Consider the following 72089-nt stretch of genomic DNA (forward strand, 5'->3'; position numbering starts at 1 on the left):
CACATCTCACTGTTTTGGTCTTTCAAAACAATTTAAAACTCCTGGCTAATTAAGGCAGTAAACTCCTGGGTTGCACTTTGTCTCCCTGAATTTTTATTTTGATTTATTTGTACCTTACGCAATTTCACCTAACAATAAAAAGAAGTTTAAAAAAAACCCCAAGCATGTATACTCTGTTTTCAAATGTTTTCATTTTTCTTCTGGCGTTTAACTGGGGGATTAAATAACTCCTGCATGCATGATAGACAGTCAGACAAATATCTTTCCGAATAGATTTACAGGTACCTAAAGAGCCTGTGTGCATTTACTAATGTAAGAACAAACCCTCTTCCTGGCTTGCTTTCAGTTCCCATGCATGTTCTGGCACTTCATAGTACATACTGCTGCCTCCTCAGAATCACAGTGTGCTTGCAATATGGCTTAACATAAAGGAGGTCTCCACAGTGATTCCTCTGGTATGGCCTGGGATGCTTTCCCAAAGGGAAAAGCTTTTCAGCTTCATGTCCTCCCTGGCTTGCCAGAGGAGCAGGTTTGAGAAGTAGTGTACTGGGAATCCCATTGTCCTCTGTGATATTCCAACATCTCTTAGGTATTTTGAAATTAAAAGGGAGAAAAAAACCCAAAAACCAAAACAACAAACAGGAATTCTCCTTCTCTCCTGTGAAAGATTAACACCACATTTCCAGAAAACAAAAATGAGTACAGACAGGTATAAACCTGTGTTCACAGAATATCACAGAATATGGTAAGTTGGAAGGGACCCATAAGGATCATAGAGTTCAACTCCTATCCCTGCACAGGACCATCCTCCAGTGTCACACCAAGTGCCCAAGAGTAAACACACACAGCTTCTCGCTTACTCCCCCAATCTCTGCCCCCCTCAGTAGGATGCAGGAGAGAAATCAGAAAAAAAACAAATTCTGCAGCTTGAGATAAAGACACTTCAATAGCAGAGAAAAAGAAGGGAAAATAATAATAATTACAATATACAAAACAAGGGAGGCACAATGCAATTGCTCATCACCCACAGAGTGATGTCAATGCAGTCCCCAAGCAGAAGCCCATGGCCAGCTTTCCTCCCAGTTTATATGATGAACATGATGACATGATATAGAATATCCCTTTGATCAGCTCTCAGGGATCGGCTGTTCCAGCTGTGCATCCTCAGAGATTCTTGTCCACCCCTATCCTACTGACCAGTGGGGTGGAGCGAGAAGCTGTAAAGTCCTTGACTTAGTTTAAATGTTCCTCAGCAATAAATAAAACATTAGTGTGTTATCAACATTATTCTCATGCTAAAGCCAAAACACAGCATATGTATCAGCTACTAGAAAGAAAAAATCTATCACAGCTAAAATCAGGACAATAACCCTAAACAGGACCCGAAACACATTCAGGAGACATAGCAATAGGATCATGCTGGTTTGAACATCCTGAGGATATTAAAACTCATCAAAATTATCGAGGTAAAATGTGTAATTATTAATAGTTTCCGACAGATGGCTCCCAATGCACAGAGATGATGAGCACAAACAGCTGCTCAGTCTTACAACCAGAAACTTTACCGTCTCATACGCCAGTGTTACACAGTATAGCAAAACAATAATGTTAACCTGTTCCTCAGAGGTGATAAACGGCACAGCAGGGAACATGTACGGCTTACACAATGCGGCTTGGAGAACACGCACAGCAACTCTGAGAGCAAATAAATCAACATTGTGATCACTGACTATTAAACTAATACAATGAATACTTAAAACAAATTTGTTTCAACATGCTCTGATCAGATCTGTTCTTATCTCAAACCTTCATGCCTCATGTTTAGTGCCAAAAAGGAACGACACTGTTTAACCCAGCAGGTAATTAAACATCACACAGCTGCTCACTCACTCCAACCTCTTCAGTGGGATGGGGGAGAGAAATGGGAAAAAAGGTAAACTTTGTGGGTGCAGATAAAGACAGTTTACTAGGACAGAAAAGGAAGGGAAAATAGCAACAAACAACAACAACAATAATAATATAATAATAACTGGCCAGCACAGGCGGCAGTGAGGCTTGTGTCTTGAAGGATGTACGTCAGACAGGCAGCAGTGCCAAGCTAGCATATCCACGGCATGTGAACTAAAGTAAGAGCCAAGATTATTGTCTTCAGAGAGGGCAAAGGTACACTGATGAGCTGTCAGCAGCATCTTATTTCTTGTCGAGCTCCTGTCGCTCTTCCATTCCCATACAGGACCTCTCCTTTGGAGAAAACGGCTGCCAATGGCACACTTAACCCCGCTCACTAGGTGTGAATTATGCAGTATCTGCCTCCACCTAGTGGTACAGCTCGGCAAACTGCACTGATGTTACACCCTGTTGTAAAGTGCATTTTACTCGTCTACAAGCATACAGCCAGTACTACTATAGATACCATGCACATGTAAAGGATAAGCTTTATTTCTGTTTTAAAAACGTCACAGTTACTACCCTATAGAAGCTATTATGGGGACTTACCCCATCATTTAGATATCCTGAGCCTAATTCACCAACACGAAGTGATATTCTGATAGGCCAATGTCAATATCTGCGACACCTGGTATTAACAAGGGAATAAGACCTCAGGAGAATAAAATTAATTATATCAGCTACAATTCAAGCCTTAACAATGTATATGAAAGCTGACACACATAAAAAGCTTACAGATATGCCATGGGAAAGACTTGATGAGCTGCAAAATTACAATTATGGCCTGACAGAGTAATGTTCTCTTGACTTTTCCTTCATAGCGTTAATAGCAAATTTAATCCAATTTGAAGATGCATTTTCTCTTATCTTCTTTATATATTCATAAAATATAATTTTATGAAATTATATCTTCAACAAAACCTTCCTCAAACAGGATGTTCTTAGTGGTATCATTTTGATATTTTCAGTTTCAGCAATGCCAATCTGAAGTAACTCCATTGATATCAATGGAATTAGTTTGGATTTATCTATAAGAGTAAAAATGTTAGCAAAGGAGAAAGTATTATCTGTTTTGATTATTGCTACAGCAGGAACCACCACAAGCCAGAGAACTATAGATAATTACTGTTTATTGGAAAAGGCTGCAGAAAATTATTTGGGGTGAAAATTGTTAGTGTTTTTTGTCAGCCCTAAAAAAAAGGTTCACAGACAATGAAACAAGAATCATAAGAGAAAAGCAGCATGCTGCCCTGGTATATAGGAAAATATGGAAGTCCACCCACATCAGGAAAACAGAAGACACTAGAGGAGTTCAATTTGGCCACATGAAGTCATCTGACAGAGCTGCTATACTGAGTGTCGTGAGATATTCATTATTTCTTGTATCTCAAAAAGCAACATACTCCCAGTTAAATGTTGTGGGAGATTTTAAATGAAGAAGGATATAGGTTTTTACCTAGCAAACAATTCAGTTGTCAAATTCACTAACAGGATATTCACTAGTGCTGGAGACTTTCAAGTTCACAAATGGAGTCTAGAAAGTTTAGATATATTTATGTAGCCTAACAGCTACTAAACATGGTGGCAAATGGTGTCTCACTGTCTTGCTGAATAACAAAGGAAGAATCAACATAAATTTACCCAATTTTGCTAACATTGCAAATCTTGCTACAGGGAAGCCAGAATAAGGGTTGCATCAAACATTTTACTTATTGCTTCACACTAGGGATCATGTGGAACTAGTTATCTACCAAGAGTTTTAAGTTCTTTTCAGAATCACTGTCCCACCATTAAGGGACACGACCCTGCCCTAAAGGCCATGTGAGGCTGAAAGGGATCTGTGGTTCTACTGTGGGCTTTCTCTAGATGAAGTATTGCACTCAAAGCAGAGGTATCTAGGAGTAAAGTAAGGTTGTGCCAAAAAAACAGTCTGCATTAAACACCAACCTACACAGTTCAGGCATGAATTACAGAATACAGTACATTGGCAAAAGCGTTTGTCCATTCCATTAACTGCCGTTTGTGCAAAAAATCTGAAGATAAAATGTAGTCTCTGATGTTAAATATCTTTTATTTCCAACTACAGGATAGTGTCACAGTAGTGTTCCTGATTACATACTACTTCTGACAAATAATTCACTCAGAGTTCAACCATTACTCTGAAATCAATAGTTCCCCAATAAATAATCAAGTTATTCTTTACAAAATGAGATTTGCAGAAGATCAAACACAATGTTCTTGTCATTTGTGATTGGACATCAGGATCAGGAACAGCCTGAATCAGTACAGTCTCATCTTCCCTTGAGGGGAATCGTTCTCATTATAATCATAGTATTTATGACTAGCAGAGCCTTTCTTTCTCCTGATGGTTACACCAACAACTGGTAGCAGTTAAGGATGAAAGGAAAAAATATTGCAAAATATATTACAAGACTGCCTAGTGTTACTTTAATGTTCCCAATGTTGCTGTATTTTTTAATGTTTGGGGGGAAATGCAATATGAACTGACATTGCTTTAAAATAGAAAAGTATATAATAATGATGCTTTTGTTGGTAATTGGGCTTATCACAAACATTTTTGCCTCAAGCTTCTTTTAATATTTTCTACCAGTTCTAATACGAATGGAAAGAGGAGTAGAGAAGGTGAGAAAGAATCATAAGGTGAAGAATGCGTTTAACTTTTTTTCTCTGATTATATGTTTTCTTCATTCTTACCTTCAGTGCCAGAAATAGGAATGAGGATTGATTCTTTGCATAAAAAGATTTAAGTTTTTATGTCCTGGGAATGAGAACTCAGGTAATAATTTCAGTAGAAGTCAAAATGCTGGCGCAGCTCTAATAATGGCACAATACTCTTTTAAGCGTGCCTTAGCTTTGCAAACAAAGTTCATTCACTTAGAGTTCTCCCTGAGATAATTTTTCAAACTATTAGATGATTATCCAGTCCTGATGTAAAAAGATCCAATTTTTATTTAGCAGTGAGTAGAATTCTTTATGGGAATAAGGAATATATCAGGTTTTATAAGAAGGCAGAATGATTAAGGAAGAAATCTCTTCTTTTACTCGTGTTTGCTATGGTTACAAAGCAGAATGTTCATATCATATCACTATCAGGTTAAATTCCATAGTTCCAACAGCTCTGAGTTCATACACATTACAAATCATGATCAAGATGATGGATAAATATTGGTCAGTATTTTCCACTGAGCTATTTGCTCCCACAGTATGATGTCTACAGCTCAGAAATACTTTGAATGTGAGATGCTTTGTACATATTCCAGGTATGTAAAGTGAGGAATGGGACCACCTGTTTTGGAGTCTCTGCTGCTTGCTAGATCAGTTTAATCATTTTTCCATGTTCTCTCACACAGCCTTTAAGCATTAGAAAGCCCACACAAATTCCACCCCCCATTACATTGCACATTTTCATATTTTGGTTGAATGTTGTGTTTCAACAAAAAAGTGCTTAGGAATCCAGTATAATTATCTGGATAAGCATAACTTAAAGCACTAATCTTAACCTTTGCATGCTGTCTTCCTGAACTATTTATTGCCTTGTTATCTCTTAGCTTTAATTTGTGTTGTAAATCTTTCAGTTGTTAGCTGTGTTTTCATCATGTTTATACAATATATTAAAATGATTGGCCCTCAGTTCTGTTTAATTGGCCTCCTTGTTATTATAGAAGAGGTAGCAGTATAAAATAATATTCTCCCCTCTCCTAAAAATTAACTACATGCTAGACTTTGGAAACACTTACATAAGTGGTAATCAGATTTTTGCTTATATCTCAGTTACAAATGCTACAGATCTTAGATGTCTTAATTAAAGTTCTCATGGGTAACAATCATTAGGAATCAAGATGACAGTCAAGCAGCTGCCCTAGTTAATACACTAGTTTATTTAACAACCTAAAAAATCACCTAGCAAGAATTTCATGAATACCCTGGAAGTGTCAGATCGGACCAAGCACATTGTTTTAAAAAGGACCCTGTGTCTAGAGTATTTTCATCAACCTGACTGACATTCCTTCAGGTAGCCCTAGCTTTTGCACTTCACTTGAAAAATGTTGACTCTATTTTTCTTTGAATAAAATACATTCCAGTGCAATCTACTTATTGATTTTGAAAATATCACAGTTCTTTCACACCTTCAATCCCATTTGTCACTCTTGAGATCAAAGTGGGGTTTTTTTCAAGTAAAGTATGCAAAGAATCTGCATAAAAGTAAATAGAAGTTTTATAAATCAAACCTTAAGTGCTTAAATGCACTTCTTATTTCAAGCAGTAATTTAAAAAAGTTGAAGCAGAAACATCATCTGGTAATTTGTACTACCAGAGAGGTACAAACAGTGAAAGTTACATTATTCCCTGTTGCTACTTTATGTCTAGGCTATGTCTATAAAACACAGAAAAAATACCATAATTACTTCAAATTTCATTTCATGTATCACATGATATAAATTGTGCATTCACAAGCTGATGTGTATCATGCACAGCCAGAGATGCTTCAAGGTATACCTTCTTCAGCATGGACTTATCCTTGGGCCACAATCCCTTCCATACCCATGGCCATAGACACTTTGAGTGTCCTGTTCTGATGAGGACTTAGCCAGGGCTACAAGTATTTTGGGATGTCCTGCTTTTGAGTGGATTCATCCACAGGTCACAGTCCCTTTGACTCAAGATCCCACTGGAGTTCCAGCCTGTCCAGTACAACAGCAGTGATTCTCTGGACATCTGCCAGCCCAGACACATTTCCTTGCTGCTATCAAAGTGTTCCCAGGCACAGCAGAGTCAGATGACAAGCATCACAGCACTACAGCGAGCAGAGAAAGCAAAAAGTGGCCAGTAATAAGCACTGGGCTCTAATGTACAGTCAGGCAAGCAAGTCCCATGGCAAGTGCAGGAGCCTGTCAATTAACAGCTAAATAGCAAGAACAGCTATAAATTCAATCTCGCACATTCCAATGAAATAAGCCATTATCTCAAATCCTTCGAGCCCCACATTGGGTGACAAAAAGGATTGTTGTCGTTTAACCTCAGAGGATTCCCAGGAATTTTTGTCAGCAAATGACTCAAACAAAAAAAATCAGATTAAGAGAAGATGGACGTACAGGCAAACACAGTGAGAAGCTCAGATATCTGAAAAAGCTTTCTCAAAGTATGAAGAGTTATTGACGCAAAACAATTTCTTGTGATATTGTTTTTTTGCCTTTTTGAGTCCTGCAGAACATTTTTTCCATTCAAATGAAAGTCTCATATTTCACCCTCACTGGTTTATGAGAATGTGCTTTCCAGCTACTTTGTGTCATTGTTACAGTATTGGCCCCTATGTGCCAATATTGTGGTGCTCACAATGAGCAATGTATCAAAACTCCAAATGACTTTGCAGCTCACAAACCGTTATTTCCCAAAAAGGTGACCCAATCTTCCAAACAAATTGATGGCCTGACTGAACTAATTCCAGTATAAATATTTCATCTTACTGTTAAGGTAGATTTAAGCAGAAACCGAAGCAGAATCCTCTGGAATCTAAAACATTTACAAATGAAGACTTACATTCCAGCATATTGCAGCAGTGACCTAGTTTACATGCATTTTCATAGCAGCATCAAACATATCATTAGTCTTTGTTTAAAAGACATCAATCATAATTACTATCTGGAAACAGTATCAGTTAAAGTGGATGAAAACATATTAAGACTATCAATAATAAAAGAATGGAACTACATGACAGACATAATTTACAGATTTTTCAGCTGCTAAATCACTAACAGAATTTCTTGCTTCCAGAAAGAATTTGGTTTGTGTTTTATACATCAGGACTAATTCACTTGCCTCCACTTCTGTTTTTCATAAAGAGAAATAAGAATAAACAAGAACACATATGCAACATACTAGAAAACCCATCTTATTTCAGGATATTCAATAACATTAAAAGGAATAAAACTTGGGCAGCCCTGTAGCTGAAGTTGCCTGCTGAACACTGCATTCATTGCAATATACCATCACAGAGTGAGAGGCTCTAAATTAATTAAGTCTAGGGTTAAGAGTTCTTTGAAGCTGATCTAGAAAGCTTGGATATTTAACAATAGAAACAATTACATCTTTTACCAATCTGCAAACATTTTTAAAGGAAGCAAAAGGACTGCAAAGCAAGCGTATCAGATAGGACTGTGAAGAATTTACTGGACATACAAACAATACTATATAAGGATTTATTATTCTTTTCAAATAGAATGAATCATAAAAAGATGAAATTAGAAATTTTAGGCACTTGTGTGTTTCCAAAAGTATTGCATAGAAAACCACACGTACTCTCCAGCTAATTGTCTGTTAGTGGTCTCTCCATCTTTGTCTATATACCATGAAATTTCTATAAACAAACTCTAAATGTTACATCAGAAGATTATGTACAACTGTTTTGAAAATGAACAGGATACTATGTCCAAAATAAGCAATTTTCATTATTCTTGTTACCTCAATTGATGAACTTTTTATTTAAAAATATTTTAGCAAATATTTGTAAGATTTACTTTCTAGCAATGGTCATTAATGGAAAATTTGAACAACAGTAAATATTCATTTATTTTGGCATTCTTGTCAGAAAAAATAGACGCTACCTTCAGAGTTCTAGGTGACCTGCTGATTTTATTTATTTCTCCAGACTTGCTTTCAGACTTGGCTGAAAGAATCACCTACATAAAGCAAAACCGAAGGCAGATTTTCATCAAAGATTTGCCATAGCCACAATTGTGAACCCAATCCTATCTTTTCTAACAGAAAAACTTCTTTGAAACCTGATGGATTAAAATAAAACCAAAAAATCAAAACAAACAAACAAACAATAACAAACTCGAAAAAGTTGCAACAACTTCTGCAAATTTTAAAACATAAAGTTTATTATTCTGTGCTAGTTATTCAATTTAAGACAGAAAGGATCAAGAAGTGAATGAAAGAAGGCTTGATCAAACACGTGTCTGTCATGACAACACTATGGTAAACAATCCACTCTTGCTTTAGAAATCCTCATGTTTAATAACAAATTGTCTAAGCATGTGCATCATCCCTACAAAACTTTAAAAACATGATACAAATATTTTAAGATGAAAAATTTTGTTACACTAGGGTCAAGTTCTTATCATGTTGCATCATTGAGCTCAGTTGTACATGGCCAGCATTTCTATAAACAACAAAAAAATCCCACTATGGCAAAATTTCTAATAACTTGGGTTTTTTTCCAAAGCTGAAATGAAATAAAAATATTACAATTTGACTCAAAACTTTTTTTTTTCCACCATTTTCATGTTAAAAAAATACACAGAGTTCAGTTTAATAATCCTGATTGTTTTAACATTAGGAGGGGGTAGGTTTGCAGAACTGCAAAGTAGATAATGTGCAAGTGATTCGAAATTTTAAGTGGGAAATTGTGGCCTGGGGGTTGAATTCAAGTTCTGTGTTCTGTTCTCTGTCCCTGTGAATTTTCATCTGATGCTGTTAAAGAAAAACATTTAATTGTCTCACCTATCGTCTCCTAGAAAACATCCATTAGCAATGGAATTCCCTACAGATTCATCTAAAGATGCATGTGGTTGTTATTCTGGATTTATTAATTTCAGTATTACCATATCGTGCATCAAATCAAAGCCAGACTCGATTATTAAAGAGTTTTTCCCCAATATTTGATTATATAGATTTTAAACCCCCTCCAATTCTCAGAAACTCATAAATCTAAGTCAATGATGATAACACAGTACTGGTATCTTATAAATATCTTGGTAACTTCCCAAAGTCATGGTACAACCTAAATTTTGTCAAAGCATGTAAGACAATTTTTTATGATTCAGATGTCTGTGCAGTGGACTATGTCATGAGAGCTGGCAAGCACTTTTTTAATTCCTGCTTAGTTGAATCTCATTCACCATCTTTCTATGATTATTTTTATTATTATTTGAATAAAAATAATAATAAAAATATTTGAAAAAAATAAAAGAGACTGCTAATCAGATAATACAATGCAACTACTGTGTGGGAAGAGAATACTATCTAGAGAATTTAACATCTGTGGTGCTCTCCTTGCCCTCTGCTCTGATTTTACAAGCCACCTCTCACAGAAATGTCAATGCATGGAAAGGAAGTATATAAAAGTCATGTTTTGCAAAGCAAAGTGTGACATCCTCGTGATAGTCAAAGTGTTGAAAAAAGAGGTTGGTTTAACATAGGAGGACTGTTATAAAAAAATCTGTCAGATAAATATTAGCCATGTTTCCAAATCATACTCTGAAACAGTTTTTTACTTTTTTACTTGGAAGGACATGCCAACTTGTGAGATGACACAGAGACACAGTTCTTAGTAAGTTTGAGCTAACAAGTGCTGGGTTCAGGATTTTTGTCATTAGGATCAGTGAAAATAGAGGTCAGAAGCAGTAGCAGGGAGACTTCATCATATTCAACTAAGAGTATCCATCCCAAAGCAGAGTTTTCCTAGTGTCCTAGTTAGGACAGCTGAGATCAGTTCATCATGGTGGGTGTAACCCAAAACTGTATTCTATAGCCTTCCATGTCATTTCCCAGAAACTAGACTATTGTTGTCAATAGACTATTCGCACCTTCTGCCCATAGAGCCTGACTCCTCAGGCTATAAACTAGGTGTTAAGAGGCCTGTGAGATAGGAGGATGTTTCTGTCCTCACACCCTTTGTGAACTCCCCGCCCTGAGGAGAGTACCAAGCATTCCTGCCTGAACTGGAGGATATATAATCTTGGAGTTTTGGAACATTTTTCAACCCACTCGTGGGATCCAGAGGACGGCTGCATCTCATCGCTCTCAACCAGACTTAGACCACCACTGGACTGCGATCACCACTTTGGCCAGACTGCAGCAGCTCTCCCACCAGCAGGTTCTTCCCCTCTCCCTTTACTTTGGACTCAAACAGGGCCCAAGGAACACCACTTTGTTCAGGCCCCAGGGTACTGGGTTACACATTTGGGTTTTTGTGGGTTGAGACCAATTGTTTGTTTGTATTATTGTACTTACTGTATTATTTTAATAAATTGTTATTCTGACTTATAATCTCTCCTTTGAGTTGGGTTCATTCCCCCTGCTGGTTAACTTTTAAACCAGCACATTTTGGCGCCCAACGTGGGGCAGAGAGAGAGAAGTCAGAATCACAATTTCATTTGAAGCATTTGTCTATTTGAATATAGAAACTCCCTGATCACCATGTTGTTTGATGCACTAACATGGATGTTGTATTTGAGCCTGTTCATATTTCCACAGATGGCGTATTATTTGCCTGTTTTGATGCTCTCTTTAAGACCAGGGAGAGGGATCCAAATTGCTTTATTAGTATATTATGTTTATGTCATTCTAACATCAGAAGCAATGAGTTTCATTGTAAATGTGTATTCAGTCCTGTTTGCCTGTCCTGGTTTGGGTTGCTACCTCTGGGGCCTCATTAAAAATCGTACCCAGCTTTTTGGGGGAACAGGGGTGGATGGTTTCCAGCCTCCCACCTCCTTCTTCCCCTTCAGACCTGCTAAAACAGTTTTTGAAAATATTGAGTTCCCTTTTGATGTTAAGGACAGCATAATGTTATTGTTAGTGTTGCTCTGTCTGCTCTGTACTGTGTACACCATGTTTAGGGTCAGAAAAGTGCCTTTTAGGGAGGTTGGTTGGACACCTGCCCTGGGAGCAGATAATGCTGAGTGGCACGGGAAGTGGGAGGACATCAGCCAGTATTTGGAAAAGTTTTCTCCTCCAATGATCTGGAAATTCACCCCTGAACAACTGCAGGATCCTGTTAGCATGATAAGACTGGTGAAGGAAAAATGCTCTGGCAGCTCCAGAGATGGCCAGCTCACAGCAACCTGCTGGGCCCTGGCCACTGCCTACCGGGCACTGCTTGACATGATACAGCACTGTCAGGGCGAGGAGAGAAGGACCAAATCCGCAGACACCACGTCCACCCAAACCACAGCTGAGTCAGAGGGAGAAAGAAATGAACCAACCAGCACCGTGTCCACACAAACCATCGAGGAGCCAGAAGAACAAGCAAAACCAATAGCAGTCGCCCCTGTCCAGAAAAGGAAATCAAAGACTAAATCAGTTCGCATAGCAAATGATGACGAAGAGGCGGGACCTTCACATCCACCGGAGGAGACAGAGCCAGAAATAATCACTCGGTCCCTATCCCTGGGTGAGCTACGTGAGCTCCGGAGAGAGTTCACACGACAGGCGAACGAGTCCATTCTGACCTGGCTGCTCCGAATCTGGGATGCCGCAGCTAACGATACGATCCTAGATGGGAGTGAAGCCAGACAGCTGGGATCCCTGTCTCGAGATGTGGTCATTGATCAGGGGATTGGAAGGAGGCAGGAAACTCTCAGCCTCTGGCGGCGACTGTTGTCCAGTGTGAGGGAGAGATACCTTTGCAAGGAGGACCTCCACGTACAGCAAGGACAGTGGAACACGATGGAACAAGGTATCCGGTGCTTAAGGGAGTTAGCTGTACTGGAGATAATCTTTTCAGAGGATGAAAGATTCCCTAAGAGTCCAGATGCCGTACAGTGCACCTCCCAAATGTGGTTAAAGTTTGCACGACTCGGGCCAGAAATGTATTCCCGCTACTTAGCAACGCTGCAATGGAGGGAGGGAGAGGACAAGGTGGGAGCATTGGTTAGCAAACTCAGGATTTATGAAGACACTGTCACCGCCCCATTACGAGCCCACGTCTCATCTGTGGAAACCAAACTGGCTGAACACGTCCGAAGCCTAGAAGAGAAAATTGAAGAGGGACACCAGAAGCTAAGAGAAGAAATTAAGGAAGGGATTTTCCATATCTCGCCAGGACGAACAAGAGTCTCTGCTATCAGGAGCCAGCGTCCCCCAGCTAAGGAGAGAAGGTACACTCCACGTAGCGATCTATGGTTTTACCTCCGTGAGCATGGAGAAGATATGAGGAAGTGGGATGGGAAACCCACCTCTTCCTTAGCAGCCCGGGTACATGAACTGAAAAGAGGAACAAATACCATAAAGAACTCTTCAAGGGTAAACGTTGCTCCAGTCTCTCGTGGGCAAGACTCCAGACGGTACAGGAATGATGATACGTCTGATCCTCTCGAAGGGACCTCCAGGTTATACCCACAAGAAGAGCACAATGAGTACCATGACCAGGACTAGGGGTGCCCTGCCTCTAGCCAGGTAGAGGAGAGGGACAATCGAGTCTATTGGACTGTGTGGATTCGGTGGCCTGGCACATCAGAGCCACAAAGATATAAGGCTTTAGTGGACACTGGCGCACAATGTACATTAATGCCATCAAGATACGTAGGGGCAGAATCCATCTCTATTTCTGGGGTGACAGGGGGATCCCAACAGCTGACTGTACTGGAAGCTGAAGTGAGCCTGACTGGGAAGGAATGGCACAGACATCCCATCGTGACTGGTCCGGAGGCCCCGTGTATCCTTGGCATAGATTACCTGAGGAGTGGGTATTTCAAAGACCCAAAAGGACTTCGTTGGGCTTTTGGCATAGCTGCTGTGGAGACAGAGGAAATCAGACAGTTGAACACCTTGCCTGGTCTCTCAGAGGACCCCTCTGCTGTGGGACTGCTGAAGGTTGAAGAACAATTGGTACCGATAGCCACAGCAACAGTGCACCATCGGCAATACCGCACCGACCGAGACTCTGTGACCCCTATACAAAAGATGATCCGCGAACTGGAGACCCAGGGGGTGGTCAGCAAGACTCGCTCACCCTTTAATAGCCCTATATGGTCAGTGCGTAAGTCCAGCGGAGAGTGGAGGCTGACGGTGGATTACCGTGGACTCAATGAAGTCACACCACCCCTGAGTGCTGCTGTGCCGGACATGTTGGAGCTCCAGTACGAGCTGGAGTCCAAGGAAGCCAAGTGGTATGCCACCATTGACATAGCCAATGCCTTTTTCTCCATTCCTTTGGCAGCGGAGTGCAGGCCACAATTTGCTTTCACTTGGAGAGGTGTGCAGTACACCTGGAATCGACTGCCTCAGGGGTGGAAACACAGTCCCAGCATTTGCCACGGACTGATCCAGACTGCACTGGAAAAGGGTGAGGCTCCAGAGCACCTACAGTACATTGATGACATCATTGTATGGGGGAACACAGCGGGCGAAGTCTTCGAGAAAGGAGAGAAGATAATCCAGATTCTCCTAAGAGCCGGTTTTGCCATTAAACGGAGTAAGGTCAAGGGACCTGCTCAGGAAATTCAGTTCCTAGGAGTGAAGTGGCAAGATGGACGCCGTCTAATTCCAATGGAGGTGATTAACAAAATAGCAGCCATGTCCCCACCAACCAGCAAGAAGGAAACACAGGCTTTTCTAGGCGCTGTGGGCTTTTGGAGGATGCATATCCCCGAGTATAGTCAGATTGTAAGCCCTCTCTACCTTGTGACACGGAAGAAAAATGATTTCCAGTGGGGCCCCGAACAACAACAAGCCTTTGAACAAATTAAACAGGAGATTGCCCATGCAGTAGCCCTTGGGCCAGTAAGGACAGGACAGGACGTGAAGAACGTGCTCTACACCGCAGCCGGGGAGAATGGCCCTTCTTGGAGCCTCTGGCAGAAAGTGCCTGGGGAGACCCGAGGACGACCGCTGGGATTCTGGAGTCGGGGATACAAAGGATCTGAAGCCAGCTATACACCAACTGAGAAAGAGATCCTGGCTGCCTACGAAGGAGTTCGAGCTGCCTCAGAAGTAATCGGCACCGAAGCGCAGCTCCTCCTGGCACCCCGACTACCAGTGCTGGGCTGGATGTTCAAGGGAAGAGTTCCTTCCACACATCATGCCACCGATGCCACATGGAGTAAGTGGATGGCTCTGATCACGCAGCGAACCCGGATAGGGAATCCTAATCGCCCTGGGATTCTGGAAATTATCACCAATTGGCCCGAAGGTGAGAGTTTCGGACTATCCTCTGAAGAAGAGGAGGAGAAGGTGACACGTGCTGAGGAGGCCCCACCATATGACAAGCTACCAGCAGATGAAAGGCGATATGTGCTCTTCACGGATGGCTCCTGCCGCATTGTAGGGACAAACCGAAAATGGAAGGCAGCTGTATGGAGTCCCACACGGCGAGTTGCAGAAGCGACCGAAGGACAAGGTGGGTCAAGTCAGTTTGCAGAGCTTAAAGCCGTTCAGTTGGCTTTGGATATAGCTGAACGAGAGAAGTGGCCAAGACTCTATCTCTACACTGACTCATGGATGGTGGCCAATGCTCTGTGGGGATGGCTGGAGCGATGGAAAAAGGCCAACTGGCAGCGCCAAGGGAAACCCATCTGGGCGGCGGAGATGTGGCAGGACATCGCTGGCCGGGTAGAGAAGCTGAGTGTGAAGGTCCGTCACGTAGACGCTCATGTAGGCAAGAAACGGGCTAATGAGGAGCATCATAACAACGAGCAGGCGGACCGAGCTGCCAGGATTAAAGTCTCTCAGGTAGATCTGGATTGGCAGCACAAAGGAGAATTATTTCTGGCTCGATGGGCCCATGACGCCTCCGGTCACCAGGGGAGAGATGCAACATACAGATGGGCTCGTGACCGAGGGGTGGACTTAACCAAGGATATTGTCTCACAGGTCATCCATGACTGTGAGACATGTGCTGCCATCAAGCAGGCCAAGCGGGTGAAGCCTCTATGGTATGGTGGACGGTGGTCAAAGTACAGGTATGGGGAAGCCTGGCAAGTTGACTACATCACGCTCCCCAAAACCCGCCAGGGTAAGCACTACGTACTGACCATGGTAGAAGGAAGCACTGGATGGTTGGAGACATACCCCGTGCCTCATGCCACTGCCCGGAATACCATCCTGGGCCTTGAAAAACAAGTCCTGTGGCGACACGGCACCCCGGAGAGAATTGAGTCTGATAATGGGACCCATTTCAAGAATGGCCTCGTAGACACCTGGGCCAAAGAGCACGGCATTGAGTGGGTGTATCATATCCCCTACCATGCACCAGCTGCTGGAAAAGTTGAGCGGTGCAACGGACTGCTGAAAACCACTCTAAAGGCACTGTGTGGGGAGACTCTCAAACACTGGGAGCTGCATTTAGCAAAGGCCACCTGGTTGGTCAACACCAGAGGTTCCATCAATCGAGCTGGCCCTGCCCAATCAGAACTTTTGCATACTGTAGATGGAGATAAAGTCCCCGTGGTACATATGAGAGGAATGTTAGGGAAGACTGTTTGGATTAGTCCCACCTCAAGCAAAGGCAAACCCATCCGAGGGATTGTTTTTGCTCAGGGACCTGGTTCCACGTGGTGGGTAATGCAAAAAGATGGGGAGACACGTTGTGTACCACAAGGGGACCTAATTTTGAGTGAGAATGGTCTGTAATGTTTCATTGTATATATATAGATAGATAGATAGATAGATAGATGTATATAGTTTTAAAGGGATATAGTTTTTAAAGGGGGTTAATTTGGGCATGACATGGATGGCATAGAATAAGGGGTGGATAATGTCCTAGTTAGGACAGCTGAGATCAGTTCATCATGGTGGGTGTAACCCAAAACTGTATTCTATAGCCTTCCATGTCATTTCCCAGAAACTAGACTATTGTTGTCAATAGACTATTCGCACCCTCTGCCCATAGAGCATGGTGGGTGTAACCCAAAACTGTATTCTATAGCCTTCCATGTCATTTCCCAGAAACTAGACTATTGTTGTCAATAGACTATTCGCACCTTCTGCCCATAGAGCCTGACTCCTCAGGCTATAAACTAGGTGTTAAGAGGCCTGTGAGATAGGAGGATGTTTCTGTCCTCACACCCTTTGTGAACTCCCCGCCCTGAGGAGAGTACCAAGCATTCCTGCCTGAACTGGAGGATATATAATCTTGGAGTTTTGGAACATTTTTCAACCCACTCGTGGGATCCAGAGGACGGCTGCATCTCATCGCTCTCAACCAGACTTAGACCACCACTGGACTGCGATCACCACTTTGGCCAGACTGCAGCAGCTCTCCCACCAGCAGGTTCTTCCCCTCTCCCTTTACTTTGGACTCAAACAGGGCCCAAGGAACACCACTTTGTTCAGGCCCCAGGGTACTGGGTTACACATTTGGGTTTTTGTGGGTTGAGACCAATTGTTTGTTTGCATTATTGTACTTACTGTATTATTTTAATAAATTGTTATTCTGACTTATAATCTCTCCTTTGAGTTGGGTTCATTCCCCCTGCTGGTTAACTTTTAAACCAGCACACCTAGCCACCCTGTCAGTCCAGTGTACCCATTTGTGCTATCCAGCTCCCTTGGACTTTGACAAGAACAGCAAAACTGCTTGCCTCACTTCTTTCTATGAAACATCATCATCATCATCATCAACTAATATTACTTTGTTATTAGTTATTATAATGTTTTATTATTGTATTTATTATTTCCTCAACCTATCTGTCTGATTGCTCAAAAAGTGAAAAAGTAGAAATCCTCACCATGACTGATACAATATACAGATGGAAGAAAAAAGGACAAATCTTGTTTTCCAGAATATGCTATAAACAGAAATATAAAGCAAGAATAATTTTTATGTACTTTTTTCCAGTCTTTATTTTAAACTATTTTCTGTTTAATTATTAATTTTGGGGGTTTTTTCTACTCAGTAAATGTCCTTGATGGTATTTCTTTTCTACTGGATTTTCAATGACGTCAGATTAGTGCCTCTGGAACCACCATCTCTTCAAATGTTAGTTTTATATGAGATCGTACTTAACTCTGGAATCTTTGTTCATAAAATTTACCACATCAATGTTTTCATAACAGGCCTGGATGAATGTGTAATGGAAACAAGGAGAGCACTAGGATCCTCCTCCTTCCAGAACACAATAGAAGAAGCCAAAAATGAGAAAGAGTCAGCGAGCACAAGCCAGCGCCCATACAAAAACAAGACAGCAAAATACTACTTGCAACAGCAGCAGTCATGCATGACCTACAAAAGCCAGAATTAGGGCTCGGGCTCTTTTGATCTGATGATACTGTAATAATGCAAAGCAAATCAATAGATTCGTAAGAAAATCAGGACACTTCTAGCAATGAACACAACAATGTACTGATGCTTCATGTGGGCACTGGTGCTTAACAAAATATGGCTAATCCTGGTTGTGTCAATGTAATTTAGAACTTAATTCCTTATTCTTAAAAATAGGCATGAAGAAACCCAGTGCAGACTTGCTAATGCCCTGGATAAAGAAGATTGCCAGTTTGGTCAACCTGTGTTCTTATCTCTCCTTCTACAGAGCTCAAGTGTTAACGTTGCACTGCCAAGAAGCATGAATAAAAGCTTGCCAGTATTTCAGCAAAACATGTTGCATGTTCCTGTCTTTTCCTGATTAGAAATACTTTGCTGTCAGCTAGCAGTGTTGCTCTAACTCTGATGTCTAAGAATATAAAAATTACATAATTTGTAAAGCAATGTGTCATCTGTTATGTTTGGAATAAGACATTGTGGGGTGGATTTACAAGTTGGATCTGTACAGAGCAGGCATCAAACTAAGTACAGGTTGGGAATGACTGTTCAGGTTATTACATAAATTAATATTCCTTAAACACCTTAAGAGAGGAAGACAGCTAATCAAGTATGACTACTAGGAGAGATGACATCCTACAGAAGTGAACTTCTGTGGGAAAACTACGGGTTAATAGTTGATGAGACTACATCTAGTTAATAGTTGATGAGTATGGAAAACTACAGTGGTCATAAAATTTTTACTGAGCAAATACTGAGTCCATAGTTTTGAACACTGAGTGGGATTGGTACTTCGGGATCTCAGGTTTGCCTTTGTAGGTCTTTCCTGAGGATCAGGTTTCACATGTGAATAAAAAGAATTTTTTCTTCTTCCAGCTGGGTGTTTCCGGTATTTTACTGATAGTCTTTCTGAGTTAACCCTATTCTGGACCTGTTTGGTTTCACCTGGACCATCTCCACAAAGCCATTTTAATATCTCATGGATAAAATGGACCCAAAATGCTTATGTTTAGGATCCATGGATTTTGACAATTCTGTTGTGAAACTTCAATTTGCAACACTTGTATGAATATCCTAGCAGTTACATACTTACCTCAACAACACAAGAACAACTTTTATGGATCAAGGACATTTCTCTAAGAGGTCAGATTGTACCTTTGAAAGAACTGTCTTCAGGCAGTTCCTGTCAGGGCTCTGAGTGCTCTAGCAAGCCTTAACTGGTAATAACAAGCCCTGACCAACCTCACCTGTGACCTCCATCCACATATCTCCACTCATTCATCCAGTAGCTCTATTTAAGCTCTTGCCTGAGGCTCTAGTGCCTGTCTGAGCTGCAACATACCTGTACCTGCTCACAGCCATGTCTCCAGCTGCCCTAATTTAGAGACTGGTTTTGCTGGAGGGACTACAGACTGACAAAAATGGTAGCCTCATATCATGTACTCTGGATTGACATTAGACCTAAGACACAGGATTGCTTCTGAGCCATCTCCTGCTGCTCCCTCCCAGCTGGACTCCCTGGATCAGGCTCATCACCTTGACTTCTGCAAAGCTGCTGGTGGACCCTGTCACTATCACTACCTCGTCCTGCTGCGGTCCTGTGGGACTGCACCCTGGTTGGTGAGCTCCTGTGGTTAACCTCAGCATCCAATCTTGCTGCTCTCTGACACTGGATATCACACAAAATTAGGGGGAAAAAAATGCCACAAAACTCTCACCAATCATATTTTTATGTGGGAATCTGTATAGGAAATCATTCATTACACCATGTACCAAAAGTGGATGATAACTTCCACTAAATTTTCCCAGAATGTTTCCTTAGCGTAGGAACAACTTCCAGCCACCTCGATACATTGCCAGAAATTCAGCTCTCACAGCACAACACCAGATGAAACAAGACCACAACAAAGCAATCAACACAAGAACTTCCAACGCCTCTGTCTTTACACAGTAATGAGCCTGTCAATTGTTGCAAAATGCCTCAGTGCCTGCTAACTCATCACTTCTATGGGAGTTACTTAGCTATTTCCCACAACTCGATTACTCCTCTTTGTTCCATGTAGCTTAACTACTTTTTCCCTTCAAGTTGAGCAACGTTAATTACGCTGTTCCAAAATAAATAATTTCCAGTCTGGTTTAAACCTGACGTTCACTGGAGTTGTGCAAGAGCTGAAACAGACATCTTAAAAATATAGATATATCTTATACAGACAAATATATCCTCTAAATATATGTTAGTTTAGTAAAATATGTTTTTTTTCTTACTATAAGCTTTACTTCTGTAACCAAACAGAGGCCCTTATACTTAGTAACATATGGATTACTAGTATTTCTAAGCTTTACTGGAATTAGGCCACCTGAAAATAGTATTCCTATAACAATCATTATTTCAAAAGAAAAGATTTGGAAGATCATCTCAGAAAATTCACAGTAAAAAGATGCATGTTGGTCCTCAGGTACCTTAGTCATGAGAACTGCACAGGAAGCTATGCGGAACAAAGGTATAAGAAAATGCTGGAAGTATAACACATGCACCTGTTTTCACTGAATGCAAAACTGTGGGGCCTGATTAGGCTAGAATTGAAAGAAAAATATTTATTCAGTATTTTAGTTCACCATTTGCTGAGACTTACAGAGTAAATGCATGTCTGTCAGTAGGGAAGGGAGCTAGGTCTCACACAGCTCCTCAGTATAGTTTCACCACCCGCCTGTGTGCTCTCAGGCCAGTCACTTTCCCTCTCTGGCTCAAATGCGTCACTTTGCATGGGAACATTATTGTGCTGCAGCAAACATAAATGTAGTAACACGTGTGAAATATTCCACTGCAACTTTCCTGCTGATTCTTAATTACCCACATTAAAAATAGTTTTCTCTAACTTACTAGAAACCAATTCATATCAGCACGTAGTTTTCTTTCCTTTGACAAATATTTTTCAAGTTGTTTTCACTCTTAAGGATATATTAACAAATTCCCAACATCAACTCTATGTTAGAAGTAATAATGGAAGTTTTGAAAGAACTGAGCATGGCTATTCCCTTTCACTTTTCCCTATCACCTTTGTAGTCGGTTTCACAGTTTTCTATGTACATCGGGAAATTCCAGGATGGCTCTACGGCATTGGCTCTGGTGACTTAAGAGCCTAAAACAACCTGAGGCTGTGTGACAGGCAGCACGACGCACACGGGCTGTGAGTAGTGACACCTTGGGAAGGTGTGCGCAGTGAGCTGCGAACAGACAGTATTGACACCCTGTCGTCGGTCAGGTGGATGTTATTAAAAAGGAGGATAAATCCATGCTGTTGGGGCTCCGATGGGAGATGCTAAACGGTATTTGGAAAGCGGACCGCCTTCCATCAACAGCCGTGAGCGCTGTTCGCAGGCAGCGCTCCTGGAGCTCGACCCCGTTTCCAGGGTGCTCGCAGACCTACAGAGCGCCGCTCACCTCCCCGGGCACCCCGTGAAGTGCGGACATCTCGCCGCTTACTACGTTATTGTTACGGGTACACAACGCTTTGCCGCCCAGACTGCAGGAAAATGGGGAGAGAGGGGAAGGGAGAGAGGGATCCCGGCGTGCGGGAAGGACGCAACTCCGCCGGCCACCCCGCGGCAGCGCGGGCTGCGCCCCCCTCGCCGATCCTCTCCCCGTCCCCCTCGGGGGCGGGGGGTCGCAGCCCGGCCCCCGCCCCGTGTCAGCCCCGCCCCTGCCCGGCCCGTCGCGCCGCCTTGGGCAGACGCGAAGCTCTGGCGGCCCCTCCGCGGCCATGCGGCTCCTCGGCGGCGCGTCCTGCGCGCTGCTGCTGCTCCTGCTCGCCCCGGGCTCCCGTGAGTAGCGGCCGGGGGGGACGGGCCGGGCACGGCGGGCTCCTCTCGCAGCCGCCCTGGCCGGGGGCTGCCGCGGCACCTCGGCCGGGCCGGGCCTGGTGCCGCCGCTGGCGGCCGGGAGCGGGGCGGGGGCTGCCCGCCGAGAGCCCGCTGGCGCGGGTGCCCCGCAGCGGGGCGGGCCGGCGGTCCCTGGCGCTCCTCCCGAGCGGGAGCCGAGGTCGCACCGCGCGCACAGCCGGCTTCTCAGGAAACTGTGACAGGAACGGGGGGGAAGGGTTAATATTCGGGATGTTTGTTAAGGAGGAGCAACAATTACAAAAGAAGCTCCCGAGGAGCGGTTCGAGTCCGGGCTGCGCACTACCGGAGGGATGCGCGGGCACGCCTGGGCCAGCTCGCCCGTGGCTCCGCTCCCGGGAGCGGGAGGCGCGGCGGGAGATGCCTCCGCACCCCGCCGGTTTCCCGGGGCCTGGCAGGTGAATGGCGAGAGGGGCGCGGGGAGCCCGGGGCGCTGCGCTGCCCTAGGTCGGGCCCGGCTGGAAGGGGACGCTCCCGGCCCCTTCTGGGCGCTGTTCTCTGGGGCGGTACTTACGGCGAGGGGCTTCTAACGGGGGCTTTGGGGTCATCGTGGCTGTGCGGGTGGGACAGACGCTGTGCTTTGTCGTGTTTCTGTCAGGCGCTGGCAGCATCAGTGCCTCTTTGTGACGGCTGGTTCTAGTAAATACCCAGCCTGTGTTTGCTCGTGCTGAGCTCAGAGCACCAGAGTCGGGATAATCGTTGACATGCACTGAAATAAAGCGAGAGATATAAAGGTCTGAACTGCCACGGTTGCCTTTTCAGAAGACTGTAATGCCCCATACGGTGCCCCACAATTTTCCAAAGTAAAGAAGCCAGGAAGATATGTACCAGAATTAACCTGCCATGAATACCGTTGAAGAATCTCAGTCAGTCCAACAGTGTTACTATGCTGTTGCTTAACCTGGTGAAGTTGTAGTAAAGTTGATACCAAAAAAAAAAATTAAAATGAAAAATGTAAACACCTTTATAATTGCCCTTCCAAAAAAAGGGAAGTGTTTTTTAGAAAAAGTTTACAGGTAACCTATTTATTGCTTTGCTAAGATCTTCTGACCCCCATTTAACAATAACAGACTGTCATTTCGTTTGATAGACAATTGCATTGATCTGTTTTTTATCATGCTGCTTCCTGAGTGCATGTGCTAGTGTAACGCAGCATACAGTCAGTGCTGTCTCCTGGGGCAGCGATGATCTCATCTGACTTTTGTCAGTCTAGTGTAGTCCTTCTTCTATATGTAAATTTGTTGTCTAGAGCCCAGTTACGATATGTTGAGAGAAGTTGTGCCCTTTGAAGACTCAGTTCAATGTATGTGTTGAAATACCTTTTTTTTCTAGTTAACTTAGAAACTTCCAGAAAGTACTGCTGAGATTTGTGTTGGTTTCAGCAAAAGTTTGTGATTATCTAATCAATGCTACAGGAGAAAGTGCGAAACCCATCAAGTCCTGTGATTTGCAAAAAGTGAAAGTGGCAGTAGATTTGTCCTCTTCACTCCAATTAAGATTTTTGGGCAGACTGGTTATTTCAATATAATGCTGCTCTTTTACTCTGTTGAACGGTTTGCTTCTAGGTGTTGGTCAAGTTAGTGGAAGAAACATCACCAAAATGTTGTTATGGTTTAGGAAAAATCCTTCCCACTATTATGTAAAATCCAGCTGGCTTCCTGGTATCTGAGTAAAGAGATTCCCTGTCAGGAAGTGGCCCCCACCCCCTTCCTGCTCGGCTCAGAAAAAATAGCTAGTGACATCTTCCAAGAGCTTACCTGTATACAAAACTCATTGCAATACAAAAAATTAGCAGCAGCAGCCTCCAGACCTGAAAACAGGCACGGTATTTTGATTTCACCAAATTCTCCCACCTCTTAGATTTTGGGTGACAGCAAAAGGGAGTGTGGTTTTTCAGTCTCAAATTGACTGGGATTGAGAATTGATTCCATGGGTCTGTGTAGTTTCCATCTATGCAATGGTGTTTATGCTTTCCTTTGCAAGACTGTGAGGTAGTTTCACAATGATAAGGTATGAGGACCTGTCCAAAAAGTTGCTGCAATAATCATGCCTGCCCTCTCTCTTGGGAGAGACCTTCTTGTCAGGTCAAGTACATAATTTCGAAAATAGGTACCAAAAGACGTTGTTGAATCAAAGGGAAAATGAAGTTTCCAGAAAGTGGGGATTTGAATTTATGGTTTCTCAGAATTGCCTGGCAGCTGTTACAATGAATTTGAGGTCAGGGAGTTGCTTTTATTTCAGTCTCCAGAATTTTAATCTTAGACGTTTCGACTGAGAAGAATGAGTATGCTGATGGTGGAGACTGTCTAGGGGATGGTTATATTCATGTTGCTGCTTCAACATTTCTGCTTTAACCATTCCAGCACCTCCACTGTTACTTACCTGGATTGCTTAAAGATTATTGAGCAACTGGGAGATCTTTGTAATGGACTTCACATTGTTGGTACTTCTGTTCTTTTTGGTTTAAACCAACAAATGACTTGGGCATAAAACTCTCCTACATGTCTGCTAGGCATCAAACTTGAAAAGGGAAAATGCCCAGAGAGAAATTTATATATGACTTTTGAAACGTCCCCAGAATGAATGTGTAAAATTGTGCTTAGTAAAAATGAGAGTTTATATACCAGCATCTTCCTGCACCGTGAGGTTTAGCTACGCTAGACATAAAGCATGTGAGTTCTTAGAAATGTGTCTATTTTATATGTAAAGATGGGAGTGGGCAAATTGATTTTTGTCACATGGAGGGAGTTGAATGAGTATTGCCACTCATTAGCGTAGGGTTCTTCTACCAGGGTTCTTCTATGGAGAACAGTAATTTGGTATGTATCTGAGCTAGAGACTATGGATTTCAAACATGAATGTTATCCACTGTGTTGATTTTTGCAAGCAAAATCAAGTTCATTTAACATCTTGTCCTGTTCATTTTCAACAAGTATTGGAGCTATCCCCATCACTCACTCTGCATCTACGTGTATAACAGAAACACAAGTCTTCAGCTCCTGTCTCTGCCACTTTGGAAAATCGAATTCCAGCTAAAAAGCTGGAAGAACTGAACTGATTTTGCCCCTCTGAAAGTTTGCTTATCCAAATTGTCTCTAACTCATGACTTTTTACACACTAGAACAACAAAACCACAAGAGGCCCTGAAAGCTCAAACTGTGACATAGGCTTCCACAGGAAGCACACTTGCCTTCACATACACCCCGACCAACCACACACAATCATGGTTTTAGCTGCATCTGTGCCCGACTTTAAAGAGAGGAAAACAGAGTTGTCTGACAAAAACAATGTTGATCCCCCTTCCCTGTTACTTCCCAGTATGTGTTGCTGTGAAACCATTTTAAATTGGGTATATCCTTGTTTTGGTTCCATTTCATCATGGAAAATGAACACAGAGATCCTTTCTTTCTTTCCGCTCTCTTCTGGATCATGGTGGGAACAAGCATCAGCACAACGTTTTGTAGGCCTAATACTGTAACTACTGCTATGTCCCAAAGAGCTTTGCTTCTTCTTGCGCACAGGATGCTGCAGCTGGCTGCCAGCTTTCTCCCCCCTTCCTTCCTGTACTCGCCCGTGCACGTGTACACTTGGGTCAGTGCAGGTTTCTAACCCTTGCACTTCTGCTTCCTGGAGAGGGCCAGAACCCTTCACTGTTTTGCTTTGGGACACTTGCACTTTGCAGCCTGTGGTCTCGAATGAGAGTCTCCACTTGTCAGAGCCACCACTGCATAAAAACTATGGTGTTTTTCCCTTTGCTTAACAATCAGGAGTTCTTCCTGTTTGAAGTCTCCTGCTTGTCACTGCAGTGACATGTGCAGCTTTAAGTCCAGAGCCACAGTCTGACAATAGAGACCAGTTTGGGAATAGTGTAATTTTAAGATTTTCTTTTTCTCACCTGTCCCATTCACTGCAATGTGTTCCAATGTGGCACATGCTTATGCAGTACCCTATTCAAGCTGTATTTGTATTCTAGAGCCAATGCTTGCGATTCAAATTAAGAGTTTGTTTAGGGAGAAAGAAAAGTTGCATCTTTTAAGCTGAATAAGGTCCTTGATGTCTTTCAAGGTGTACAGTCCAAGCTGATTGGAACTAGGATTAATACAGTCCTGTCTTCCCTTCCACCTCTGCTTCCTGCCCCTCTCTTTCATCTAATCATACAGGGAGTCCATTCTGCTGGTTGATACAGCAAAATACATTGTGTGCTGTTGGAAAGAGCACAGTTTTGTGTTGGCTTAGCTTCCTCAATCAGATCACTGTTTAATGGGGGGCATTCACTCTGATGTTGACCATGTCTTGCAGGATTGGGACCTCTCTGGGAAAGCTTAGTTTGACTGTGTCCCATCCTTCTTTGTTTGTTTGTGTGTTTTCCCTGAGCTCCCTAATTAAACAGTAGACCAGGTTTGAGGATAAAATAGTCAGGCCTCAGTCTCTAGGGTAGATGATAGTTCTTCGGAAGTGTGATCCTTCTCAGTCCCATTTCCCACCTGCCAAATGCCCAGTGGATGCATTAACATGCCTTTAGTCTCAAACTGAGCAGTGCAACTTCTTAGGAGCTATTTATCTTATCATGTTGTCCATTTAGGGCCAGAGCAAGCCCCCATCTGCCTGCACAGGCCTTGTAGACCTCACAGGAGAAGATTTAAGTGAGAAGGTCTTTTCCTTCTGCTCTAGGTGGTGCAGGTCAGATATTATTACTGAGGGAAGGTGCCTGATTTTCTGCCTCTTGGCCTCATTTTGTCTCAAGGAAGACAAGAACCTGGGATAGGGATGATGGAGAATATAAAATAGAGGATGGGAGGAGTACCAGTTCATTTGATGGTTGGGTAATATAAAAATTGTCACTTTTAATGCACTAAGAGCAGGCTGTTGTGCTTTTATATCATCATTATACCTAATTCCTGTCCATGATAATTTAGTCATTTATATGCCTCAAGGCCAAGTGACAGATGATGTACTTTTTTTTTTTCCTTAGTAATAACTTGCCTAAAACTATCTTTTTATTCTTGGGTTTTTTTATGTAGGAAATGAAGACATGAACAGCACTGCACCTTTTACTACGATTTCAGGCCAGAGGTTGCCAGGTAATGCTCTTGACATTTCTGTTGCTATTCCTCAGTAACATCGAGAAAAGCAATATATATTATTGTATACCTTAAACTATCCTGTCATAATTTGTCCTTTATTGAATTGTGAACAGCTGTAGGGCAAGGGGGAAGATACTCTGATTGTCACATCTATTCAGGGACAACTGAAGTTATTTAAGAGGAACAGTAGAACACAACGCAGTTCTCATATACTTAGTTACTCCAGAGCAACAGAGAGAGGAGAAATAAAATGGGAAAATTTTGTATATGGAACCAGAAACACCTGGCAACACCCATTTACAGTTAAAAGGAGAACCAAGAAGTCTACTAGGCTAGAATTCAGATAAAGGCAAGACACTTTTTCATTTGAGTAATTTTTGCCCTGTACTACTACGCTCATTTTATTTGCTGTTGGCCGAAAATGGGGTGCATGGCTAGTACTCTGCTCACTGACTCACTCTAGCTGGTGTTAATTGCACTACTGACTCACACCCAAATTCCAGGCAGTGTACGTAGCTTCTTTTCACCTGTATGAACATGCAGTCCACATCCAGAGTCGTCCCAGGGTTGCAGAAGGAAGCACTCAGAACATGGAGGAAATGCAAAGATATGTTCTGGTTGCAGTATTGGCCCAGTGTAGAAAAGGTTTAAACCCAGGCATCTCCATGGCTTATGCTGGTATAAAAATCAACATATCCAAGAAAGAATGTGTTTGTAATTGTACAATCCTAGACTGTTTCTCAAAGGCAATTAAATCTGCAAGTTAATATCCCACGTATGTCAGTATAAGTGTTGCATGAGCAGGGGGGGCTAGTTGGCTGTGATTATACCAAAGAAAAGGCAAAGTAATTCCCTCCCACAATCCCATTTTTTGGTACATGGTATGAAGGTGTAAATTTGGTGCATTTGTTCTTAAACCTGAGCTTGCTCATATCATGTATGCAATTGCAAAAAGCATTGACAAAACTGTTTTAGCCTAGACTTTTCCAGTGGTAAGATCAGCAGATCCATTCAAGGGAAATAGGTATATATCTGCTTCTTGTTTGCAGTAGCTGTGTTGCTCTCAATCTCTGAGGTTATGTGCTTTGCTTTTCAGCCATGCTGAAAACCAGCAGTGCTGCTGCAAGGCACATAGCACTGTGGGAGGGTGCTGTAAAAGATCAGTTACTTCAGAGAAAAGAATATTCACAGAATGGGCATACACAGCAGGGCAGAATGAAGGGAGAAAAGTATGGACAGTGACACTCCCAGGAACAGCCCAGTAGATCTTAGCCAGGAGGAAGACTGTTAACCTGTAAGAAATACAGAAGAGGGATGCAGCAATGAGGACAGAAGTGAGAATGGGAGGGTGCCTGAGAAACCTAGAAGTAACATGAGGAGGAAGGAGGGGCAAGAAAAAGAGAACTGGAAAAGTAGAGGTGAAAACAAGGAGAGAAGAACAAAACCTCTATGATTGAAACATGGTTTGTATTTTACATCTTTGAAAACAGGTACCTTCTTAGGACTGTTTTTTGTAGAGAGAACATAAGTCTACAGAAAGATGTTTCACAGAGTCTTGATTTGTCCCTACTTGACTACAGTATATTCCCAGCATCAGCCCAGTTTGCAACAGAGATACAGCAAAATGGAAGAAAAGATTGAGGGACAGGAAATGGAACTGAAGTAGAGGAATAAAAACTACAAAAAAACCTCACAGTGCTTAAGTAGGTCAAGAAAGTCAGTGATAGTATGGCTATTTACAGCAAATGGAATAGAACATGACATAGAAGTGGAAGAGAGCAAACAAAGGAGATATAAAGAATTCAGATGCAGACCATTCAGGCACTGTTGTGCATAGAGTGTAACTATGTTCTTGCTGCTCTGAGGTCTGGAAGTATTTTGCAGAGGGATAAAAGCTGTCTGCTTTGGGATGGAATAATCTCTACCGTATTTCCTGTTGTAGTCTGCAAACACAGATACCCTGAGGAGAGTATTGTGTTGTGGGTACTTTAATTATAGTGTGTTAAATTGAAATGAATAATATTGATTTTCTTGTTTTTCTTTTTTTTTCCTTGAAGACAATAGCAGTTCATCCAATGTCACTTCTGTGTCATCCACACAATCTGCAGCAACATCTGCTGGAGGTATGTATCTGTTCATCTGTCCATGACTATGGACCTAGAAGTTAGCTCCAAACCTAGCCCAGATCATACCAAATTCTAAAGAACAGGACATCAAAAGTGGGTATTTGAGAGAGAGGCATTATCATTTTAGGGCTGGGAAGCAACATGTAAAACAACTCTGAGAAGAACCTATACTGTTTTTTCAAATTTAGGTAGCATGCTTCATCAGTAATTACATTTGCAATGCCATTGTAACACAGGATTCAAAATAAAAATTCAAGGAAGAATTGCAAGAAGTTGGTCTTTTAACTGTTCATTCTTTTTCTCTTAGCAAACTTCTTCCATTTTCGTGGAAGGTGAATAGGATGTTGTGCAAACAGTGCGTATCTGTTTAATATTATTTCACAGTAAACAGATTTAGGGTATAATGAAATCCCGAGAGCTTGAGTTTCAAAAGTAAGCCTTTATTTCCTTTTATGTAAGACTCACCATGATGATCATAAGGATCATCAAGGTTGGAAGAAGCGTTCAGAATGGTCTAGAGCAACCATCAACGCAGCACCACCAAAATCACCCCTAAACCATATCCCCAAGTGCCACGTCCAGATGCCTCGTGAACATTTCCAGAGATGGTGACTCCATCACCTCCATGGTCAATATATTCCAATGCCTAACCACTCTTTCAGTGAAAACCTTTTTTCTAATACCTAAACTGAACCTCCCCTGACACAACTTAAGACCATTTGCTCTCGTCCTTTCATTTGAGACATGATGGAAGAGACTGACCCCCATGTCACTACAATCTCATGGGAGTTAATACCATAGAAAGTAGTCCCTTTAGAGCTCATAGCACAAAATAGCACCATTTAAGCAAGACACAAATGACAGACATGGAACAATCTGTCATGGGTACTTTTACATTGTTCTAGCACTACCTTATTTCTTTCACAACCTGGCAAAAGAACTTTAGGTAAGAATTATTTCCCAAGGCAGCAATATTGCCTTTGTGGTGCTCCAACATAAATAACATATTAACACATCTTTGTAGAACAAACAAACAGTTCATCCACTTGCATTTGCAGTGTTCCAACTGTTGGCTATGTAAGTGTCAGATTATTAAAAAAGGAAATTAAAAAATTCATGTTGTGGAAGAACTTGCGCAGGCAAATTTCACTACATTAGTAAGGACTGGATAAGAGTTAATGTCTTGCAGTTGTTCAGGCTGTGATGCACAGATAAAAGGTTGCATCTGAGAGAAGCTAGTTCTAGAAACTGGATCCCCTTTGTGCTAAGAACCATGTGAAAGCAGAGCAGAAATACTGGGTCTACCAAAAGATACTTTGTATACCTGTGGAATTTTATGCTAAGCATAAAGTCCCAACTGTGTCATTACGTTTCCAGTACAACTCTTACTTTCTGTCCCTGTAATCTCTAGATAAGCTCTGAGCTACCACACTCAGAAGTTGCTTCTATTTACATATAAAATACTCACTAGGAGAGAAGAAAAAAAACCAAAACTTTGCAGGGACCTTTCTTTAGATAGCAAGCAAGTGGTGCAGTGTCTCATTCCATTGCCTACAGAGTCACAGTTTAAGCATGTCTAACTTGGAAAGTTGTGAGAATTTTGTAATCTACTTGTTGCCTTACAGCCTTCCCCTAAAAGTGCAAAGCCATAGTTCGCCCCAGCGTTTCACCAACCTTCTGCTCCATTTCTCTTGCTCTCTGCTCCAGCCCTTGCAGGTTTCTTTTAGAGGTCTGAACTTTACTAGGTCCGGATAATAAAAGAAAAAAGAGGCCTGAGCCCTTTACTGTTAGGCACAGTATAAGGCTAAGAGAGAGCTATGCCTTGCTTCACAAGGTTTATGATTCCCATCCTTCTCTGTCTTTTTTATTTTGTCATCAGAAACCTCATAGATTTTAAAACAATGTTCATCCATTTTGATTATCCATTTCAACCTCTTCTTGCTTAAAGGCTCTGCCATTATTCTTTTTTGAGGGGCAGAAGTGGGGAGGGAGCTCTTTATGGCGGAAACAGAAGTTCAATCATTTTCCATGCAAAAGAGAGATTATTTTAGGAAGAGCATAATAATTTTGTATGTTAGCACAGTGCTTATGCAATCTGAGTTTTGTGTTCATTCTTCAGCTAGAACATTAAGGGAGTAGTAGTGCATGCTGCTAAGAATTCTTACCTATATGCTATATATATATATATATATTTTGATTGATGCGTATAGTATAGCTATTTACTGTTTAAACATAGGTGGCATACTAAGTAAAATACTTGTCTCTTTTAAAAACAAAGCATCATAAACCTGAACTATATTACTGGCATGCATCCTTTTTAAACAAAAAAAATTAACTCAGGCAGTCAGGGTTTGTTTAGTGTGATGTTCGATGAAGCCCAGCTGGTCTTTTGGGGGAAGAGTAATTAGGGAAATAAAAGATAAAGGGACAGATGTTGCTATATTCTTTCATTTTAACTTTGTTTGTAAAATAGTATGGGTAAGATTTTTCAAAGACAAGGAACAGATTGATGCCTGATTTATGTCAGCTTTCCAAATTCTCCAGCTGCCTTAGATAGACTCCCACTGATGTTTTGAAATGACTGATGCTAAATACATCAGGAAAGATAGGTCTGGACATTAAACAGACTTTACTGTTAATGTTATATCATCGAGGGTTGTAATCTTGATAAAATAAGAAAAAAAGGATTGCTAGTAGGAAAGAAAGGTGGGGAGAAGTAATGTGCAAATGTGCTGAAATTCCTCATAGATGTTTGGATATTTTTTGTCATGACTCAGGTTTTCTGTAGGGTAATTTGATACCCGTGGAATAATTACCATCTTTGTGTAACATTGTTTCATAATGTTATGCATGGAACAATTAGCCATTGTTCAGAAAGAGAAGCTGCTTTGACACTCAGAAATCATGGCTGAAAAAAACCCCACAGAAAACTGGCTGCTTGACACTTGCATTCAGATTTGTCTTTCTTTTGATATTGCTTATATTAGGCATGCAGTTACCAGGTGTGGTTTCATGTCATAAAATGTAGGTGGTTTCCATATAGACATTTCATTGCTTATTTCCTACAGTGAGAAACGATTTGATATTTATAGATCATTGTGCCTTTGGGGAGTTTACCTGTCACTATTAAAATGTGCCCTGAATTTTATCTGATGTATTTTACACATGCTTCGTAGAGGAACTGAATTTCCTAATTGTAACAAGGTAAGTACGTGACTATAGTACTCCAGCTGTTCCAGCTCAATGAATGCTCATTTCAAAGTGTATCCTAGGGTTATGGCACAATGCAGTTACAACAACAAAGACCAGGAAAACAAATAACATTTACTAATGAGACTGTATTAGGCTGTTTCAGTGGTTTTAATGCTGAATGTCTCAGAAGTGTAGTGTAGGCCAGTTCCTTTCTGAATGCTTACACTGTTGTACTGCTGTTTTTAATGTTCATATCAGTACTGGAAGCTGTGATATTTAAATCTTAGCAAAGACAGAGTTCTGTATGTAGTTCCTCATGTTTTACACCACACTTACAAGAATATTATTCTATAGAAGCATTTTAGATACTGTATATTAAAAAAACCAAAAATTGAATATCAAGTTTACTTTGGAATTGAGATGAAACTATCTATTTTTTTCAGTTATTTTAGTTTTACACAATTGTAAGAAAACCTGAGTATAATTAAAGATTTGAATGTCCATAATAAAAAGCTTTTGTGGCATTTAAAATGAACTCAGCTTGTGTGAGGTTATAGAAATAATGCAGAAGTAGACTGCTACAAAGGGAGCTTTTTCTATCTAGAATTCTTTCCTACGTAAAAGCTATTTGCCTCATACTGTCTGCTTAGAGAAATGTTAGTTGCATAACAGGCTCATGTTTCTTGTTACTTCCTTCTTAGAAAAATAACAAATTGCTTTAAAATCATTCTTTCTGGCTGCCTTCCACTAAGGTTCTAAGGATTTTGCTATAAATATCAATCCCTATTATTTGTGAATTTCACATCATGGTATTTTTATTCTGAACAGTTCATTAATGCTTTCTGAGGAGGGAAGGGGAAGCAAAGTTAAAGACATTAAGTGTCCACTGAACTTGTGAAACACCTTTCCAATCTTTGTTTTCACCTTGACAAGACATATCACTACTAAATAGATTATATAAGCCAGCAAATTGACTTTAGCTGAACTTTTATCATGTGTGGAAAACATGAACCTTAAGTTTCACATAAATACAGAATTCTCTGTGGTAATTTTTAATATATATGGAGCCTTAGAATGCTAGTGTTTCATTCAAAAGCAAATTAAAAATGAAATCATTACTAAAATTAGAGGGGGGGAATTTTGATGCAAAATCTGTTCCTATTAGAAAATCTTTGTTGTCTGAAAAAACGGGTGCTTCCAATTGAAAGTTACTCTTGACCAGAAGTTCACTGCATTTTAAAATACTGTAAATTAGGCATCATTCTATGGAACTGGATAGTGTTATAAAAAAAAAAAATGACCCTTCTAAAAGTTATCCAGGTTTTCTTTACAACCTTCCCTTTAAATCATTCATGACCTTGAGGCCAGAAATCAGAAGTTAGGTCTTTCCAAAGCAAAGTCTGTATGCAAACCTGGATACTCATGCAGTGGTATTTTCATTGTTACTCTTTCGTTCTATTTGGGCACAATAAATGCTGTCTTACTCCATGAGTATGCAGTTTATTATTTTTATGTATTTTTCTATGTGGTATCACAAATAAAAATTTCCCAGGTGTGTCCACCAGTACTACTCATCTGACCAGTACCACTCAGCCCACCATCACCAATATGTCTGTCAGCTCGACGACTCAGCCCACCAAAACCAGCCAGACAATAAGATCCACCACAGCTTCATCAGTCACATCATCACAACTCTATACTACAGTGGTGACCACTTCCAAGATTTCTTCCACTTCTGTAACGGGTGAGTTCACAGTTCAGGAAGCTCATAAAGGTTTGTACACACGTTCATATAGGTTGTAGAATGGTTAGTTTTACAGTAGTGTAACAAAAAGAAGAAAGAAGGCATTTGCATGTAGAAAAAACAAGACTAAAGTGGAGTTTCATTACTGAGTTGGCTACAATAATGTTGCTCTGAGCACTCTGCTTACTTAAAGAAAGATTCACTTAACCTGAGAGGCCTGACATGTTTAGGGAAAAAAACCAGCCAAATGGTCTGAACCAGCAACCACCAGCACAGAGATTAGCAATGTTAAGGAGAAAGTCTGGATTTGGAATGCAACTTCTGTATTTGTTCAGCTTTCCTTTCTGCAGTTTGAACTTGAACTCATCTCTAATACTTCCTTTCTCACAGCTGACCTGTATCTCAAAATATGTCTACTGGCTTGGTAAAAAGACCAGTAGTTCCATTAGCAATGTAGTGAATTTTATCCCTATCAGAGGACGGAGCATGACTATGCATGAGTCACACTTCATGTAAAGTTGTCCAATACAGTTTAATACTACCCTTTAATACAAAACCAGTGAGCACAGAATTCAGTATTTCCTTGCAGTTAGGTGCTTGCTTGCATCACTTCCTGCTTACCCTTCTAAAAACATTAGGGTTGCACACATATCAGTGGTGCATCATTGGGTAGGTGAAGCTGTCACCAGCAGAACTTTTAGTTGACCATGTAACAGTCTCTGTAGCAAGTACAAATAGAAAGGGGCACAGACTCACAGACTGTCTTTCAGTGGGAGTTTGTAGCAGATGTAACCAGTTTTAACAGTGAAACAGCTATCGCTTCTATGTGATTATGTTGTCTATGTCAATACTTGCGTTAGGCTGCCGAGTTGATCTCGCTTAGGACAGCGAGAGTACAATTCCCAATTCTATGAGACAAGGTAAAGCAATCCAACAGCTCATTGCCACCAAAAGTGTTCCACTGTGTCACTATACTGACTGACTTGGTGGCTGTTGGACCCCTCTTGCAGGCTGTCTCAGTGTGCTCATCTGAATAAAAGCAACTTCCTTTTATGCTTGTGTTAATTTCAGGCCAGTTTAGTGAGTTAAATTTGCTCATGGATGGTATGAAAAACACTAGCATGCTCTAAGAAGGGCAGGAGCTCCTTGTGTAGGAGGGGAGACCAGGGGGAAGAAAAGGCAGGGCAAAGAGGGACATGGAGAAGAAAAGCGGTAGTCAGTCTTTCAGAGACAGCAAGCAGTTGGATCAGCTGCTCCCACATCACCAGAATGTGGTACTTTAAATCAGAGCCCTAGGTTTCAGCCTGCTTGGCTGGTATCTTTTCAGGTGATCTGTGTTAAATTTGTCTAATTGGGTCTTTAGATGATATGTCAGTGGGGAGGGCAGGATGTAGAGGAATCCCTCAAAACACAGTTTTGCAAGCTCTCTAAAAGGTGCCTTTTGTTTTCTTCTTTTCAGCCACATCAAAATCTGAGGCTGTCGTAGCCAAAACCTCCAGGTTCGATGTGGGCAGTTTTGTCGGTGGCATTGTGCTGACTCTTGGAGTCCTAGTCATTCTCTACATCGGATGCAAAACCTATCACTCTAGAAGAGGCATTCAGTACAGAACCATGTAAGTTCACAGGGAATTGTCCCTTGTCCATTTATTACTTTCTTGAAGGGAATAGGACAAACAGAATGGGCAGAATGAACTCTGATACATTTGGTTAATGTACATTATATTAATATCATTAAGAGATTTAACTGTGATGATTTGTCTTTCACCATTTCAGCTATTCCTCATTAGTATTATGCCACTCTTCTGTGGGGGTTTTTTCTCTGATGTATTATATAATTTTTTTTAAGGATCTTTGTCTTTTAGCTATTCCACAAATAGTTAACATTTCATTGAAACTCTTTATGTAATTTGCAAGATTACAGATTTCTGGTTCTTCTTGACACTTTCTTCTAGTGTCAAGAAGACACCAATCTTTAATGTTTTCCTCCCTCTTGCTGTTATTTTTTTTGTAGTGAAGTTCATTAAAAATTGCACCATCTCACTTGCTATTTATACTCAGCTTTACTCAGTTTTCTTCCAGGCTTCCATACTTGCTCACATTTAGTTCAAGAACAAGGTTGCCTTTCTTTTCCTATTCAGTATCATCTGTCTCAGTCAGGAAACTTGTTTTAAGTGAGATGTTGTCATTAGATTGTTGGGATACTGGTGTTCAGGCCTTTTGTTTTCTCTCCATCTTGACTTCTGCTTACCGGTCATGGAATTAAATCAGTCATTGCTGCACATTTACCTGCAGTGGTGTTTGTTAATGGATATTGTAGACTTCAGATCAACAGTGTCTTTAAAACACAGAGAACCTGCTGCTGAGCTTGTACAGTGGCTTTGGTTAACTGTGGCTACTGGGTATAGGTAAGACAGATAGGATAAACATGCCTGAGCAACAGCTGATGTAGAAATACGTGAATGAAATATGAAAGGCAAGATGTTAATAAGGCCATTGAAGCTGGAGGAGTGTTGACAAAATTAAATTGTTCAGTTGACTTCAGGCTTGGCTCAGAAAGGACTGTAACTCCCAGATCAATGTGCCCTTTGCCCTTCTTAGCAAGGTGGCCTCTGCTCACAAAATGACCTTCTCAGCAGCAGCTAGGTGGCTCTTTCTCATGTTGACTGTTGCTTGTTGTACAAAACATTAATTACCGTGTTTCTATTCCAGTGATGAACATGATGCCATCATTTAAAGAGACTTCAGGGAAGACAGCATTGGAAACCCACCCTGTCACAGCTGTTGTAACTTGCTTCTGAAAGAGTTTCTTTCATAAAGATGATCACAGTCTCTAAACCTGTGGGTGTTACCCTGCAAAATGTTGAGAACTTTTTTTAAACATCCTGATTTTTTACATTGGCTTTCATAAAAGTAAGAGGAACTCAGCACTTTGTAGAGACAGTATTTTCTTATTCCAGTATTTGTAGCCAGATTTAACAAAATCACATATTGAGTCATTTTAAGGTACACACACAGGTCTCTGAAATAGCTAATTACTGGCACAGGTGATTACATCATTGCAATTCTAAGTAAGTTCAGGTGGGTTTTTTTCTAAAATTTTGTATTAAATTGTATTTATTTTGAAGTTTGATCTGAACTTTAGTTTAGAAATTTTGGATTTTGAACAACTCAGTTAATTTTTAATAGAGTATAAAGGGGTGTGTTTAGCTAACTGTATAGAAGGTGTGATGAGTACTTTAAGTGTCAGTCATTAGCTCGCCGGTGACTTGCAGATACTTTCCTTAATAGGCTGTACAATGAGACAAGCTGCAGGAAGCATGGACAGACTGGAGATAGCCATCCATGACTGTTTTCTCTAAAAGCTGCTTTTTTCTAGCATGTCCTAATGAAGCTTGTGCAATTGAAGATAAAATAAGAATGCAAAAAAGTAATTGTGCCATCATAAATTAAAAAAAAATACAAAAATTGCTTCTCAAAATTGGCTTTTAAGTTGAACGTAGCAATCACTTGGCTCTTGATCTTTATTATTACAAAACTGTATGCAGTGTTTTAGTAGCATTTGATAATCACTGAAACTTACATACAGAAGGAGAAAACTATAATATAGCATTTTAGAAAATTATAAACTGCATTTTTAAAACTGCATTCAGAACTCGGTACTGCTGGCACATGTGTACAGAGATCTGGTCAAAAGTCCAGCTGAAGATAATGGGCCATCTCTCAGAAGACCTTTAGATTAAGGCCCAAATGCACTGGGGGTCCTGTGCAGGATGGCTGGTGCTGCTTCCACATCACTTCTGCAGTCACACTGAGGTAAATCCTATGACTTCAGTAGGTGGGCTCCTGATTTACACTGGTGTAAGGAAAACTAGAACAAGGACCAGGAAACACAGGCTTGCATTTCCTTATGTCACTGAGTAATTGTTCAGTCTTTCTCAGGCTTCACTTGTAGACCCCTTCCTGGTGAAAGGGTTGGTGTGGTGGGGTTTGACCGTCCTGGTTGCTAGCACTAGTCCCTCATGCAGGGCACAGAGGGGAGGTGGTGACAGGTGAGGAAGGTCACAATGGGAACTGCATCTAAGTCTGTCATGGGGCTGGGGAACAGTGCATCAGGGGAAATATGAGTACATCTCTGGAATAGGTTAATTTTTTTGTTAAGCAGTAGTTTATTCTGACATGCAATGTTAAAGTGGCCATATGGATATTTTTTTCCTTTTTTACTACTCCATCTGAAAAACCATGGCTAATGAGTCATCTCACTAGCACCAGCTACACACCTGAAAAAGGGCGTACAGGGCTGTTTCATTTTTTTACCAAGATTGAGGTACAGGGGGAGAGAAAGAGTGATTTGAAGTAACTTTCGTAGTTTTTATTAATTGCGGTGTTTGGAAAATTACTGGATTTGACTTGAAGAGTTAGAGAAAAAATTCTTTCACAGAACTGTAATTTCTTACTTTGTAGAAATTAAGACAATTAAGTGCAACTCAATTACTGGGATTGTCTCACCTCTGTTATACAGATGAATAAATAAAATTAAATCTTTGCAATTGCTACATCAATTTCAGTTGAATTTTCATAATTCCCTCAATCCTTTCCACAGTCATAACCATTGAATAAGAAGTGTTCACTGTATATACTTTTATACAGTAGAATACCAGACCTAGTGCATTTTTGCCCAGCTCAGTCATTTCTAATGTATTTTGTAATCCTATTACTACAGTAAAGCAGAAGTATGTGCTCAAGATTTCATAGGTGTCAGTGCAAATATAAAATTTTACCTCCTTTCAGGTGTTTGGATACTGGACAAAATCTCTTCCATATTGAAGTCTCTTTCCCCCTTAGTTCTCTGGTGACTTAATTATTCTAAATTCAATCATAAGTTCATATTCATTTTATGCAACAAATTTTTAGCATAAATTGTTCCTTACCTTGTCTGGGTATACTTATGCTACAGTCACTCAGCCTTTCATTAAGTGGATTTATTGATACTGTAAAGATGATTTAATTGTTTCTAGTCCATCCCCTCTCCAGGACTGTGTGTCTGTTTTCTCATTAGTACCGATGGCTGAGCAATGCAGTTCAGTTCTGTCTTGCTTAGGAACCCCTCTGGTGACACATCACTGAACTGCATTTGCAGTACCACATTTTAAGCCCCTCACCAGCATTCAATTCATTATTACAGCTCTTTTACACAACCCTTACCCTCATTTTTTATCCTGAAAATTCATGGTTTTGTGCTTCATGTTAAAATGTATTTCATTTAATATTACAGGCTGAGGAAGTCATCCAATGGCTACAGAACATAGCCACCTTAGGTCAGCTATCATGAATGTTACTTTGGCCCTTCAGACACATCAAGATCAACCTTACAGTCACATCTCAGGGCTGCAGCATTCTGCCTTCCTCCCACAGGTCTTCCCTTTTCATGCACCTCTCCTTTAGCCTATAATCCAGTACCAAATCATAGCACTTCCAGCTTAGTTGTAGTGATGGGGCCCTGGCTCAAAAGCTTCAAAGTAGTCCAGAAATGGTGCTTTCTTTGGGGTTTACTTAAAAAAACCCCTATTTAAGCAAGATCACATTACTGTGATAACTTGAAAATTTGTAAATCTTTCATACCTTTCCTTTTTGTTTAGCGACTGTTAAAGCTCTTACATATTCATGCCACTCTGTTTTTGCCCTGAAGACTTACACAGCATTCTTAACATGCTTTATTGAAAAGATATAAGCAACAAAATTACAGTATTGCCAAAAGCAAAGTGGAACAGCATCAGAGACTGGAAATTGCCAGGATAACTCAAGAGGTTAAAAATTTAGCTGTGATATGGAAGCAGATGGAATGAGCATGGACCTGTACAGAATGTAAACACATTCTCTAGAAAACACTGAAGGAGACCCAGTTCATGTAGGACTGAGACAGCAGCCTTAAAAAACAGGAAAGTTGTTAAAATTAATTTAGGAAGTTGCATTTTACACTCCTCACAAACTGCCTAGACCCAGGGACTTGCAATTCCTCATGTTGATAGCGCAGCGTCTAAGCTTTAGCTTGCTTTAAAATTTAGTGTTTGATTTACTTAAGACTGGCACAATGATTAATTTTATCTTTCAGTGTCAGGTTATCCCTACACGTCAAAACAGCCAATTCAGGAACTCTGAAAATTGAAAGAATAAAAGGGACTCCAAGTTCTGGGGGCTCTTAAGTGTTCTTTTAGAATACCAAGAGGAAATACATTCTCACTCTTATTCTCAAAATTTTGAGTGTGTCTGTTGTTTGACTGACCTTCTCCATATCAAGTTTAACGTAGCTGGGAAACCAAGGTGTTGTACCTGCCCGGCCCTGAAGTGGTGGGTGCTTCTAAAGTGTTAGAAGAAAAAGTCCGTAACTCATTTTCCTTGACAGTATTCATAAAGAAAAGCAAAGAGTGTGTCTACAAGTGAGTTTTTCTTACTCTGATTGTTGCATATATGACTCTTCTAAAGACTATGTTCTTCCCTTAGAATTAAAACTATCTTCCCTTGGGCATATCACAGCCTTACCTCCTGTCCTAGACTCTGTTAGTACCAAGTACTTCACTTCTCTGTTTGCCAAAACAATACAGCATCAGTAAGTCAAGCTAAACTGATCCAAAAGGAAGATCTTTGTTCTAAGTTTACACACCGTAACATGTGGGCTTAGAAAGTTTTGGCAAGTTCTCCAGCTTTTCCCTAAAAAAATTTCACCAAGCCAAAACTAAATGTGAAGGACACTGCTAGGACACTGCTTATTGTGCAAACAATTTCCTGCTATGCTCCAGCATATTTTGGTCTCTCAAAAGAGAAGAAAATAATTCTCCTCACAGATCCTGCTACGTTATTTTCAGAAAATGTTTGGAGTGCTGCTCCTCCTTGCGCAGGATGTGTGCAATACCCAAGACTCTTAGGCTTCAAGGGTCCCATGCCAGCAGCCATCAGTGAGAAGGGTGGGCTGGAGCATCAGTAACTGTTGGGATCACATTTTCAACTAAGAACAGAACCAAAGGACTGGAGATTTAATGCAGTGGTGACCTCCAGAGCAAGAGTGACAACAATTACCTGTGAAGTAGTTCAACAGAACAGAGAATACCTTTTTATGTCCAGAATACATCTCCTGCCCGAACTGCGGTGGGTAATTGGGAACCAAGGTGGGTGTTCAGAAAACTGAATTTGCAGCTTCAGTCCATCTGCAACATAAAACGTGACACTGCACACCCCAGCCTCATAGACTGCAACTGCCACAATGCAGAAGTAAAGGCAGATGAACACACTATTTATAATTTTGATGTGCTTCATTTCTGATGCCTTGTGAGGAATATAGCAAAGAACCAAGTTCTGAGAGCATGGCACTATGGAGCTACTAGACAACCACTAACTCTCTCAGTCAGAAAAAGCAGTAATATAAAGATTTTTCTTTTTTATCATGCTAATGGAGTTCCTAGGTATTTCCTATATGGCAATTCATTTCAGCATGTAAGAGCAGAGCTTTGTTATGACTGGTGGCAGTACTAGAACTACATGCTGTCTTCAGTTTGAAGAGCATTGGGCCTCCTGGTCAATGCTTAAAAGCAAACAGAAGAGAAAGATAAGCATTCAGTCAAAAAAAGAACACAAAAATTCAGGAAACTGCTAAATAATTACAATAAAGCTTCATGGCACTTGCTTCACAAAACATACAGCTGCCACTTGGGAAACCTCTGTATCTTGCAGTATTGCAAACTAGTATCAGAAACTGCAACTGCTCCAGATACCTTGCAGATATGATAAGCTTCATTCCAGCAAAGAAATTGCTCATTTATGGGAGCTGGGAGCATTGCCTTCTATCTTCCTCTTACAGCAAGTCTGACCACTGAAGTCCAATGATACTAAAGTTCACATCCTCTACACCCCCTAAGCAATGCAAACACACTGCCAGCTCAAGACAAGCCATGGACCTGAAATCCTGAAATGCTGATGTCCAAGAATTTGAGCTGCTTGGTCAGCACAGCTGCAGGGGGTGCTTGCGGGAGGGGGGCTGTTTATTGCTATTCAACCCAGTCAGAGCTCTGGAAAATGCTTTCAAAGAAGGAAGTGGACACAGAACAAAGTGTGAGCACGGTCAGCTGGTTCTGTCACTTGATCCTCTTCAAATAAAACACTAAGCAGACTGTTCTCCATGGTTTAACGTTTTGCCAGGGTCCTGTTTGCAATGTGCTACAGACAACTAGCTTGATTAGAGCTTTCTTGGAATAGTACTGAGGAGAGAGCATAGCTGCTCACACGTACAGCATAATCGAGCAGGGAACCCACAGTCATTACAGTGGGTGTAGCAGAAAGCCATACCCTAGATAAGCCTTCCTGACAAAACTAGGTCAAAGAGTCTTACCCATTAGTTTCTAGATCAGGTTCTCCCACTTCTCAGAAAGTGATTCAGGTACCTAGATGCAGACAGGCAGTGCTGTTTGAAGCTGCCCAGGACATTCAAAACACTGATCAACCAGGGCTGAGAGGTATATTGCAGGCCCTGAGATACTCTCAGGCATCACAAATGACACTGAACACCTGAACCACAGAGGGCTTCTTTTTAAAGCCCTGTATATCCTCTAATCTAACCTATATGTAGTTAACTGGAACATCTGAAAACTCTAACTCCCTACATTCTAAAAAAACACCAAAAATGCATTGTTTAAAAAGACTGCCTGCTACTGTTTTTCTACCATGTTTTTCCCTGTCCTCTTCCTTGTTCAGAAACAACACTTACCTGTTAACAATTCCACATTCTTTAGGTGAGCCTGACCTCTCCAGCTCCCCCTGCAGATTCATCTTAATCTGCAGAAAGTATACTTTTAATGACATTTCAAAACCAGAAAAACAAAAGTATGTTAATCAGAGCTGTTTAAAATTACATGCTAGTTTTGAAACATTTACACTTTTAATAACAAAAATAAAGGGAAGATATGTACATGTAATAAAATTGGGCAAAAGTCTACATTTCAAAGAATTACAGCAAGCCAATCTACAGTTAAAGAATCCAGGTCTGAAGACTGAGAAGTCCAGTCAGACATTAAATGTGGACAACTGTGGGCTGAAGAAGACTGACTTTAAATTAGAGCCAGACAAACTGACTCCAGCACTGCAGGATCTGATGCCGTTATCCTGGCAGTATTATTCCACTGCTTGACATGAAATCCTTGCAAAATACCTACAAACAGAGGTGTTCATAGGTATCTACTATGCAAGTCTAGGCATACAAAGTTGAAAAGGGTTAGTAAGAGTCAATCGGTAAGAGAATAGGAGTTCCTAGACTACTAGCTTATAAAACAACACTTCAGAGCGGGCCAGAAAATCCTACTATTTAATTGCACAATCACTATAAAGTTCCAAACACAGAAAAATAGCTTTTACAAATAATCTTTAGCACAAAGACTGAAGAGCTACCCTCTGCCTCATCTTTAAGGTGATGAGGACTAGAATTTCTATCCTTTGAAAAATCAAGACAGAAGAAAGTACCAGATGCTGTTGGGGTTTTGGGGGATTCTGTTTTTAAATAAAGAGGGAATCAGCAAGCAGCACAGAAGCTCACTTAAAAAATGAAAGAAAGACAAATGGAATTAAGTTTTATTGTACTTTTGGAGGCAAACCACCCCAAAATTTTGTCAGGAAAAGACAGCGTTCTAGTTACTGCAGTCTACAGAGAAAAACCAACAATGGGGAAAGAGTAAACAAACGCTTCTTTGAGAAGTAGAAGTATTTAATTCAGTCTTCATACAAACTATTAGTAATATACATTACACAAGTATCAAGACATGAAAAAACTTCTAAAATTCCTGCTGTTCCTGCAACAGTTAGCCTCTTTTCTCCTCAAGTCCAGAAGAAAGCCAAAACAGGAGTAGCTGAAGTTAATATTAATTATTAATAACAGCAAACTTATTATATTTCCTCACATCCACATGGAGGAAACTCATGAGAAGAGTTGTGCCAAGCTCCATTTCAGGAACTCAAGCAAAAAGTTTTTTATTCAAAGTGACACTGGTGTATCTACTTTCCCTATTCAGAAAGGAACACCACAAAAACCTAATATTGACTTGGTTTTATGAACAGAAAGAGCCTTTGGCACCGAAGGCCTAGCGTGCTCCTAATGATGATACACTTTACTATTACACAACTGTGTTAGGTGGTTGATTAATCACCTTCTGTACCACAATTTTCCATTCTTAAGACACTGCTGGCTTAAGCTTCAGCAGTTGGAGGATGACAGGAACAAAGACATTTTGCAAGTTTCCCTCTTTACGAAAGAAATGTACGGACTGTACCCTTTATTGTCCCCCTGCAAATAGGGCATTTTCTAAGGGATGGTGCACATTCTTTGCATACCACTAAGTGACCACATGGAATAAAAACAATAGAAACTTCTTTGTCCATGCAAACTTTACATGTTCTTTCCTCTTGCAATCTTCTTAATTGTTCTTCCATAGGTAAACCTGGAAAAAATAGTTAACTTTTTGTCAGCCTGAATATGTGTATATATTATATCAAAATATATTTAGAGTATAGCCATACCCTTTATTTCCCCATCTGTACTCACTAAATATAGATGGCAGTAAGAAAATAAGAACATTTTCCAGAGCTCAGAAGTGGCATGCAAGGAACCAGTCTGTACTTTCCACTTCTGAGAGATGATGGACAGCTCAGGGTGGGAGGCCAACCAGTGTTTACATTTGAGAAAAGCTGTACTTTTCTTGCTTGGATATCAGAAACACAGAGCATAGCCTGACTGGTGGAAGTGAGCTATATCCAGGCTTGTAAACTTTTCTGCAGTCTGTTAACAGATTACACTACAGGACTAAGAACCAGAGCAAACTCAATCCTATGTCTGACAAGTGTTTATGTACCCAGCTGTTGGGTCAAGCTAGATGTCAGGGCACCTATAACCCACAATGGAAAAGCAGAGATGAACCCTGCTGGGGAATGCTAACCAACTATCCCCTCTCCAGTCTTTACCAAATACCTGAATGAGAACTTGTATCAGGATCAAGTCCAGCATGTGCTTCAATTGTTGAGCTCCAGAAAGCTCTATATCATATGGTGCAAAACCATATTTAAGGCACATGCACTTAACTTTTGGTTAACTTTTTCAGTCCATTTTACTAAAGCAGAATTAGCGAGAGGGTAAAGCATAAAACCTACTTCTTAAACAAAGTAATTTTTTTATGTTAGCTATTTGTTCCACAATACCCTTTAAGATAAGAAGGCAGAATTTAAGGTACCTGAAACATCTTCTGTGGGAACATACTTCATGTTCTTCTCCACTGAAACAGGAGAAAAAAAATCCTTGTCATTTGACTTATCCATATTGAAACAGCATCTGTTTGTTTCTTTTTCTTCAAGTTGCTATGAGAGCACTGGTTAGACTTCTATAAAATTATATCTTTTACAAACAAAAGAAATCCAGACAGACATACCAAATAAATCTTTGTAGAGCACAGGGTCACAATCTCGTAGGCAGTTCCTGAATATGCTGGCTGCTTCATTTCCTTTCACTAAAATTGTATCTATCAGTTCCCTTGCTTGCAATGGTGTCTGAGTCTTCTGCTTAATAACATCATGCTCAGGTTCTGTTATCACTTTAGCTGACAGTAAACTCCCAAGGACTGGAAGTACACATGTTAAACGTTGGAATAAAGCCATGCGATTCTTGCGGATTAAGGATAAATCATCTGGAACATAAGAAGGATTAGATATTTGTTAGGAATACACTACTCCAAGTTGCACTTCTTTTTAACAATAATTGATACATTCTTTACAATCTACTTGAACCATTTGCTTATTACACATCATTAATAAAGCCCTCAGTAAGTTTCATAACGAACAGACTTAAGAAAACTACATAAAAGCAGCTTCTGAGCCAAAGCCCTTTCACCCAGGAAACCTCCTGCTCCCATCTCTAGGTTAAATGATCTGGGGGGGTCTTGTCTAACTCCACACTAGCGAGACTTACACTCTCCAGAGAATTGCAAAGAAAAAACACCTCTGCATAACACCAGTGCTAACTTATCGACAACCAAGAGGTTAACTTTAGTCAGTGTAGGCAAAATCATGTCTGTACATAGAAGAAAGCTCTTCTAAGAGATGTCCAACAGAATTATGTACAAAAAAACCCCCAGAAAAACAGCACAACCAGACTCTGGAGACTTTTTTAAGTCTACCAGAAACAACAATAAAAAAATTTCCATTAGGATTTAATGCTGAATCCATCCATAATTTTTTGACAGAAATGAGACTAGCAAAGAAGCAGCCTTAAGTCAGTTTATAATTAAGAAGTTTCATTATGCTTCACAAGCTCAAATCCAGAAGGATTTCTTTAGGCTGCAAAACTTCTATGGTTTTGAAGCTACAGGAAATGTTAAAGGCACATCAAATAAACACTAAATTGCTGACGTACATGGGCCTACAGTAAAGCATATCTTTGGCCATCTTACAGAATCTGAATTTGCAGCATTTTATGGCCTCTTCTAGGAGGTGGATATGGTGGCTTACTGATTCAAGCAGCTTAAAGAGCAGGCAAATTTGGAAAAAAATTAGTAGAGTGTGCCAAGTATTTTATTAACAGCAGTATAAAGGCACACAAATGAAAAATAGCTTTGGAAAGAAGAGATGATTCGAACCCTCGGCCCCTGGTATGAACTATTCTCCTAAAAGGGAATGAAACAATTCCCAGACTGCTAGTTCCATACAGATATCCTGACAATGCTTTTAGAGAAGCTGATCCTAATAGCAATGAAACTAAATCACTTAGTGAATCCAAACAAAAGAAAACCTATACATATTACAAATCACTTCAAATTTCACTTTTATTTATGCCTTATATGTACCTGATGCCGCTTCTTCTAATTGTTTTTCTTTCTCTTCTTCAATCTTCTCATCTTCAGCAATGAGCAGATCAGACACAAGATCATTAACAGTCTTGTAGTTTTCTCCAGTTGTAAGGATTTTACTTTGCACTGTTTGCTTTATTAGCCTTCTACTGAATCCCATCTCCAAGGTAGCTTTAATAACAGGCGTGTTCATCATGACTGCATCTTCTGAATGACTCTCTCCAGGGCCAAAACGAATAACTAATCAAAGAGGAAAATCACCGTGTATAATATAAAGAATAAAATATCTATACAACCCAGAAGTCGGACACATCAACGTTACCTACACACATGAACACCTGGCAGTAAAAAGTTTCAGTAGTTAAATAGAATTTTTTAAAAGTAGTTTTAAAAATGGAAGCCAGTTACTTAGTCATGGATTGAATCCAAGATAAACATCAATCCATGTCATGCCTTTGCTAAAATCGAGGATAATCCAGAGAAACCACTGAGAATTCCATTGTGTCTTAACAGCTTTTTTTATACTTAGTCATTTCTAACTTCAGCCTTGAAAAACGTCTTGGGGGAATGGGGAGAGGGGTGGAAATCTGTTTATAGTACCAACAATTGCTCTATTCCAAGTCTTGATCAGTATTTTCCATTCCACTCAGTAAGCACCAGACACATGGGACTCCTACTCATTGTCCTCAACCAGCAGGGACTAGGACAGCATAAACTCCTCCCAGAGGGTGAGTGGATTTTTTTCCACCATAACTAGAATCCAGCCCAGAAAGACTTCACTTTTATCAGCTTGTCCTACCTTCTTCCTTAACCTCTGCTGCTCAACTCAGAGCATTTACTCAGCTATGTGCCTAAAATGGAATTGCATAACTGCATGGTTATGACACCCTCTAGCAATTGTTCCACCAAGTTCAATACTTGCTTTGCTTAACTGAAACCCTGAAACGAAAAACCACAAATGCAGCAAGTGCCAAGCATTTAAACCCACAAACTTTAATATGAGCTGCTAGCATGAAAATAAGGAAAATAAAAAACAAGATCGCTTAGAGGTGTTTCCTTGGACTTTATCCATACAACATCAAAACTACCTCACTTTTAGGGAACAAATGTAAGAATTGGCTATCCAAAGCTAATTTGCTTAGCAATCATTGAGTATGCAAAATGCTGAAGAAGTGTAAAAACATGCTTTAATATACATACTTGGGGGATCAATGTTTTCATCTACAGGCGGCTCAGAGGTTGACAAGAGCTGTGGAACAGAAAAGAACTACATTAGTATCAAAATACTGCTTTTCCCCCTGTGTACCTTTCTAACACATTCTTCCATCACAAACCACGTTAAGCCTTTTACCTGAGTGGTACCCATTAAATATTTTACAGGCAGTTACACAAGTCTGCAACTATATAATCAATATAAAGCTGGTGCTGACCACTTCCATGAAGAGGAGTTTGGCATACCTTTGCCATAAGAATTACAGCTAGAAATAATTCAGGCTGTCCATGACTGATTTCTGAAATAATAATTACTGATCTGCATTATTCAGTGACACAAAATTTCCCTCTCTTAACATAAAGGAGCTCATGCCTCATAGGACTTTCCACAAGTAATCTGTAAAAGTTAAACTCTATTAGTCCAAGACTAGCCATGGTTCAGCACTGGTTTCTTGTACGTGATCATGAAGAGCATTTATCATGTTAGAAACCTAGGAGAAACATATGCAGAAATGAGGCAGAAGGATGGACCAAACTCACAAAAAGGACACAGCACTCTTCAACAAGGGAAAAGCAAAGTTACAGGACAGTAAAGTTTACCTGTTCAAGGAGATGGGGGAATCTGGCCTGAATTTGACTTACAAACTCTCTTCCTTTGACACGAAGCAGATACTCACATCTGGAAAATTGACATATCAAATTATACATTCAACTTGCCAAAGGAAAAAAATACAGAAGAATAAAGGAGTTTAAATCCAGTGTAACTTAAATACTTATGTTTCTCTTCCTTCAGAAGAGAAAGAGTACTCAATGGGAAGCTTGATGCAGCCTAGTGTCAGGTGACAGTTTGATAAAACTTTTCCATGATGTCCGGTTGCCAGTAGGCTTATATATATAAATGCAGCAACTTTACATTCTGCTACCACTTGTAATCAAAACTGCATGTCATGAGAAATAATACTGTGTCAGCATCACTACAAAGTGCAGTGATGAACTGTTTCTATCTTACATGCATCTTACCATTCTTATCTCCTACTCAAATCATTCAAAATAATTTAACAGAAGTTAACGCCACTATCAAAGCCAGATCCACTTCGCTAATTCAGAGTTTTATCTCCTCTGTACATTTACTGACAGGTTTTACACAGTAAGAAACAAAGTTGTCATTTAACCCTACACACATCATGTAGTCCAACAGTAGGTAGTAAATTGCCCACGAAAGCCTAGTTGGAGATCTACTATGAGAAGAACTATAATTAGCTTTCCTGAAATTAAGTGCAGCTATTTCTGCCATTAATGTAGGTGGCAATTTTCACAAGCACAGACAGAAATTAGGTATGCAATTGCCATTTAATTAGGGGTGACATTAAAAAGTTATTTCTGTTATTTTTCCAGTAGAGACATATTAAACAGCCACTGAAACCTTCCTCACAAGCCCTTCCACATGTAGGAAACTAAACTGCACAAGCAGAAAAACTGGTTCAAGAGCATTCAGCATGGGAACAGAACTAGAACAAATGAGTTACACATACTTCATTTCTCAACAGCCTACGCTCTCCCCAGTCTGCTTTCTGACTGCTTCTCTTAGACAAATATGCTCATTAACAATGCAGACTCACTTGTTAATAGTGATTTAGGGATGCACATGGCCTTTAATTACGAGGTGGAAAGCATTATATACCATGTTTAACGAAGAAATGTTTTAATTAAGCCCACCTTAGCATTTCAGAGCTTTTAAATACACATGAAATACATCCAAAAGAAAGAGTACGTCATACGGTGAAGTTAAACAGTACATACCTGCCAAAATTAGAAGCATTTAAGAATGTGAACAAATTATTATAAAGATGTTGCAAGTTACCTTGGAAACCACTTTGCATGCTCAATCCATGGATCATCTCCAGATTCCCAGCACCTTAACCCACCATCACAGCAAAAACACTTGACATCATCATTGCGCCCTTTAAAAAGAGAACAAGGCAAAATATCTGGCAAACGTTCACACAATTTACCTAAAAGTAAATGCTGACATAGCTGCATGAATAAAACCGGAGCAGTCTGTTTTTCTTACCTACATAGTAAAAGCCAGCATCTGCAAGCTGTTCGGGCTGAACTGGAATTCTGGTTGGCCAATTGATGAATGTTTTAACACGTGCCTCGTGGGTTTGCATGCTCACATTTGAAACATTGAAACTTGGCTGGTCTCGGGTGAGGTTTTCCACAAAAGAACAGTTTGGATAGTGCCTCCGGTGCTCTGACACAGCATTATCTTTTGGTTCCCAGTTACACAGCTGACCACCGCAGGTAAAACAAGCAACTTTGTCTGCTGTCCCCAAGTAATAAAGTCCAGCCTTTGCCAGATCAGTGGGTGAGAGAAACGTCAGTGGCCATGAGTGAAAGGTGCGTAGCCTAGCCTCTTCTGTACTCATAGAAGGATTGTAAAGCTTATGTCTCAAGAATGAAAGGTCTTCAGCTGCCCTAGTAGTTACTGGGTCTTGAGGAAAACTGGAAAAAGAGCCACTGAAATATCCAACTTGTTCTAAACTTGGAGAAAGCGATATGGAACGCAGAGATGGTGAGAGACTGTTTGCAACTGAGGGCAAAAAGGCAGAACGAGACGACAGTCCACGGTTGTTAACTGAAAGCATGCTTTGAACAAAACTGCAGCCAGGACATAGCTCTTTATGTTTTTCCATAGCATTATCTCCTGGTTGCCAGTTATCCAGTGTTAAGCCACAACTGAAGCACTTAACTTTATCCTGCACGCCAGTGTAATAAAACCCAGCCCGGGCAAGACTCCGTTCTGATACCGGCATGTTAACGGGGAAAGCAGAAAACGTTGACATTCTGTAGAGCTCACACGACAGGTCATACTTCAGTTCACCACACACAGCACTGTGCCTCATGATGCTAGCCAAGAAAGGGCTATCTTCCACTATATTCATAATGGACTGGTTTTGGAAAAATGGGACAAGTCTTCCTCTGGGAGGTAGTTGTGTGCATGAAAGGCAATTTGGAATAATCCCCGCCTGTACAAAAGCAATAAATACTTTAATGTGTAACTTCAAATGAGCCAGTGAATAGAATCTGCCTCGTGATTAAAAGCCTTTTAACATTTGGGAAGTTCTTGTAGTTTAGTTTACAAAACTGCTTTCAGTGCAAAAGCTGCCTCATCCCATTTTAACAATTGAAGAAAGCATGTTGAAAAGGAATTTCCCTTGAATCATATAAGCATCACATGCTTTCGTTCTTTTGCATATCTGGGAGAGCAGTACCAATTTGTCAGGCTAGTGGAGGTGGGATCAAAACAGGAAAAACCTCAAAAGGGTTTACTACTCCTTTGTCAATAAAGAAACTAAAATTGGGGGCAACTGAAACAATATTGTTCTTATCCAGAACATATGTTAAGTGATTTAAGAACTAGATTTCACCCTAGACAGCTGATAAATATGTAGCTTATAGGCACATATAGATTTTAGTTTGAAAACCTCATTAGGAACCTGAAAAGTAGGGTTTATCAAGTTCAAAGGGCATACAAAAAATAGAGACCCAGAACTGACATTACTGAACTGATCTGGTATATTTGCAACTACTGGCTCCCAAAAAAACTTCTCAACTTCTGCATATTGATGTAACAAGTTGTTAAGACTAAAGAAGTTAGTCTATACACAACTCCACATGTATTGTATATTCAGCTATTAGAGAAACAAATCCTATACACTGCCTCTGACAAGGATGAACTCTCCCTGTTAACAAATTTGGGATAGCCCCAGCTTTTCTGTCTACAACAGTGTCAGCACTGAATTAACAAATCATTTCAGTTTTAACCTGGTGCCTGAGTTACAAGTACAGAGTTATCAAATGTAACATAAATTAATTGCCTTGTGTCGGGACATTCTGATGCTTTATACAGTTGAATTAAGTTTTTTCTCCACGCCATGTTTATGGCAGAGTAAACAGAACCCCCAGATTAAAAAAAAAATAATAAAATTGATGTGTTAGTTTCTTTATTTCTGCACAGAACTACCTCCCAGAGTTCAGACTGAAGTCCCTATTAAGGTGTCTACGCCTCCATATTGATACTGACTGTTCTCAAGAAGAAATTGTAAGTATCTGTAGTTTCAATCATCTAATTCTTTTAGGCAGAACAAAATCTGTAAGAAAGAAAGAGAGGAGTGTTTCAAAGTATACAAAATTAGGTGCATGCAATGTCTATGCAAACAGAAATTACACAAATTAAAACAACATAAGCTTTTTTGTAATCATAGAACGTTAAGAGTTGGAATGGGCCTTAAAGATCATCTAGTCCCAATCCCTCCTGCCATAGGCAAGGACACCTCCCATTAGACCAGGTTACTCAGAGCCACATCCAACCTGGCCTTGAACACTGCCAGGGGTGGGGTGTCTACAACGTCCCTGGGCAACCTGTTTCAGTGTCTCACCACCCTCACAGTACAGAATTTCTTCCTAATATCTAACCTAAATTTCCCCTCTTTCAATTTGTACCCGTTACTCCTTGCCCTATCACTGCAGTTCCTGACAGAACCTTTGGCCTCTCTGTAGGCTCCCTTCAGATACTGGAAGGCTGCTATGAGGTCTCTATGCAATCTTCTCTTCTCTAGGCTGAACAGCCCCAACTTTCTCAGCCTGTGTCATGTTAGCTAGAAAGTTTCAGGGAGTCAACATTACACTGTGATATGGAGTGGATTTTACACACTTAATTTCCCTGTTACTGACACACATGCAAAACTGTTTAATCCACGAGCAGAATTTTTCTGGCAGATGGATTAACTGGTCTACTTAATCACCAGCTGTATAATTAAAGGTAAGATCCTGTACTGAAGCTGCAACCATTTAAATTGGTTTAAACTTGCAGATTCTCAAACGTGAAGGTCCAGTTTTATAACACTGACTTAAAGAGCACTGGAATTTTTAATTTATGTGAAGCCAATTATATTTGACTTACAGGACATCAGCAAATCTAAACTTCGCCAAAAATTCAGGTAAGGCCAAATACAAAGTTTTTATATTTGTATATGTGAATAAATACAAAATTATATATTTAACAGTCTGGTACGGAGCATCGGTTCCTAAAAAGTTCTTCCAGGAAAGGCTCAAAACAGTCATCATGACACAGCACTACGAAAACAGCCCCCTGCGCTAAGGGCACACATCCAGAGCACCCGAAGGCGCCCGGCGGGGTCTGTCCGTGGCCGCACCCCCAGCAGCCACAGCCCCATGTCCCCATGCCCCCTGGTCCCTCCCTGGCTTCGCCAGGCCTGGCCCGAGCGGATCCAGCAGGGCTGCCACGCTCCCCTCCACGGCCTGGGGCGGCACAGGACCCTCAGCCGCCCCGGGGCTCCTCCGCCACACCGGGGACGGGCATAGGCACAGGCACAGGCACAGCCAACCCCCACTGCCCCCCCAAGTGGCAGCGCCCTCCCGCCTGGGCCCGTCCCAGGCCCGCCCGTCCCATGCCCCCTATGCCCCCCCTTCCTCCCCTCCCCAGTACTCACGGCCTCCAGGCGGGCCCCGCAGCGCGCCCCAGCGCCCCAGCCTATATGCGGTGCCTGGCAGGGAGCGGGGGGAAACAAGCCCCCCACCGGCACCGCCCCGCCCGGGAAACTCCGGCCGCAGCGTCGCACCGGGAAGTCCCGGCGGCCGCCGGGCGCAGGCGGGGCCGGACGGGGCCCTGCCCTTCCCCTTCCCTTCCCTTCCCCCGCGAGCGAGCGCCGCCGGGCGGCGGGAGCGGCCCCGGGGCGGTGCGGGGCCCTCGGCGCGGGGGCGGTGCTCGGTCGGGTCCCAGCGCTGAGGGGAAGGGAGGCCCCGGCCCTTGACAGCACCAGGGATCTTGGGTACTTTCCTGCTGGCCGGCGGGGAAACCCGCCCGTAGAACGTGCTTTCCTTGGCGGGGATTTCCAGCTCGGCGGGCGCGGCGACGGGAAGGGGAGCGCCCGGGGGGGGGGCAGCGGCCCAGGCTCGGCTGCACACACAGATCCGCCGTCCCGAGCGGGTGGCCAGGACGGGGCTCACCGCAAACCCCGCAGTTTTTCACCTCTGCTCCTTGACACCAGTGTCAAGCTCGGCCGCATTTCCTAATATAGGCAGCTCTGCAGCCTGCGAGAGGGGAAGCAACGTGACAGGCGAAAGACCCCAGTCACTGAAAGTCACAGAGGAAGAACAAGAGGAAGACAAAATAAGATGATAAATTTCCACTGGAAAGGTTTAAGGCAGTATCTCTGAGTACAGAAATCTGAAAAACTTCCACGGCAGCTACCAGAACGCTGATCAAAAGTTCAAAATCTCCCAGCACAGTTATGGTCTGGCATTTCCTATGAAGAAACAGCAGATAAAAGATTTTAAAAAGCCCCCTTTTGGGACGACAGAATGATAGTAGGGTGTTTACACAACTGAGAACTGAAGAGTAAAAATAAAGGAAGTGTGATAGAGCATTATGACACTAGTGGGTAATTTTCTGCAACAGAGTTCCCGTAAGATGAGTTTGGAAGAGACTCATTCATATATTTTCTAAAACTGTTATAAATTTCCTGTCATATGTGATGACATCTATCATATGTAAGGATACTATCACATTTGAACCACCTAGCTGTGGTGACAGTACAGTACAGCTGCTGCTGTTACACCATTTAATATCACATAATGATAGACATAGAAACCTTTGCATTTCAGCAGTTGCACAAAAAAATCCCAAAAAGGTCAAAAACTTTTTAAAGTTTAAAATGGTTGTCAGATCACTGATACTTTGTGTTAAGGAAGTTGCTTACACGGAAGTCAAGGTTCAAAATACTGTATCTGAAGAGTGACAGGGTGTGGTATTTAGTTTTGTTTGACATAGGGAACTGTTTAATGTCACATAAGGAACATACTTGTACGTGCATGTGCTTAAAGATTTACTTTGACGGGTTATCTCCAGTTTTGGGACTTAAAGCAGGACTCCCCAAATGAAGTTACATTGAATCTATTATAAGAATCTTGACCTTTTACCGTACATTCTCCCAAGCCTAGTTAATCCAATGTTCCTCCTTAACTCTGCTGCATCCCTCCCTCCCTTATGCCACTCCACCCCCAGCCGCTATCTGCCCTTACCCCTCTGTACCCTTCAGTCTCCTGCTAATCTGGCACTATAAACTGCTATTTCCTCCCCTTCCAGGCCTCAAGGCAAGAGGTTTCAGGTTCTCCCTTTCTGCTTGGCAGCCTCATGTCACAATGAGGAGGAAGGGAGGGGAGGAATTATGAAGCAGACTAAAATACTTGGAATAGCAGAAAAATATGTGTAGCTGCCCTGAGCTGTCAGGCTCTTTCAACTTGCTTTGCCTCTTTCAGTATAGTAGCAGCTCCTCCACTTCTCCAATCCCAGCAATTCCTTTGCTTTTTCTGAGAAAGAGATAAGAAGGAACTTCCCTCACTTAGCTGCAACGATGTCCCCAAAGAACATGAGGTAAGAACGTAACTAATGGGCTGAAATTCCTGAGGAACAGTGCATTATCATCTGTATTCTCTGTATGGCTTCAGCCTGGGACCAGGGTAACTGTTCAGAAGCAGAAGAAGAGGACAGCAGTGGTGCTTAAGCCCTACCCAAGCTAAATGCAGGCTTTGGCTTTGGTTCTCTGTAAATTCTCAGTCACATCACAAGGACTATTCCCTATTCCAGCCCTTTCACCAGCTGCAGCAAGCTTTCAAGTTCACAATCTTGACCTAAAACCCAGTAGCACTGATAAACTGAAACAAGGCCTTCTACTTTGTAGACTTTTAGCTCTCGAGAGGGGGAAGAAGGCAGCCTTCAGACAAAGCTGTCCTCAAAAAAAGGAAACTGCTTTCATGAGGAGTCCTATCTAATCATAGAGGTCAAAGTGCTAATAAAAGTGTGGCTGCCACATTACCAGTGTTTATGAAAATAAACTTAACAGCAGTGTTGGCTGAAACAGCAGAGGTGATAGAGCAAATTTCTGGAGGTGGAAGGCAGTGCCTCTGCAGCATGAGTGCATTATCAATGCCACATCTATCAAGTAACACAGACAGCCCCTGAAGTACTTCTATAACTGCAAGCCCAGAAGTCTTCTCTGTGAGGCCTAACAAATATCAGTCTCCCCAAGCTGTCATCCTTCTCCAGTGCCTTCTCCTGTGTACCATCCTCCACAACGTTAAAACATCTGGCTTTAATTGTGCCTCTGTAACACACCTCTAAATATCTATTGAGAGGAGAGAGGGAGAAAACATGCTGTTATTTGCCTTTTCCATTACTATTGCTCTTCTATCCCATAAATTACAGAAACAATACTATAACCTAGTTTCTCACCACCATAAGAGAATGCCAGAATATCTTGCTAGGATTTCAGCCTTACCAATTACACATGCACAACCTTAACAATCTGACATGCACAATGGTTAACCACAGTTTTTATCACAGGTGTTTTCTGGAGATACAACTAGCTCAAAGTAGCAAATTAATCTTGTCAGTGCTATCTACAGTTTCAGTAAAACTGCTTTGGTCCTTAAACCTATCTAAGAATATAACCTATAGTTGCTTTTTTGTCGCAGGGACAAGCATTCAGTTGGGTGAAGAAAAAGTACTCCACAAAACATTAAATGTATTACTTCAGCTGTATCTACAGCCTGCCTGGCTGTTGATATACAGCGATAACAGAAAATATCTTCATTCCAAGCTGCTTTTAGGAGTTGGAAATTTGGCATTTCTCCAAGGCCTCACAAGGCTTCATCAGGAAGCCATGCAACTCATCTAGTGAACTGAGAGATAGAGGGAGACTCCTGTACCAGCTCTCCCACAAATCTAAACCCACCTATAAAACCTGTATTAAAACATAAAACCAGTTATCACTGGCTAGTGCCCACGTTTTTGAGCTTCCCAAAGGTATCAAATGCGTCCATGGAACATGATCTACTTATTTTGAATTTTGGAGTGTTAATTTCATTGCAAGCATCAACTCCCGTTTCAGCAGCAAGGAGATAGGTTTCATCTGTTAAACTGATCTAAGATGGTGATTAGCATTTCACAAAAAACTACTGAATGAATTTTCTCCGGAAGATATGGCTCATCAGCTCCTTGAGGACACAAGAGGAAGATAATAATGAGAGAAATAGGAAAAAAGTAGATAGTAAGGAAAACTTGGGAAAAACCAACTTGAGGCAGAAAATACTAACTGTAGATAAAGTGGCACTACCTATCAAATGAAACCAAGTCCCAAGAGCAGGGTAGTTCTGACATCCTGTAAACATGAGATCAGATAAACTATGTTTTGTTAATCTAGGTGGGTGCAAACTGCACACTTTGTTTTGACTGAACACAGCAACAGGGCATCTACATCTAAACCAGCAATAATGATTATTTTTTTCTTTTTTTAAATGAGAATTTTTAAATTGCATTTGGGCATATAGCAAAAAATGAAATATAAACCTCACAAGGAACAAATATATCTAGACATTAAGGGCAACCATGACTCATCGTAATAACTCGAAATGTTCAAGAATAAAAAAAACAAAACCCAGAGCATACATCTTGCTGCTCCCTTTCTGAAGGTCAGTACATTCACAGTCTGCAAAGTTTCCATTCCCTTTTCACGCAGACAGAGTTTTGTTTTCCACATCCTCCTACTCAAAGGATCACGAGTACAAAAGTTAAAGTTTACCTTAATCAGTTGTGGATTTTCTCACATTTAGTGCTCAGATAAATTCTCCTATTAGCCATGAATAGCCTCAATAATGTGTCAAAGTCACACTGAATAAATTGAGGCTTTTAAATCAGTCAGAAACTCTCTTTGATTAATATTTACTTGGAAGATAAAAAATAATCAGAATGAATTGCAGGAAGATCTTGGTAAATGCTGAGTTCAATTATCTTTCTAGATTTGAGAATCTGATCACTTTTCCAAGTTTTATTGTATGCTTCTAGGAAAACCTGTTTTGTTCTTCTGGTGATATAACAAACATTACATTCAACAGGAGACAGAAGCATGAAGAATGCCAAAGAAGAGATGACTGGATTAAAATGAACCAGGTGGAAAGAGGTGGAAAGAGGACCACCTATATATCAAGGGAATCAAAAGGCTTCAATTCAACTGCATCAAATTATGTAAATTCAGAGCTCCACATTCCTGGTTCTTCCAAAGGAGTTGTCTTTCTAAACAGCAGGTTGGCTGCTTTGACTCCAAGTTACTTCCTGCTGTCAGAGTATGAAAATTTCTCTAGATCTGATTTCCCTCATTTATTCCCCATCATCTCTCTGTGGATTTTAGATCCTTCCTAAGGTGTTCAGTTTGCTTTAGTTGAACCAGCTGTTGCTGTTCATATTCTTGAGGAATCTTTTATTCAAATTTGATTTTCAATACTCCTGCAATTGAAAGACAATCAGATGTGACACTGTTTAATTTCCTGAAGACTACACTGGATGTTTACTAGATTCAGGAAGATACAAGTGGTTTGTGCATCGTGCTAAATGTGATTACATCACATTTTACCTACAAAATGGGTCACTGCCTTGACAAAGTACTCTGTTTAAAAAGCCATCTACCTCAGAAATTAAATCGTCTTTTTAGAGGTTACAGATACAAGGTGAAGTTTTGCAAAGTATCTGTATCACAATTTCGAATGGAACGTGGGAATTCACTAACTCCCAAAAACCCACATGCAAAGAGAAGCTTAAGTCTTCTATTGCCACATGCAAAATAAGGCTCTAATTCTGTAAGCAAAACCAGAAATCTGAGCTCTGTGCCTGAGTTCCCAATGCAGCTATAACGGGGAACTGATCTATTATTTACAGCAAAACAAAACAAAACCCTTGTGCAAACTGAGCAAGCCTTAAATCAGCTCTGCTTGAACAGTGGTGGCACAAGCAGTTGTAGCAGTCACAGGTTTCAATGACAGGAGCAGGGGCTGCTTAGGTTAATCCCGCTGCCAAATGGTAGTAAAACCAGCCCGAGAGAAGCTGGGCTTTCCCTTTTTATATCCTGCTGCACAACACCATGTTTCTAAAGAGTATTTTGAGAGAGAAGACAAATCATAGTTGTACTTAAAACCCTTTGACTTCTTAGGACTTAGAGGAGTAAATAAATTAAAAGTAATGTAACATGCATTATTGAAAAAAGAAGTATCCTTTAGACTTTACATTAAATTTGTCATGTTTTCATAGGAATATATTAGGGGGAAAACATAGAGAAAGCAGAAGAAGGATGATAAGCCTTTGATAAGGGTTTAAGCTAATATTTTCTGGCTAGCAGCTACAAATTGAATATTAACCTACATACCAGTCCCCACTGGATGCACATAAAGGGAGAAGGTTCATGGGAGGAGCAATCAGCACTAATCAAATTAATATAAACAACTATTTAGTGAGAAGGTTAGAAGACTGGGTTTCCAGCTGCTGGAATTTGCTGTCAAATTGTGACAGATTTGCTCTTCAATTGTTCAAACAATTGAAAAGTAGAAGGGACAGACAGATACATTCTTATACAAAAATTATTGCATAAATGAGATGCCAAAATCAGGCTAAAAAACCACACTAGATGTCATGATGAATACTCACTTGTCTGGAGGTTTTTTTGTGGAGTAGGAAGGAAAATTGCTCTGTTCCTGGTGCACTCATTTAGAAGGACCACCTCAGACTTGAAAAACAAAGAACATACTGACAGGGCTTAATTTAGCATCAAGCAGTGGCTGCACTGACCTAAAATCCATCTATCTCAGTGCCAACCAGTACCAGATATCCCTGATATCAGCTAATCTGTTTATATAATGAAAGCCATCTCAACCTTTAATACAATAATCTGGGCCTATCATCTGAAGTTCAGTGTTATTAATTGTGATAATACCAAAGGATCACTTCAGTCCTCATTTTATGAACAAAGATTTTTGGGGAAAAAAAGTTTGCATCCAAATTGAAGCATTCTTGTGTTGGGAATTCAGAGTGGCAGCAAACACAGCTGGCTCAGGAAGCAGGAGCTAGATGCTGAGTTCATTACCCCACAGTGCTGCTGAGACAGGATACAGCAGCTTTGGAGAAGCAAATGGTCCTTTGTTTCTCTATTGAGTAATTTCAGCAAAGAAAGACCATTTTCAGCTGAAAAAGCAGTGTCCTAAAGATCACTGAGATCAAAGAACGAGAAGAGAAAGGACAAAGTAAGGTTCTCCCATCCTTCCATTAACCAAGATTAAAGAAAAAAAGCATCCCATTCCCAACACACAAGAGCAATAAGAGCATGTCTTCAACAAAAAGAAAAACCTGGTAAAATATGCTTGTACGGCATCTGAAAAATTAAGCCCCCATCTCTGAGGCCTTAAGTCATTACTTTAAACAACATGATTGTCGTAAGTTGACATGAGATGGATTTTATCTGGCTCTGAAAGCAAATCACATATTTAAAAAAGACACGACCAGCAGTTCTGAGATTCAAGATGCTTCACGCTTGGGAATAGCGGAGATTAAATTGCCATCTAAGGTCTGGCACAGAAGTCTTAATATCCAGTGTGTTGAAGCCTTAAGCATACAGCATCATTTATAGCACCAGCATTAAGAAGTACGAATGCAAGGGTCTCAGTAAAGTACGAGTACCTTGGGGCTAGATACTGGCCTCTTACCCCTTCCTTATGACTTCCTTAGTTTGATTTTAAAGAAAGTTAACTTTTATCCTATCTCAAAGCTCTTCCTAATACAGTTTTGAATGGACATCTAACTAGGAACCTGGCTTGTGTCTGAACTTTGTCAAACAAATGCTGTAGGTCTCCAGAACACTGTCTCCTTCACTTGGCTACACAGTTATAAGAACAACATAAGCTACTGTGAGAACATTTCCAAAACTAAACAGGTTATCTGCCTCTGATAGAATATACAAGAGTTTGGCATTGACCCAGGACTGTAGGAGTTTCTGTTTTCTGTGATTCTGTTTTTCTTACTTGGAAACAATAGTGGTATTCATGCCTGGGCAGTTCATGAGGTTACTGCTTCTGAAGCTGAATTTCTCAATTCACAGCAATTGCAATAAAAAATGCAGCATACTTCAGACCTTAGCACATTCAGTGTTACCACAGTGATTTCCCTTCTGCTGGATCCTATAGAGTAATTAAAAAATTATTTCTTTTAAAATGGAACATTGCATGTACATACGAAGCTGCTCAGTCCTGCATCCAAACACGTAGACCTATGGGCCAAAGCTTTGCAAACTGAAATACTTATACATTGTGAGTGCTATTCTTCTGTTTCTGTCCTTTCAAATCTCTCTTTCCCCCTCCAGTCACTTCCTTTCTAGCCACTGCTAATTTCCTGCACACAGAAAATGAGCACATTTATACAATATTCTGTTTGTCAAACGTTGTTTTGTCCCTTTAGTTATTACACACAAGTACTCCTCAGCTGACAAGTTGTCAGCTACATTGTTTGCAGGTTGTCAGGCCTCCCACATTACAATATACTTGCCCAGCCCCAGCGAGAAAGACTATGGCTTTTTCACAGACAAAGATAAGCCAAAAAATTTACCAATAAACCAATTTCTTCTGTTCAACAAATAGTGGAACAAAAGACAAGCCTCTGCAAAGCAATATGTGTTTGTCGTCTGTAATATAACACTATGGCAGGCACTGGGGTGAGCTATAGTAGGCAGGCATGCTACAGCAACTCTGAAAACAAAAAGAGTTGCTGACCAACAAAACTCTTGGGAAACACCAAAAAAGGGTGCAGAATTTGAATGTCAGGAAAGAGAGGGACAAAGGTTACAATGATGCAATTGGCAAGAAAGAATCATCTAGTAAACCATATAAGGGATATAGGATAGATATATATATCTTAGCTGGTCAGTCTTTATACTCAAATGAAAAGAAAAACATGCCTTTAGGATGTGTTTTTGTATTAAATCATAAAATGGATTACATGCACCACCCCAAAGTGCCTTTTTCTCTCTGTTAATTTCTAAGGAGATGAGAATGTTAAGGCCCTAGCAAGGCTGTTCTGAGGCCACTAGGACAAATAACAAAAACCAAATCTGTTTTCAATCTCACATTTTTGTAAAATCATTAGAAGGCTAATGTAACTATAATCAGTGGACTAGGGAAAATGATAAATGAGTTCATGATTGCTCTACATATATATATATGTTTTAGTGTATGGTTTATGTAGCAAAGGCAGGAACCCAACAGTTATTCTCATGAACTGTACCTGTAGTCTGGCTGGTGCACTCTGGTGCCGTTTCTACAAGCCACAGGAGACACAAGAAATTCTATAGCAGGAAATTATGGGTAAACACAGCAGCTCTTCAAATACATTTTTCTTTTTGTTTCTGTTCATTTTCACTTTTGTTTCATCACAGACAGGATTTGATAAAAATCCTGCAGAGAAACGAAACTGAAATTTTTCCTTTTGGGGCAGGGGATCAGAACACATGAAATAGTTTTTTTTGGGTTTCTTTTTTAATGAACTGCTGAGTGATGGGTTTTTTAGAAGATGATCAGGAAAGGGTAATTGTTTTACTGGTGTAATTACACAGAATGAGCTATGGCAATAACTTATTCCTAGTAGGACACTAAAAACTATAGGTAGATGTCCATTTGGCAGGCCTGAGCTCATAAAACACCATCCCAGAAGGCTCAGGCTTGTTAGTCACATGCACTGGTCCCAGAAAGCCTCTTCTGAGCAGTGAGCACCTTCTCTTGGGTTGGGCTAATCCTCTCTGCAGCTAAGGGCACCACTGTTCCCACTGCCACATCTGAATTTGAAAATCCAGGTAATCACCAGTCATGGCAGCTGCATCTCACATTAGCAGCAGTTCTGCCATCTCATCCTCATTCTGTACATTCAACACATAAAGTGCAGGAGGTGACTGCTGTTGGGGCAACGAGGTGGGAAGTGAAGGTATAGGGATGAATAGCTCCTCGGGAGGGTGGTCCTGCAGAAGAGCATAACAGTGCATTCACACATCAGGATTTTGGACAGCTGAGCAGTCTATGGGGTGGGTTCAGGCAAATAGAAACTTTTAACTTTTGACATACTTACAAGATGTGGCATGGGGCCAAATTTCACAAACAAGGAGTCAAGATAATCAAAATTGTCTGGCTGCTCCCACCAAGGGCTGTGTTTTCCAGAATATGATCCATCATGCAGCGTGACAGTGGTATTTTATTGCCAAAGAGGCTTCAGTGAATCCTCAGTGAGCTTTCAGATTGGTTTCTGTGAAACAAACTCTCCAGGGGGACAGGATATTTGGCAGCATGACCCTCAAAGTTTGTGGGAATCATCTTTGAGGATTAAGGGATGTGAGAGTTCGTGGGTTGAATATGGATCTCCCCAGCCTATGGAGTCAAGGACTCAGAGCAGCAATGCACACCGCTGCTGCAGAGACAGAATGTTTCTGTGGTGAACATCTGCTTTTCCAGCAGACGTATTCAGCAAGGAAAGTCCATCCCTGGGGTTTCTTGGGATAGCTACAGTCATCATAAGTGCTACAGACCACACACCTCTACAGAAAGCTACTGTGAAGAGAGGGAAGCAACACAGTCAGACACTCTCTCCATCGCCTTCCCCTTGGCATCCCCCTTACTCCCAAAGCCCTCACCCCATCACCTCCTGCACCCAACCAAGGCCATGCTTCCCCCATTTGTGCCCCAAAAGAGAGATGGAAACAGCTATCTCTATCTCTGAAAGAGAAGTTACAGGATCTTGTTGACTCATAGCACAGGAGAAGCCAGGATTCAGGTAAATCTGTGTTTCCTGGGCAGCCTGTGAACTGGAAGAGATCCAGCCCTGGCAGAGCACAGACATTGCCTGACTCAGTGTCACCCACATGCAGCAGTGTGGTACCCTGAGCAAAGGACAATCTGGGCAGATCATGTTGCTGCCATGTGGCCACATTCCTGGAGCATTCTTCACAAAGAATTTAAATGATTAAGAGGTGTGTGCACATCAGCAGGTCATAGGCTGTAACTCAGGCTGTTAACCCCCAACATTGTTTCTGGTAACAGGAAGTTAATAGGGTAAAAACTGGTATAAAGAGGGAGAACAAAGTACAGCATTGTCTGCAAGGATTTAACGGCCCGTGTGCCAAGTGCTGAGGGTGCCTGGAGTTTCTTCATAATACCAGAGTTTAGAGGTACTACTGCAATTGTCTACAAAGAGTTATATTACAAGAATTCATAGAATTGTAGAAAGGCTTGGGTTGGAAGGGACCTTAAAGATCTAGTTCCAGCCCTGCTGCCATAGGCAGGGACACCTTCCTCTAGACCAGATTGCTCAAACCATCTCCAGCCTGGTCTTGAACACTTCAAGGGATGAGGCACCCACAACTTCTCTGCGCAACCATCATGGCTAGGCTTCACGAACGAAGATTTGGGACTGGGCAACCAATTCCAGTGTCTCACCACTCTCACAGGAAAGAATTTCTTCCTAATAGCTAATCTAAGCCCACCTTCTGTAATCACATCAAGTGCTATGTAGGTTTTTCTCACAGATTTTAACTTCAGAGACTCCTGCCCTTCGGTCATACTGAGCCACTTGCCATTTTTTGAGTTTTGACTCTGAGAATAAGGGTTAGGAAACATTCCTGGCAGTTCAAATCCTGCACTTTCTCACTGTGTGCCAATCCATACAGGACAGGCTCTGTGCTGGATGCTGGATGCTGAGGCTCAGTCTCACCTACACATTAGTTTAAAAGAAATTGAACCTGAAGAGAACTGGGTGTAATAGATTAAACTTTGGTTTTTTCACCCATTTTTCTTGTATCAGTTGACTAACTGAAAAAAACTATTTTGTCCACAAACTTTGCCTAGCAGAGTTAATTCTTCTCTGTCAACTCTTTTTGAAAACAAAACTAGCTTGGTAGTGACCATGCCTCATTCACTTTTCTCTAAAATTAACACAGAATCCAAAGTTAATTAAATTATAATCAAAATTAGAGAAAAAGATCATGGATTTGCTAATCTTATCTTATGTAATTAGGCATGACAAGTCTTTTGTGTTGCTTATCTCTATTCCACTGGAAATGAAGCAACAGGATACAAAGCAGAGACCCAGGGAGATAATTTGATTTCCTGTCCCTTGGATTTGCATAGGTGTATTTTTTTTAAAGCAGTGACTTAAACACCCCACAAAGCACAGACGCTCTCTGCCTGACACAGGCCAGTGAGAAAATACCAAAAAGGGGCTGATGGTGTTTTAGCACCACCGGGTGGACAAATAAAGGAAAAAAAGTTCATTTCTGAGATTGGATGCATGGGTATCCTGGCAGGCAGTGGTCCCATGTTAGAGCAAGAGCCCTGAGTAATGCCTCAACCTCACCCATATTGTTCTTCTTATTGACACGTATCTCAGGAAGGTCTCATACCCCTTAAATCATGGGGTTTTGTTACATTGCATGTGATCTTCGAGTCTGGAAAGTTGTCTCAGAAAACATTAGATGTATAAATACAAACATAATATCTGTAATAAATAGGACCAAAATAGAAAACAAACACAATCTGTAATTTTTAATACAGAATTTCAGTTGTCTCAGAAATAGTTCAGACACTTCTCAGTATTTTCTGACATTTTTGCCTCCCTTGAAATCAATGCTCCAGTAGGTAAATAAGTGGGTTGTTCCTTAAATCAAAGGGGAAAAAAACCCCTCTTAATGTAGTATTTCAAAGTGTTTCTTACACCCCAACTGTTCTACAGGCTTTTGGATGGTAACTGTTGTGGGTGGCTGGCCTTGGACAGCTTTTAATGCTGTTCATAGAAGATATATGAAGACATGTAGCAGCTGTAGCTACACAAGAACTGCTTTCCCCTGGCAACAGATAAGATAGTTTGTTGAATTAAATAAAAGCGTGTGCACCCCCCTACCTATATTCTGTGTACTTTACTTGCACACTTCTGCCTAAAGCTTTGGCCAGTTCTATGTCCTGTGACTTACCTGTTATGGATCTGTTTTTTGGATTACAGTACAGCCTAGAGAGCCCTTTATGCCACTCCACAAATGCACATGCTGTCTTTTTGCTGAGGCATTTACCTTTGGCTGACATAAGCCAGGGAGAAAATGAAAGCATGAGCCACTCTGGCCTTCCCAGCAGCTCCTCAGCAGGACCCCCACGATGGCCTGTGCCCCACAAAGGGTCTGTGTCCTCCCTCACCGAGCTGGCAGAAAGTGGGCAGAAATGGCTCCTGTTCAAGAGAGGTTCTTCATGTTGGTGTGGGAGACAAGGAGAGGCAACACTCGCAAAATACATCCTATAAAAGGATAACACTTGGACTACTGGTGAGTATCCTTTTGGATACTCTGCTGTAACCAACAGATCTCTCCTGGCAGCAGCTCCCGGGCAGACTATGCACACTCTTCCTGCAAATTCCACACTTAACAGCATGTTTGCTGCTTGCTTATCACAGCCTGCTTAAAATAGAAGCATTTGAGAGACAGCTGACGCCTCAGGTCCTCTCAGCTTTGAATGAAGGAGAAAAAAAATCCCTCTCAGACATTCAAAGTCTACATATTGTAGTTATTGCTAATCTTTGTCACGTACTTCTCCTTTGCCCCACTCACACACGTCTGAAGGTCAAGTGAACACTCACTCAGGCCTGGCAGTAGATTTCTCAGCTCTTTATAATACATCAGAGTACCTAAGTTCAAAATAATGCAGCCCAAGAAAACTAGTCATGGGGCTAAAGCAAGCAAGAAGGAGTCTGACTGCTATTTTGCTTGTTAAGTTGGTTTGGTGGAGGAAAATCCATCTCCTACCTACCTGCCACTGTACCGTACCAGACAAGGCACTTGAGTCTTCAGCTTTGGCTGCTTGATAGTCCAAGCATCTATAGGAAGACTGGCAAATTGTGGCATTATTGCAAGGTGTCTATAACCCAGATATGTTGCTTGTACTCATTTAACCCTTATTAGTAAGGAGGGAATTCACAACTGGTCCTCCTCATCCTGAGCACACAAGCTGTGCAGCAGGCTACTAGGTCAGGTGGATCAGCACGGTGCCCCAGACGTCAGGGCTGCCTCACCTTCTGCAGTTGATGGCACATGTGCAGTCACAAGAGCACAACTTCTTATTTGCTCATAGGTACTGTGCAACTCACAGGATTGGAGACCTGAACACACAAGAATGCAGAAATTACTCAAAATCTGCAGGGACGGGGAATAAGTGTGTTTGATCCCATGCAATGCACCTGAGGGTGCAATGGGCTGAGGGGAAGCCTCTGAGCTATGGACTCTAAGTAAAGCAAGGCAACGAGATCCCTGAAATGCAGTATTTTGACATATGTGTGTTCCTAGAACTTCTTGCTGGTTCATTCCAAGAGGCTTCCCAACTCTTGCTCTACCTGTTGGCATTTTGGATCCCTTTGAGACAATCTGAGTCTTCCTAAATGTTGCACACAGGGAAAGGGGGTTGTCTAATGCAGGGTCCAGCTTCTATTCAGAATAGGAAGCTCCTTAAAGTCCAGCCTTGCAATGTTCAGTTTGTAAGCATATAAATCATCTTTTGCATCTGGTTCTCAGCATCTGGGGGATCTATTACAGAGCTGGTTTAGAAAGTACATTTGATCTTGGTTCTGGCTGGAGCAGAGGGCCTGCATTTTGTCTCTCCTCCTTGTGCATTGCCCAGCTGTTTGTGTACCAGTTTTCTGTGTAAACAAAGCTGCTTCTGCCTGGTTCATTCAGCAGTTTCACAAGATGGCATCTGCAACCTTGCAATTCCCAGGCCTCCCTTGGAACAAGGCTGATTAAAGGAGAGATTGTACTTCCTCACAGATGTCCTGGTACCTCACAGTAACAGGGATGCAAATAGAACCATGAAGGTATTTGAATAAAATGAAGATTTTGTTCCAACTGGCCCAGTTGTGGCAATGACATTAAGGAAAGAAAAGAGTTTGTGCCTTGATTTTCATAGTGGAAGGGTTTTAAAAAGCACAGATACAGTATATAAATCAGGTCTCTCTTACACCTCTTGCCATGTGGCTAGCTCAAACCCTTGGGCTCTCTTACCTACTGCAGTGCTTTTCAGAGATGTAGCAATATGTTTTATTTCCCAACTGAACTTCCATGGAAATGCAGCCAAGAGAGTTAAACCCGTCTGGCTCAGTGGCCAGACCCATCATTTCCCTGTCTCTTCCCTGCCCGGGGACCAGCATCTGACCCTGTCCTCTCCTGACCCTCTGATCCTTCCCAGGAGGTACCAAGAAGCAGTCAACCACTCTCATTCTGAGCTTGTTTCTCAAAAACACCATTCAATAACTGGGCAACAGAAAACAGACATGGAAAGGAAAAAGGACAAGATCCAGCCAGCAGCTACCCACACCCCACGTGCATCACACCATCCTACCACACCACATCCTTCTAATCCTTGGTGTCACCTACCAAACCCCCTGATTACATGTGCTTTCTCTGGAAGACAGTGAATGAAGAAACCAGAAAGGTAAACCATGTAAGTAGAGATTAGAATCATAAACCTGATAAATAAAGAAAAATGTGAATTTTTTTATCAGCAATTCTGATTGTTCTGTCTCCCTAGCCTTTCCAAAAACATCTGCAAACATCTCCAGAGCAGGATTCAGCAGCTGTGTAAAGGCAGACACCTCCTCAATGAAGTGTGCTTCCTTTGTTTCAAGTGAGTGGGAAAAGAAATTTTCACTAATAGAAATTCCAGGTATTTGCACTGATTAGTAGACTTTAAATTATTTTAACAGCAAATAACTGTAAAGGAGCCTGATATTGAAATGGAATAGACTATTTTTGAAATAAATGTTCCTGTTTAACAATTGCAGCTGGTGGAACAGGTCTCATCTCAGGATAATGTCCATTTGTATGGCCGTGATTAAACTAGTGGTGTTACCCAGCAGTTGCGTAACTCCACGTCACAGGGATTCATCACCATTAAGCAGGTGCCAGCTATGTAGGTAACTTCAAGTGCTCATAAATTACACCCACAGTTAATCCAAAAGTATTACAGATGCAAAACCTGGGGGCTCATACCTGGGGGCTCAGTGTGAGAAGTACCTAGAGCTACCATAAAATAGTGCCTGGGTGTTGCTTTTTGTGAAGATTATGGTCTAATTGAGTAAAGATCAGTTTAGGGAAGCCCCACAGCCTGTGTTATGCAAAATATCAGATTAGATAACAAAACTGTCCTGATTTACAGCTGTGAAATGGCTGAATCCTTCCTACAACTGATTAGGTAGAATTTTAACCCTCTGTGAATCCCAACCAGAGCTGACTGAGCAAGCTGACCTGTATATAGTTTATTTGGTGTCATTGGTGAGCCACATATCTCCTCAACATGCCATTCATATCTATTATTTTATTTTTAAGATTATATCTGAAGATGTTATAGAGGAGATTCAAATAGTGTCCAGAGATGGGGATTATAGACTATCATTTTTTTTAGTTGCCTTTATCTGAAGCTCATTCCTGTGCTAAATTGTAAGTTAAATACTTCTTCCTTGCTTGTCCCATGGAGATTTTTCTCAGCACCAGCAGTTTAAAAGAATCATTACAGAATAGGTAGGAAGTGAAATGAAACATCTATGAATATTTCTGATTTTGGGAAGAGACTGTATTTTACTAAAAGTCCCACCTTTTAAAGATGGAGGGAATCTAACCTAAGATGTCCATGGCTTCCTTACCATTTTTTTGGCTTCTTCTTGTAAATAATGGTTCATGATCAGGAAGCAGCTTTACATAAGTTGCACAATAAAAATCAGTGTCTTAAATGTTAATTAGTCATAATCTACACATATTTGTAGATTTACCTCCTTTTTATAACCCTTTTTAAAACTAACCCCAAATATTCTCAGCTGAGTTGAGTAAACCGACCATTTCAGAGATGAATATTAGCAGAACGAGAAGAGAGCAAAAGACAAGGGATCTCAGATACAAATGTCACCAAAAGCTGACAATAGAGAGTTGATAGGAGAATACAGGAGCTCTGCTCCAGATGGCAGGAGCTGCAGAGGAAGAAGAGCATGACTGCGAGAAGCAATGAGGGGAAGCTAACGAGAGATGAAGTAGGATGAGAAACAGACACTCCAAGGCAGGCATCCAATTCTCCAGGTTACATAAAATGATTTTTACCATTTATGCACTTCCCTCCTTTTCTGGGTGATGCACATTGCAGATAGAGTTGGTAGAAGTGTTTGCAATTACCCCCTCCTGACAGTTCTTGTTACAAGCTCCCGCGTTCAACTGCTGGTAAGTTTGTTAGATGTTACTCATCCAGGCTGAAATGCCTTCTGTCAAGGATTGGCCTCAGGCTGATTCTTTCTCCTTCCATTTTGTTTTGAGAGGAGGAAGGGGGAGGGCAGTTTCAGTAAAAATGGTTCTGTGGTTTCCAGGGCAAGATTAGGCAACTGTTTATTTGAGCAAGAACTTGAAATTTGGCAAAACAAGCGGGGAGGTCACCCCGATGCCAGAAGACGTAGCCAAGCTATAAATGTGTTTTTAAAAAATCTCAGTTCATGTACTTTAGCAGTGACTTGTCAGCCTGGCAGATGAATTTGCACGGGCTTGTGTCAGCACAGAGCACAGTGTGTCTACTTGCCTACTCCCAGGTCCAGGCAGGACTATCCCCATCAGGTATCAGAGCTGGATGCTGCCTGCATCCAGTGCTGCCACCGGCCCTAAGCAGGGCAGGTGCCTGCCCCTGGGTATCCTGGGGGGCTTGAGGCTGGAGGAGGGTGTGAGCAGGGAAGTGGGGCTGAGGTTCCAAGGTAAAAAGGCACTTGGATTACAAAACAGTGAGAATCAGGTTGTGATGATGTAAGAAACTGGAAAGATAAGTACTAACACCCCAGGTTAACAAAGAGCCCAGAACCTTAAACAGAGTGACTGGTGGGACAAGAGGAGCAGCGTGGTCAGGAGGAAGGAAAGAAAAACATCTTGGTAATGTTACCATGTCCTTTTCAGAGCCCACAGTAGAGCTGAGGTCACCCCAACAGAAATCGGGAAGTCAACTGGCATGTATGTTTTTTCCTGCTTGCAGGGTCTTCAACACTGGCTGAAAACCTGTAACTCCTCTTCCTTGGTTAGGTCTAAAGCTTCAATTCTCCACCAGAGAGATGCATTAGCACTTTGCCTTGGTGGAGCAACTCAGCTTGGGATCAGGGCACACATCTCTGCCACCTGTCATGCATGCTGCATGCTCTCCTCTAAAGCTGCAGGGGCAATGAGAGGTGGTACAGACCCAGACTAGCTGTCTGTGCTCCCTTCCTTGCTGCTTGGTGGGCAAAGAGCAGCTGTCTCTAGGCTGGGCTGCACAGAGTTGATAAAAGGCCCTAATGCCACGTGTTGCTGCCAGCCCTGAGGCATAGCACAGGGCAGTGATGGAGGAAGAACTGAAGAAAGGCAAGAAGCAATGGTCATTAACCATGTCTTTAATCCTGTGTCTTAGCAATCTCTTTCTTCCCCAGCCAAATCAACGGCCAGTCTTCTCTCACATCCCCACCAGCCTCTCACCCCAGTATTTTCAATAACTATAAAACTAAACCTCTGCCTCAGTCATGCCAGTGTGTCTTCATTCTGCACCTCAGCATCTTTCCAATACCATTGCCATCAGTGACCATTATCCCTCAGGCCTTAGCCCCAGTATCATCTGAATACCCCAGCACCCTCCCGATAACTCAAATCCAGCAACAGCACCCTGGAGCCCTCCTGGCTCTTGCATTAAACCTTGTTATTCTGTAGCCTTTACACACTCTGACTCCACTCAGCCCCACATCACCAATGACCCTGATCACCTTCAGATTTATTCCTACAACAACTCCCTTATCGCTGATGCTGCCCAAGACCCCAAGGTCTAGTTCCCAGTGTCATCCTGAACACCTTCTCCAGCCCATTCTGCCCCGAGGGTTGGGGTCCCCCCCAGTCGACCTTGGACACCTGCATCCAATCCAGTGAGTATCAGTTTCCTTTAAAGTGAATGCAGATACTTTTAGGGCACCACTGATCTACCTCGCTTTAGATATTTCCTTTGACTGCCCCAAAAGCATCGTTACCTCTCTAACCAGTGTAAGTGGAAACAAGAATTAGCTCAGTTTAG

At 41.4% G+C, this 72089-nt stretch overlaps 3 protein-coding genes across 3 annotated transcripts in view; 2 read left to right on the forward strand and 1 right to left on the reverse strand.

Moving 5' to 3' along the window:
* The window catches only part of MMP7 (matrix metallopeptidase 7), a 4503-nt gene extending 4388 nt beyond the window's left edge, over positions 1-115 (forward strand). The window contains exon 6 of the mRNA XM_051779875.1: positions 1-115. This exon is cut by the window's left edge and continues 52 nt beyond it. The gene's annotated coding sequence lies outside the window, so the exon portion shown is untranslated.
* Positions 116-21628: 21513 nt separating this feature from the next.
* On the forward strand, positions 21629-39261 carry TMEM123 (transmembrane protein 123). The gene is made up of 6 exons (XM_051779878.1): positions 21629-21772; positions 26869-26928; positions 28989-29054; positions 33802-33993; positions 35453-35606; positions 36703-39261. Exons 1-6 carry the CDS (start codon positions 21712-21714, stop codon positions 36725-36727), a joined length of 558 nt encoding a protein of 185 aa, XP_051635838.1. The 5' UTR covers positions 21629-21711; the 3' UTR covers positions 36728-39261.
* A 4314-nt stretch (positions 39262-43575) lies between these two features.
* BIRC2 (baculoviral IAP repeat containing 2) lies at positions 43576-53723 on the reverse strand. Its single transcript, XM_051779827.1, has 10 exons — positions 53588-53723; positions 52159-52225; positions 50143-51100; positions 49933-50032; positions 48672-48750; positions 48060-48108; positions 46857-47099; positions 45447-45701; positions 45252-45293; positions 43576-44465 (listed from the first exon to the last, which is right to left on the reverse strand). Exons 2-10 carry the CDS (start codon positions 52198-52200, stop codon positions 44272-44274), a joined length of 1962 nt encoding a protein of 653 aa, XP_051635787.1. The 5' UTR covers positions 52201-52225; positions 53588-53723; the 3' UTR covers positions 43576-44271.
* Between the last annotated feature and the right edge of the window lie 18366 nt (positions 53724-72089).

This window comes from Manacus candei, unplaced genomic scaffold (assembly GCF_025592945.1).
Source record: "Manacus candei isolate 608988 ecotype Guabito, Panama unplaced genomic scaffold, ASM2559294v1 h1tg000014l, whole genome shotgun sequence".
NCBI lineage: Eukaryota > Metazoa > Chordata > Aves > Passeriformes > Pipridae > Manacus > Manacus candei.

What these genes read in the sequence shown, in the direction of transcription:
- TMEM123 (XM_051779878.1), top strand. Translation starts at nt 21,712, where the DNA reads ATGCGGCTCCTCGGCGGCGCGTCCTGCGCGCTGCTGCTGCTCCTGCTC. An exon ending in CCTGCTCGCCCCGGGCTCCC is followed by an intron (nt 21,773 to 26,868) that starts GTGAGTAGCGGC and finishes TTTTTTATGTAG; the next exon opens with GAAATGAAGACATGAACAGC. An exon ending in TTCTTCCACTTCTGTAACGG is followed by an intron (nt 33,994 to 35,452) that starts GTGAGTTCACAG and finishes TCTTCTTTTCAG; the next exon opens with CCACATCAAAATCTGAGGCT.
- BIRC2 (XM_051779827.1), bottom strand. Translation starts at nt 52,200, where the DNA reads ATGATTGAAACTACAGATACTTACAATTTCTTCTTGAGAACA. An exon ending in TGCTGGCTTTTACTATGTAG is followed by an intron (nt 50,033 to 50,142) that starts GTAAGAAAAACA and finishes CTCTTTTTAAAG; the next exon opens with GGCGCAATGATGATGTCAAG. An exon ending in TCCCCCATCTCCTTGAACAG is followed by an intron (nt 48,109 to 48,671) that starts GTAAACTTTACT and finishes TCTGTTCCACAG; the next exon opens with CTCTTGTCAACCTCTGAGCC.